At 38.9% G+C, this 72,089-nt stretch overlaps 2 protein-coding genes across 6 annotated transcripts in view; one reads left to right on the forward strand and one right to left on the reverse strand.

The window, feature by feature from the left end:
* Positions 1-20,852: 20,852 nt before the first annotated feature.
* mylk4a (myosin light chain kinase family, member 4a) lies at positions 20,853-53,259 on the reverse strand. 5 transcript variants are annotated; one of them, XM_089130859.1, is made up of 15 exons: positions 34,394-35,962; positions 33,523-33,639; positions 33,267-33,357; positions 32,688-33,180; positions 30,171-30,424; positions 29,234-29,339; positions 28,535-28,628; positions 28,328-28,437; positions 26,895-27,036; positions 26,671-26,741; positions 26,439-26,567; positions 26,045-26,197; positions 24,943-25,021; positions 22,995-23,049; positions 20,853-22,881 (listed from the first exon to the last, which is right to left on the reverse strand). In XM_089130859.1, exons 1-14 carry the CDS (start codon positions 34,898-34,900, stop codon positions 22,996-22,998), a joined length of 2,400 nt encoding a protein of 799 aa, XP_088986985.1. In that variant the 5' UTR covers positions 34,901-35,962; the 3' UTR covers positions 20,853-22,881; position 22,995. The 5 variants fall into 5 exon arrangements, with proteins under 5 accessions (XP_088986985.1, XP_088986984.1, XP_039540016.2 ...); XM_089130858.1 differs by having other exon boundaries at positions 30,171-30,427; positions 34,394-35,961; XM_089130860.1 differs by lacking the exon at positions 34,394-35,962 and adding an exon at positions 53,060-53,259 and having other exon boundaries at positions 20,854-22,881; positions 30,171-30,427.
* Positions 53,260-57,662: 4,403 nt separating this feature from the next.
* Positions 57,663-72,089, forward strand: part of wrnip1 (WRN helicase interacting protein 1) — a 15,091-nt gene continuing 664 nt past the window's right edge. Inside the window, exons 1-6 of the mRNA XM_039684093.2 lie at positions 57,663-58,280; positions 61,762-61,956; positions 65,429-65,661; positions 69,201-69,430; positions 70,966-71,121; positions 71,245-71,324. Coding sequence (XP_039540027.2) covers positions 57,792-58,280; positions 61,762-61,956; positions 65,429-65,661; positions 69,201-69,430; positions 70,966-71,121; positions 71,245-71,324 — 1,383 coding nt within the window. The 5' untranslated portion in view covers positions 57,663-57,791. The remainder of the gene's footprint in view (positions 58,281-61,761; positions 61,957-65,428; positions 65,662-69,200; positions 69,431-70,965; positions 71,122-71,244; positions 71,325-72,089) is intronic.

Consider the following 72,089-nt stretch of genomic DNA (forward strand, 5'->3'; position numbering starts at 1 on the left):
TATTTTGTGTCGGTTCATGTTGCTCTTTAGATATAGAAATGAATTCTGATGAAAAATACGATGTGTGTGGAAATAACTGCAGAAAGTAATAGAAATAGAAAGTAGAATAAAAAACCTTATTGATAACTCCGAACTCAATTTTGACCCAAAGACAATAGCATGTGACTCCAAACAAATGACTACAATGAAAAATAATTCAATTATCATTGTCACATACAAATTACCTTAATTCCCACCTAAATAAACTTTATATACTCATTAATTGATGTTGTGTATGATGTTAAGTTTTAAAATATGGAATTTCCTGACATTTTAGAGGTCATCTTGGACTTTGCGCTCTACTGAGTTTCACATAAGAGATACAGCTTGGCAAACAGCAAAAATGGATTCAGCAGAAAAAATACCCCTAGAAAAGTCTGTTTGCCAACTTTTACTCAAAAATGCCCGAGGGTGTCACATTATCTGAAAATCGACCTAGTCTATAAGTTATTAGAATACAGCTGTATTTTCGAGGTTAGTCAGTCACCAGAATTGCCAATTGGTCAAATGCATTTTTAGTATGGTATTCGGTGAGTGTATAGGCTATGCTCTACTTTGCTAACCAACGTAACTGGTTGTGTAACAGCACAAACTAATGTACACAAAGCTCTGTACAAAATGGGCATTAGCACAAGTAATAAAATGCAAAATAAATCAAATTTGCAGGACACATTGGGCCTTTCATGTTTTCCCTTCCATATATCTGTCATCATGGCAAATGTGTCCATACTGTATGGAATGCCTTGCCCAGTGAAGTCAAATTGTGCTCCCTCACTTTCAGGGACAGATAAGCATTTGTAACCTTGACAGACATTGAAAAATTAAACATTAATACAAAATATTAACATATCAGATGAAAAGCTTCTGTCAAAATCAATGAAATGTGCACCTCACTCTCCAACTCGATCCGTAGGTCTTTGTAGAATCATTTATAGGGCCCCGCTCTGGATAGCAGTACATAACTGTCATTTCCAGCCCAGCCACTTTTGACACCTACAGAGAATAACCAAAAATAGCATTGCACCTACCATCTCACAAATATATTAAAAATCAGACTAATATTGATATATTATGTGATACAATTTTACATCAACACTTACAGCCATGCACTGCGTCTGTGATGTCGTTATTGTAGGGTTGTTGGACACAAAAGAGGAAAGTGGCATTTGGAGACAGGGGAGAGGATCTAGTAGATTTTGTTCCAATGGATAAGTCACAATTGGTGAGGATGGAGGTGATGCTAGGGGCTGGTTTTCATGTGACTTGGTGATGGTGAGGTCTACAGGTGTGAGTGAAGGGCATTATGTTTCTTGATGTGCTCTTTTATGTTGTGGTTCTTGTGTAATTCTATGGGGTATCCAGGATGTGTCTTCTTTAAAGGGTTTGAGATGGGCTCTGCACTTTTATTTATAATTTCATATGGCCCCAACCAGCTGCGTTCAAGCTTGCCCCCTTTCCTCTGTTGGGTCCGTATGTTTTTTCGTAGGACCTTCTGCCCTACAAAAAATGATGCCTGATTTTCCACCCTCTGTCTCCAGTCCTATTTTTATCTTACATTTTTCTTTACAATGTTGTCCATTTTCTCCTTCAGAGAAAATTCCACTGTGCTGTGGACCTTTTCAGAAACATTGAAGATTGAAATATCAGGCACAAATATCAGGCACCTCACAAGGATATCATGCCTCCATGCCAAACATTAAAAAGAATAGGGAGAACCTAGTTGTTAGCTGTGTCTTGGTTCTAAGACCAAACATTACTGCATCTAGGTACTCGTCCCATTTTTCTGGTCTTGTATCCACTTGTTTGCACAAGGCTCTGGAATCATGACCAAAAGGAGCTGAAAGTTATGATTAATCAATTTTCAAAGACACCAATATTTCCCTGAATATTGCATTGCCACAAAGCAACCCATAAATTAAGGTTCACCTCTGAATGGTTCCATTGAGTTTTTCCACGAGCCTGTTTGTTTGTAGATAGTATGGGGCACAGAGGCTTCTCTCCACATTGAGAAAGGCACAGAGCTCTTCATTGATCTGTTTCCAAAACATACATTAACATTAATCTACAAAAAAAAAAAGACAAATGTGTGAAACCATTAAATTCTTATAGATTTTGAATTTAGTTAATTCAACAAACTACAAACCTGGTTTACAAACTCAGTGCCTTGGTCAGTTAATATTCTCTTTGGTGGCCCAAACCTGTAGAATAAAATGTATAATGCAGCGCGAAACAACTGCTGGAGACTTATTCAGTCAACGAGGACACAAATGTACTCATTTCCCTGGTTGATTTTGGTGACTTTCCCCATTAAATCCATACCCAGCAGCTCCAGAGGCTTATCCACCTTAATTAAAATAGCACAATAAATACTTTTAAATTATGTGAACTCATGAAATACCGGTCTCAATACACATTCACATCTGTGGAAAAGCTTACATATTGAGATGTGCTTGGGCTCTTGCTTGATGGACAGTCTGCTAAACTGGCACTGGGCACAGACCTGATGTTCAGAAATAAGCACATGAGAAATTCATTCCAAAATTATGTTTCAAAGCAAAGTTAAAAGGGAATAATTTAGTATTATTTACCCATTTATCAATGTCCACCCCCATTCCAGGCCAGTAGGACCTTGCTGAAATGGCAAGCTTTGTTTTAACCATTCCACAGTGTGCTCCGTAGGGGCTGGCATGGAATTACGTGAATATTTGGTTGGCCTCTTTTTGTCCAACAACCACTTGTTCTCAAACCCAAACCATTTTTGAGGAGATGTAGTAAAGTTGGCAATGTATTGACACAACTTTTTTTGTTAGTAAAATCCAAACAATAACCTGCAAGGAGGGTTCCGAAGGCACAATGAAAGAAATAGGCTAATTTAAACTGAAATTGCAGGATAGGTTATTTTTGATGTTCTAGTTGCTGGCAAGTCAATTATAAGAAGGATATATAGTCCTTATTGTAAACCTATATAGTCCCAAACAAGTATGGGATTTTTATTTTTTTTTATCAAGTCTTGGTGTATGACTATACATCATTCCTGTTTGTTGAGTTATCAAGATTTATCTCCACTGTCTTGAATAATTATAATTTAGAATATATTACTTACCATCAATTTGGAAATTGGAGGAACGTCTGTGATTGACACATTTATGGTATTATTTTATGCCAAATGGGTATGTGCCTTGAGTTTTATACCTCATGATCTCTTCATACATTTTTGGATCCATTGTTGGAACGTGCCAGCAAGAATATAAATTCAGGTGACAATGTTGTGTGGTCATCTCCCCAATTTATAACACCATTTATTAACTTGATTGATTGATTTAATTAGTGCCCTCTGAAATTGTATGTTAATTGATTACGATTAGAATGGTATGTTGCACCCTTGTATCTTGCAAGTGAAAAATATTAAAGAAGGTAATAATAGGTATATATTAGGGGTGTAACGAGATGCCTATCTCACGAGACCAGACACGAGATTGGGTTCGCGAGAACGAGACGAGATTTTTGCACAATTTTAGCAAAATCCCCAATGACAAAATTCATGACTGGAAAAATAGTATGCAGGTAGATTTTGCAATCTTTTAACTAATAATGCACTAATGCATGTCATTTCAGGTCTACTTTGAGTATGAATTATCAAATGCATTGAAAGACAACAATATACAAACACTGCAAAAGGTTTTTATTGACTGGCTTTTCTCCTGTTTGATTTCACATGAGTCTCTTCAGACCTTACTGTACATTTAAGAGCATTAAGAACTTCTGATTGAGGCTGTGTGTGACCTCCTAACTGAACTCATTGAAGTCTGAAGTGCAAACAATGGCCCTCATTTATCAAAAGTGCGTACACCAAATTTCCAGCGTACACCCAAAACCACGGTGACTTTGAGATTTATCAATATGGACGTTGGTGTACGGCACGCTCAAATCCTACACCAGTTCAGGAGGTGGTGTACGCACATTTTGAGTTAGTGCGGAAATGCGCAGAAAAACCACACCACAAAACGCACTGACATACTAAAAGATATGATATATTATGACCCACTGTAAAAAATAAAATAAACAAACAAAAAAAACAACAACATAGTAGGCTAATTATAAACATCAGTGTTTATTTTTGTGCAACGTGGAATTCAATGTTTAATTTGTGTGACTTTACCAAAGCATTTGATTTGTAAGCATATGTATTCCTTCAGTTGCGAGCCTGAGGACTTTACCCTGCCGTTTCAGGATTAGCTATCCCCGGCAGGTGCGCACGGATTCAGTTCGGTAATGAAAGGCTTTCAATGACCAAAAAATAATTCAGACTGACAAAATAATAAAAAATACATTCTTCTTCTTTTAGATTTATTGTTTTCAATGGGAGCGCCGCGTTTTTTAAACGCCATGAGCGTACCGAGGCGCTAAGCGTTTTTTTTTCACGCTGAACCACCGAGCGCCCAGCGTTTTTACTGGTCGCTGGGAGTTGAAAAATGTTCAACTTTGGATAAAACGCAGTGCTCACCACTGTCACATTTTACCCCAGCCTTAGGCTGTGTGTCCACCAAAGCATTTTTAGCCAGCTGAAAACGCTAGATGCTCTGCTGAAGACGCCGTGCTTTGGGCGCTTGTTCTCCCACTCTTGCTGCAAGGTTGTGGGGATCAGGGGGAGCCGTCATCATGGTCTTCCTCATCCTCTGGTTCAACGATGTCCCCATTGACTAGAGCAAGATTGTGAAGCACAGCGCAGCACGCAACAACCTCAGGCACGAAGGCAGGGTTCACTTCCAAGGCCTTGAAGAAAATACAGTGTCTTCAGCATCCCAAAAGCTCTCTCCACGATGTTGCGGGCACGGGAGTGCTTGCTGTTGAAACGAGCCTGCACAGGGTTCTGTACAGGCTCTCTGTAAGGGGTGATGAGGCAGATGGGTGCACTCAGGCAAGGATAGCCTCCATCCCCGAGGATGCACTTGCCTGCAGGTGGATAAATGCTGCCCGCATACACAGGGCTGTTCCTCAGCACCCTGGCATCGTGCACAGACCCAGAATATCCCACAAAGACATCAAGGAATTTCCCCCGGTGATCAGTGATGGCCTGGAGTTGGATGGAGTGAAACAGCTTCCTGTTGAAGTAACAGTGGGAGTTATTTGATGGAGGTTTAATACGGATATGACAGCCCTCTATTGCACCAACTGCTCTGCTGAAAGCTGGTGACCCAGACAGCTGTGCAAATCCTGCTCCCACTGACTCCAGGTCATCTCCGGTCGGAAAGCAGATCACCCTCCTCAAAATTCCCATGATGGCCTTGCTCACTCTGGGCACAATAACATGCACAGGGGACTTGGGGATATCAGAGGTCTGTGACACTACCCTGTAGGATGCTGCATGGGCCAGCCAGTAGAGGAACACAAGCACCTCAATGTCCCTTTCCCATCTATGGTCCGATTCCAGTCTGACTGCAGCAATCAGGGACCTGATGGACGGCAGAGACAGGCGTAGGTGGGCACGGAAGTGTTGGGGTGAGCTAGCATGGCAAGTCATTCTGGGCAAATGTTTTGTTGTTGTTTTTTTACAAATTTACTAATGTTCTTACATATTTAGAGTGTGAAATCAATAGTCTTCTCCTAAGGCGAGATCTTCGAGCAGCTGCCCGACGTCTCCTTTGTACAAACATTGGAAACATTTTGCTGGTGTTGAAGACAGTAATGGGTATAGTTGTCGAGGTACTGATGAATCAGGTGTTGGTACACCCGTTGCTCATGATTTTTAAGCTATTGCGCTTGTGATAACCTCTTAGATCACATGATAACGTCAAGCGTGTGCGCTTATCAGCGATAAACGTGAGCGCGTGAAACCAATCAAATGCGGGTGTCTTACGGCCAATGCGTGAGGCAGCTTGTTGTACCAGGAACACTTAGGTTGTGTTTATATATTTTAAACCACTGAATCGCTATAGAATCGCGATTAAGCCTTTTAAATCGATTATTCACGTAAATAAACGTTTCATGATTCAAAATTCATGTTTCACGATCGATGCATATGCATCGTCAGGATATGTAGTCGATACACAGTAGTCGATATGCAGTAGACACACCTCGTTGAGGGGGAACAGGAATTTCGTTTGGGAACGGAATCATCTGCTTTACCGGTGCGCCTCACAGGTGCAACTCATCGGTAATCACCCCACCGGCCTCGCGCCGTTCTCACGTGGCTCTCTCTCGTCCTGCTCGCCACAGTAAACATAATGAATGACGACAGTACAATGCAAAAGCCGAATCCTGGAACACAATTTTCGAGTAGACTCACTAGTAGCCTAGATTTGTTGTTTAACTACTGCGCTCTGTTACCGGTGAGGCGTGGCCTCCTGGGGCAGCGAAACAAGTGCATTCTGGGAGTTGATGTCTTTCATCCACAGCCAAAAATACATTTTCTGGCTTTTCTCAGTCTAGAAAGCTCCAAATTCAAAAATAATTTCACATTTCCTCTACATAAATGACACATTTTAAAGGGATACTCCACCGTTTTTTCATATTAAACTATGTTATTCCCTTAAAGGTGCTCTAAGCGATGTCGGGTGACATGACTTTTTGTTGACGTTTAAAGTATTTTCAAACAAAACGGAGGCTAGATAGACCCTCCCTCCTCCCCCAGGGCCTTCTTGTCAGTTATTGGCTGGAATAGTTTGTTATGTTTCGTGGACGGGTTGCCGCAGTTTGTTTTTGTTGCCATTTGTGGAGCCTGGGTTGTCTGTATGGACCGCGTTTTTTTATAGTGTGTTTAGGGGACAGGCAGCTACCGGATAGTGAGGAGATGTTTGCTGTTTGTGACAAAAAATGTTTGGGCCTAAAAAACGTGTGAGATCGCTTAGATCACTTTTAACAAAGACGAGTTGATACATACCTCTGTCGTCTCAGTGCGTGCACTAAATCGGTCTGCCGCGCGAAACAGTTTGATAGCACTTAACTAGCCCAGTTCATTCAATATGGGCCAAGCAGAGAAGCGACCAAACACCTCCACGTTTTCCCTATTTAAACACAGTTACTCGAGCAGTGTAACTCGACCAAGACTGGTGACACAAAATAAAACGTTGCGCTTTTCTAAGTGTGTAAAATGGATAACTATATTTTATGGCGGAATACCACAGCCAGTGCTGGGCAGCACTAAATATCATCACTCGTGAAAAGTCCTCTCCCCCCTCTTACTCTCAGGAGTGATGATATTACTGCGCCGAGTCCTTCGATATATATGCGCTAAGTCGAAGTGCTCCCAAGCACTTGCTGTGGTATTCTGCCATTCAATATAGTTAGCCACTTTGCACGCTTAGAAAAGCGCAACGTTTTATTTTGTGTCGTCGTCCTAGGTCGAGTTACACTGCTCGAGTGACTGTATTTAAATAGGGAAAACGTGGAGGTGATTGGCCGATTCTCTGGTTGGCCCATATTGAATGAACTGGGCTAGTTAAGTGCGATCAAAGTGTCTCGCGCAATTAAGTGCACACACTGAGACTAGAGAGGTACAGTATGTATCATCTCGTCTTAGTTAAGGGAATAACCCTTAGTTTAATATGAAAAACCGGTGGAGTATCCCTTTAAATACAAATTAATCTTCCCAGAGGTGAAGTATCCCTTTAAGTGAGGTTCTAGCAAACTCGCAGAAACATTGAAATGTTGAATATCTATTTATTGATGACATCTAAAACATAACATTTCCTGTATGAAAACATTAAAATGCACACATATTGAAGGATCCTTCGAGGTTGATGTATGCGACAGTGATCATGAACCGTGCGTAGGAGCTGCTGCTGTAGTTCGTTCACACATACCTGGATTCAGAGAGTTTGCTGTGGTGTCTGGAATCAGTTCTATGGCTGTAGTTGATGTTACAATAAAATATAAAATATTTCCAATATTATTAATTTATCATAGGCATGGCATGGGATACACTAGCTGAAATGATTATTTTGCATCAGACAACATACTGTACAAGACCGGTCATGTATCAAAATTCACTGACAAATCTGACTAAAGAGCTTTTTGTAGATGATATTTGTGATGACAAACCAGTCAGTGAGAGCCAGTACAAACCACTGAAGCGAGAGTGATGATGTGTGACAGGGATCATGAACCTTGTGTTGGAGCTGCTGCTGTAGTTTGGCTTGATTTCTTCTCAGAGTTTGAGCCTCTGACTGGAGTCAGTGTTGTTGAAGCGACTGGAGCTGCAGAAGATGAATGTTCAGACACATAACCTGCATGACATTAACATCATATTTTCACATTGATCATAAGATGACATGCCGTTTGTGTTCAATCATCACAGCTTACGGTGGGAGTTGTTGAGAAGAGAGATGTTACTGTATAATTTATTCCTGGTTTATATGAGATTGAAAAGCAGTGAGCTGCTTCTCATTAACCTTCAGCTTGTCTTGAATAAAATGACATTATTAAGTATTATAATTCTGACCTAAAACTGACCTTCTACATGGGTCATACTAGGTTTTAATCGATTTATGCAATATTTCATGTATGACCCATGTAGGAGGTAAATATTTGGAATTATAAGGATTTTACATGCAGTTTTTGACTTACTGATGACCTTTAATATTTTACAATTGCCAAACATATGAAGCCATCAGAAAAAGTAGAGTCTGTTGAGAAGTTTTTGTGTCCCTAATGCAAGGTACACAGCAGCATATTTTTTTATGTAATGTGATAGACCACAAACATGAGGGCAAACAATCCTCTAACCGTTTTGCTCCTATAGTGTATGGTGTGCCATGATGTGACAAAGACAGCACACCACACGCAAACAGATTTTCAACCAGAGTTTCGACTGTGAACACATGAAATCTCGCGAGACTTCAGAATAAGCATGGCGAACGAAATACAGGAAGACATTGTGAAGATACTTTCTTTAGAATTCGTGGAGACGGCAGAAACATGGTCTATATACGTTGCAGAGTGAGCTAGATGTTAGCAATGGTCACAAAATCACAGCTATGTTAGTTAAAAAAAAATCAACATATAGTAATTATTTGTGGTTACACAAATGTTGCCTATGCCTATAATAAACCCAACTCTCTCTCTCTCTCTCTCTCTCTCTCTCTCTCTCTCTCTCTCTCTCTCTCTCTCTCTCTCTCTCTCTCTCTTGATTTTACACAGAGCAGTTGCTGCCAATGCTTTTATAAGTGTTATTCATTCTTATGTGTCTAATGGGTGTCCTTTTTGTAAAAAAAAAAAAAAAAAAAAAAAGGGAGACAATCTTTCATTGTTTTATGGAGTGTTCAAGGTTGGGTTATTTTTTTTGGTTTTCGGTATGTAGCAAAAAAAAATAAAAAATAAAATAAAATGTCAACTACTTCGTCAGGGAGTAAACAGTTGACAACAGTTGAGGAAAGACTTTCTTATTAGCTTTCAAACCACCAATCAGAAACCTCCATTTGGCAGAAGCAGGTTCAGACTTCAGACCACCTTCGTACTTAATAAAACAGCATTTTCGTGATTACACAAACACATTACACACAACATTACACACATTACAGATAGTCCTTCAGAGTATCAGATGGCCACAGCAAATCAACAAAATAATGACTCTCATGCGCAGACAAGTCACTTTGCATTCATTCAAATTCTGGTTGTCAAGTACAAGTCACTGATTTCTATTTGTGAATCATAAAGGGTTTGTTTGCGGAGTTTCACCTATTTGTAGATCGCATTTTATATTTGTATGTCATGAGTCTGTTTGTGGATTTTTTTAATCTACTTGTACATCTTGTTTTACATTTGCGGATCATGAGGAGTTTGTTTGCAGATTTGAAATGTATTTGTAGATCTTGTTTTGTGTTTACGAATTGTAATATGCATTTTTGACTCATAGTCTCTTCATTGTCAATGATTATGGCTTTATTTTGTCACAACATTTATAGCCCTTGTGTTTCACTTGTTACTTTAATACATGTAATGGTTGCTTTTGTTTCTTTGATCCTCTTGCTTTTGTTCCTCTGTTCCGATTTATCTGTTTATGTGTTACACTTACTTTATTAAAAATTCAGAACTTAGATCCTCGCCTTTACTTCACCTGCATTCCTCAGCACGTTACACATAAAGAGTTTGTTTGTTCTAAATCACATTTTTTATTTGTATGTCATGAAGAGTCTGTTTGCAGATTTTACATTTATTTGTAGATTGTGTTTTGATTGGTTTTTGGCTTCCGAATTTTTTTTTGTTGTTGTTGTTGTCGTTTTTCTGCAATGCAGATAATTTGGCTGATATTGTGATATTGTATAAGTTACATTTTAATACGTCTTCTCTGTATAAGTCGTTAATCAGTTGCTGATTAGCTTTAGTTTCAGAATCTCGATTTCCAGATCTGCCTTTTGGATCTGGCGGTCCAAGTATACAAGTTCTTTGCTGTTTTTTTTTCTATCTTTTTAATAAGAAGAAGTCTATATAACTCTTAACTGGCAACTGAAAATACATTAGATTGGAGTTACATCATGAATGTAGTCTAAAATTCAGAATTAAATTGGCATTTACTGTAAATCATTGAACTGTGTTCATTTGTGCACCAGAAGTTGATGGACCTTCCTCATGCTGTTCAGGTAGAGATAAGAATGACCATTTATAGGCTACTCCACATATAAATGTCAATGTGTAGATTGTGTGAGGTGTAGACACATAATATCAATATTACCTCTGTAGGCCTGTCTGTGGCAGCAGAAACTATTCATCCACATCATGCTGTGAAAATGAGCATTTCATAGAGTACACTTTATAATACTATTTGTCATAATTGATGGTGTATTGAGTAGGCTACTGACAACTGTATGGGGTACTGTTGGGACAGGAGGCTCCAAGAGACAGCTATATCCATCAGAATCTGTTGGGACCAACAAAAAACCCAACCCAAAGTAATATGAATGGAAATATCACATTTAGTCTATATAAAAAAAATAACACATACTGTAGGTAGACCTCTTACATTTTATGAAGGCACTTAAATCTTCTGGAGTGACTAGCTCTGATGAAGTCCCTCCAGGAATTCCCTCAGCCATTGACCTTCCAGCATTCAGGCTCAGGGCCCTCTCCTCTGTATTTGTCAGATGTGGTGGTGCAGGTCCTCCCCCTGTTTTATGAGGATCTGCCTTCTTTCTGTTGGCTGAAACCAACAACTTGTTTATTAGATCCAATACCCACTAAACTACTGAAAGAACTATTACCTGTAGTGGAAGAGCCTCTCCTCAATATTATTAACTCGTCTTTATCTTTAGGTCATGTCCCAAAAATATACAAGCTGGCTGTAATAAAACCGCTCATTAAGAAACCGCAATTAGATCCAAATAACTTGGCAAATTACAGACCCATTTCAAATCTTCCATTTATGTCCAAAATACTTGAAAAAGTAGTGTCCGCTCAATTGTGCTCTTTTTTGCAAGAAAATGATATCTATGAAAAATTCCAGTCAGGATTCAGACCGCATCATAGTACAGAAACTGCGCTAGTTAAAATTACAAATGATTTACTTTTAGCTTCTGACCAAGGCTGTATCTCAATACTAGTCCTACTTGATCTTAGCGCTGCGTTCGACACTATAGATCATATAATACTCTTGGATCGACTACAAAACTTCACCGGTGTCCAGGGACAGGCATTAAGCTGGTTTAGATCGTACTTATCGGACCGTTCTCATTTTGTCTGTTTAAATGGGAAAAAATCAAAGATAACGTCAGTAGACTATGGAGTACCGCAAGGATCAGTTTTAGGCCCTCTGCTATTCTCAATATATATGCTGCCACTTGGTAATATTATAAGAAAACATGGAATTAATTTCCACTGTTACGCTGACGACACTCAATTATATATTTCATCACGACCAGATGAAAACACTAACTCATCTAAAATGACAGAGTGTCTCAAAGATATAAAATGCTGGATGACGCGTAATTTCCTGCTATTAAATTCAGATAAAACGGAGGTATTACTTATTGGTCCAAAAAACTACTCACAAAACCTCTCACAATACAACTTTAATATAGACGGATGTCCTGTTACTTTATCCACAACAGTAAAAGACCTGGGTGTTATACTAGACCGCAACTTGTCGTTCGAAAATCATATTTCATATGTTACAAGAACAGCCTTTTTCCACCTTAGAAACATTGCTAAGCTACGTAACATGCTATCTATTTCTGATGCAGAAAAATTAGTTCACGCATTCATGACCTCGAGACTAGATTACTGTAATGCTTTATTAGCTGGTTGTCCTGCATCCTCAATAAACAAGCTACAGTTAGTACAAAATGCAGCTGCTAGAGTTCTTACTAGGTCAAGAAAATATGATCATATAACACCGATTTTATCATCTCTACACTGGTTACCTATTAAGTTCCGCATCAACTACAAAATACTACTACTGACCTATAAAGCCCTAAATGGTTTAGCACCTATGTACTTAACGGACCTTCTTTCGCCCTACAATCCACCGCGTTCCTTAAGATCACTAAATTCAAGGCTTCTGGTCATTCCTAGGATATCGAAGTCCAGTAAAGGAGGGAGGGCGTTCTCGCATTTAGCTCCAAAACTCTGGAATGGCCTTCCCGATACGGTCCGAGCCTCTGACTCGCTGACACAGTTTAAAACTAGATTAAAGACGCATCTCTTTAGTCAAGCATTCACATAATGCTTACCTTCTAGTCCTCTGTTATGCCATACGGAACCGTTTGCCACTGAAACTGCTTAACGCACCAGTGGGGCTCGACAGCCTCTTAGACAAACGGGTCGGCGCGTATGGTTGGGTTGCGGAGAGTTCGGGTTACGGAGAGTTTGTGAGTTATAACGGAAATTATTATGAACATCAGCTATGCTAATTATTTCCCATCTGCCTTTCTGCTGTTATCTCGGGACGCTTGTCCCGAGAAAAATGGCATTCGTCAGGTCCAGTTTTGTGTCCAGCCTCTCACGGGGATTTCGGATGCCCCAACGCCTGTGATGAGACGACTCAACGCCTGTGATGAGACGACTCAACGCCTGCGATATGTTATGGCGCCGTTTGATTCATAAACAATATTTATATTTAATATTTATATTTAAACAATATGAATGTAAGCCAGAGGAGAACTGGCCCCCGACTGAGCCTGGGTTCTCCCAAGGTTTTTTCTCCATCCAATCTGATGGAGTTTGGTTCCTTGCCACTGTCGCCTTGCTTTTGGCTTGCTTTGAGCTTGCTCAGTTGGGGTTATTTATTTAGTGTTTAGCAATGTTGTTGATCTGTGTTGTGCTACTTACATGTTATCACTGTGAAGCTGCTTTGATACAATCTGTATTGTGAAAAGCGCTATATAAATAAATGTGACTTGACTTGACTTGACTTGAGTAGAAGTCAAATGAGAATTAACATTTAGACCTGTCAAAAATGCTGCTGCACTGCTAGACACTGAATGCTATTTAGTCATTTAATATGTCAAATGTTTGTAAAGCGAGGTAGCTACTCTACTCCTATGATATGCTCAAGGCTTACCTGCTTGAAGTAGCCTATGTTTTTATATTTCATTTTCAGCTGCTGCCATGTTCTTTTGATGCCTGCAGGATTGCACCTATACACGAAAATTAAATTAGGTTTAATAAAATACTGTTCTTCCAGTTTCACCTCTGATATTAAAACAGTTAAGTTACTCTAAAATAGTTCTTAATTACTGTAACTACAAATTACATCTTCAACAAGTCTATTTAGATTAATGTACTGTAATAATTACTATCTCTAGAAAGTATTGGTCTACTTACTAATTTGTTCTACGTACTTATTAATTATTTTCTAGATCCCAAATCAACCTCGACCACTTGAACAATACAAGGAGAGACAAGAAACTGCACTTCTAATGCTTTCAAATAAACAATATACAATTGCATGAATTATTCTTAAATTGACCAAAGTGTGTAACTAGAGGGAGAAAGTTGCATTAAAAATATACCTTTTAAAATTTTACATTAAATCCACTATTGTTTTATACAGAATTGTTTTATAGTCTTTAATTTAATTACAGTATTTAGATGATTTAGGCTACGTTCACACTGCAGGCTGAAACGACCTAATTCCGATTTTTTTGCCCCTATGCGACCTGTATCTGATTTTTTCATGACAGTCTGAACGACACAGATCCGATCTTTTCAAATGCGACCCAGGCCACTTGGGTTTGTGGTCTAAATCCGATATGTATCCGATCTTTTGAAATGCGACTTCAATCTGAACGGCCAGGTCACATATATCCGACCCGCACGTCATTGCAAGCACCTGTAGCCAGCCAATACACGCTAACTCCAACGCGTTTTCTCACTGTTATGGGCCACTGCAGACGTGTCTCTTCCCCAGTGTTGTGCCTGAACGCGTTCAATGAACGATAGTGCATGAACGTGTTCATATTTTCGCGTATCATATTATTCCCCAGACAGCAAACTGACATTGAATCAACGTGGAAACGACGTCTCTCATGACATTGAAACAACGTTGATTTTGCTCATCGAATTAACGTTGAACCAACGTCGGACGCGGCATTCTTCAAAGCTAAATGAAAATCGAAAATTGGTTTGCTTTCATAACGTTGAAACAACGCGTTGATTTCAAGTTGATTTTCCGTTAGTTTTGAAAGAATGACGCGTCTGACGTTGGTTCAACGTTAATTTGATGAGCAAAACAATGTCAGATCAACGTTGTTTCGATGTCATATTTCCACGTTGATTCAATGTCAGTTTGCTATCTGGGTCACGTTCGCCCGAAATAAACATACTGTAATACTGCCTGATGAACATTACTGTGAACACGTTCATTCTGGTGTATGTGAACGTGCGCTCTCTGTCAGTAGATATAACTTTGTACAGTAGGGTGCCAGATATAGAGCCTTCCAAGCGAAAACCTGGCTAAAACACATGTGAACATGCCTTAAAATGTAGCGAATAACCACCCAATCTGGCAACACCGCGGCCGCCGGTGGCAAAGCAAGGAGCGCCGCGGACACGCACTATCAACGGGTTTTATGACGAGGTCGGTGAGGATCGGAAAAATCTTACATTTATGTGCAAACTGCCCGTCGATAAAATAATTATTGTCTGTGTTTGTATATGGGCTGTGGCAATAATAATAAAACAAAAGCTCGCAACATGAAAAAAAAGAACTATTCTGCAAACAACAAGTGACGTCTTGGACCGTTGATTACTCTTCTGCGCATGCGGGTCACTTCTGGGTCATTTCACGTTCACACCCCAGATAGCAAACTGACATTGAATCAACGTGGAAACATGACATCGAAACAACGTTGATCTGACATTGTTTTGCTCATCGAATTAACGTTGAACCAACGTCAGATGCGTCATTCTTTCAAAACTAACGGAAAATCAACTTGAAATCAACGCGTTGTTTCAACGTTATGAAAGCAAACCAATTTTCGATTTCATTTAGCTTTGAAGAATGCCGCGTCTGACGTTGGTTCAACGTTAATTCGATGAGCAAATCAACGTTGTTTCAATGTCATGAGAGACGTCGTTTCCACGTTGATTCAATATCAGTTTGCTGTCTGGGACAGGAGATCACAAAAGGTCGCATTTAATTGGAAATGTGAACGGCCTTGCAAAAAAATCGCATTTTTTCAAAAAATCGGAATTGAGCATTAAGCCCTGCAGTGTGAACGTAGCCTTAGTAACTTAATTCATTACATCCAACACTGTATAAAAGTAATTAAAAGGGTTCTCAAGTTTGAGCAAAAGCTTGGAGTGAGATCACACGCGGTTAGGGGAGGAGCCATAATGAAGCCCTGCCCCACCCATCCCCGCCCCAATTTTACCCATTGTTCATAATTAACCAGAACAAATTAAAATTATAACAATTAGTAAATCTGATAAATGACAGAGCAATTCATCGCATCAAATACCCCAGATAGCAGACTGACATTGAATCAACGTGGAAATATGACATCGAAACAACGTTGATCTGACATTGTTTTGCTCATCGAATTAACGTTGAACCAACGTCAGACGCGTCATTCTTTCAAAACTAACGGAAAATCAACTTGAAATCAACGCGTTGTTTCAACGTTATGAAAGCAAACCAATTTTCGATTTTCATTTAGCTTTGAAGAATGCCGCGTCTGACGTTGGTTCAACGTTAATTCGATGAGCAAAATCAACGTTGTTTCAATGTCATGAGAGACGTCGTTTCCACGTTGATTCAATGTCAGTTTGCTGTCTGGGACTCTTTAATGCAGTATTACAAATATAGCTAACCAAAAATATAACAAATTGCTCCAAACAGTTTCAAACAAATCTTTAAAAATTGCATTTTGATTTTTGAATGCGTCTTCTATCTAGACGAATGATTTATTGTGTGGTGGGACATTGAGAACAAATGGACAGATTAGAGTGCACCACCTCTTCCACTGTCTCCTCCTCTAATCTGGCAACCTTTTTAGGGGGCTTACCCTTTGGTGCCCAAAATGACAAAATATCTTTCTGCTTTTTTCCTGACATCTTTGAAAAATACAAATGTAACATTATGACAATGATTAAATGTTACCCAGAGCAATCTGCTGTAATACATCCTTAATGTAACTAGAAAGACTATTAATATTACAGTATAATATAATTTAAAATAAAATCAGTAAATCTTCATTCCTTTCCATACCCACTAACATTTCTGTAACGATCACCAGCTGGAGTGCCCTCGAGAGCCACCAGAGGGTGCTCCAGATAGACTATGATCACTTCCTCAAAAACTACATTTCCCATCACACACTGCCTGGACTCATTATCACCTGTGTCTCATCACCTTGTTGGTCTCTGATTGCATTCACCTCATCACCCTGTTAGTCCCTGTCTATTTATTCCATGTTCAAACACTCACTCATTGCGAAGTTTAGTTGGTGTCCACTGCATGTCTGAGCATTTACCTGGTTTCTGTATTTCGCTTTGTTCCCTGCCTTGTATGTTTTGTTTGTTTGGATTACCTACCGGGACTTTGACCTATTGTTTACCTGTTCGACCACGATTCTGGATTACCACTTTATATTATAATAAAAGCTGTGTTTGGATCTAAACTTGCCTTTCTCAGAGCAGTGATTCATGACAATTTCTCTTAGTTTCAGATAACGTAAGATAGCCAAACTGAGCCTGGTTGCAAAGTAGTTGTAGAGTTTTTGACTGCATCAATAATAATGTACGATGGGCTACATATTAAATGTTAGCCCAAAAATGTTAGACGAGCTTCTTCCAACTTACCTTCTTCTCCATCACGACACATGTGTTCGCGCGATGTTGTTGGTTACCTAGTAACGAACGTACGGTGGCCGAGGATGTTCCGTCCATTTCCGTGTGTTCGCGCTACTGAATGACATGTCATGTATAGATCAGTGGTGCACGCAGCGCGCATATATGTTGCCTAGTAACGAACGCAATCTGGCGGAGATACGCGCTGGTGGCAGGAAACTTCACTTTGTTTGCCTGCGCCTCGTATACAACGTTAGAAAGCTTTCAGCCAGGACAACTTGGTTGGCATTGCCTTTTCAGCGTGAGAAATACACAGTGTGGCGTGTGAGCGTGTGAACCGGTCGAAATGCGTGTGTCTCACGGCCAATGCGTGAGACTTGAGAACCCTGCAGCTATTTTCTCCCAAGCTAACTCTCTGTCCTTTGCCGCTGCAGCCGCGTTGCTTTTTTTTTTAAACGTGTTCAAATTCTACATATTGCTTGCATAAGCACATCCAGTTCTGCTGGTGAGAAATGTGCAGACCTCTTTTTGTCTGACGCTGTTGCCATGGTGACTCGTAATATCTGCGCTCCGTTGATAATGGCTTTTTTATAGCTGTGGTGCACGCGCTTAACTCCGAGTCAGTCAACTCAGAGTTGATTGAACAAACTCATTTCAGCTGTTCTGTAACCGAAAACTCAGAATTTCCCATCTCAGGGTAAGTAAACTCAGAGTTCAAGTTTTTTTTTTTAACTCAGAGTAGGTTGAACCTCCTTATTGAAACGGGCCCCAGAGCTTGTTCAGTGGACAATTAGTCAATCTGTTACTAGTAATCTTCAATAATGTATATTTGGCGGCTCCTGCTGGAAATATAAATATCAACACATGATCGTGTCAGAAGCTGACAAACAGATCAAATTCTGCTGCTCTTATCATTTTTAAGGAGTTCCACTCTCGTCTATACATGTCATTAGATCCACGATTGAAAAAAAAAAACAACAACAAAAAAACAGCCCCAACCTGGAAGTAAGATTTTCGGCACAGAAATTCTCCATTCATCCAAAATATTTGTTTTAAACTTTGGCCATGTTTAGCATGAGAATCCATCTCTTTAACACTCTAAACAACTCTGAATACATGAAACACCAAATCACGAATAGTTAAATCCTTAACATTTTGTATAATATGCTAAACATGGGGTAGTTTAAACAAAATAGTATCCACTGTGTTTATGACCCTGTCATTGTATTCTCTATTGAGTTCTCCATTGAGTTTTCATTCATAAAAATGACCATTCAAAAAATTAATAATAATATTCACATACTGTAGGTTGCTCACCAACACTACTACACCAAAGGCCAGTACGTTATCACTGTCAGTCCAAATTCAATTATTTGTGTCTGGAATCTGATCTAAAATTATTGATGTCCACTCTGATTGATCCGATTTGTGTGTCCATGCAGCTCTTTCGTTTTCCGGAATATCCAGCCCATTCTCACCCCCAAGGCGTCACTTAACTGACGCCTTGGGAAGCATTTGGACATGCTTCAATATCTGACGCTTTAGGCGCCCTTTAGCGTCAGTTAGATGACGCCCTAGGATCGCGTGTACCCTACCCCCACCCCACACCTAAACCTAACCGCGTCCTCTAACTGACGCTTTCCTTTAGCGTCAGTTAGATGACGCCGTAGGATCGCGTCATGTAAGTGACGCTAAAGGGCACCTAAAACGTCAAATATTGAAGCATGGTCAAAGGTGACGCCTTGGGGTGAGAATGCGTTGGAATATCTGTATAGGTTTCTATGGCAATGACGTTGTCAAAAACCACAACATGGAGGGGTGTACGATACAGATATTGCCTTGTTTAAATTTTACAACATGTCTATCAATGTGCAGGGTATCAAAATATGTCTCCGTTATGTTGTAATTTTCTGCTCGTCTGGCACTTTGAAAAACACAGCCTTGTTTTGGCAGCGACTTCCAGCATGTTTCCTATTACAACGTATGACGTTTTTTTGTGGCGTGAGAAAATCAAATAAAGCGCATGTGTCCGCAACCGCAACGGTCAGACTGAAACTAATTTCCAGAAATGCTTTCAAACCACAAATGATTGTAGCTTGAAACGGATTTGTAAAAATTGCATTTCATGTGATTTCTGGCCTACTTTCACACTACTTAAATCTGATTGGATTTCAATCGGATATGCACAAAATCGGATTTGGACTGAGAGTCTGAACATAGCCAAAATTACTCAATGCACCCTTTTGTTGTGCAACTTAAAAGGTTTTACTTTTTGATAGTCCATTCGTTGTGACTCTATTGGTTATTAGTAGACATTCAGTAGCTTGTCAACACACGGTGCATTAGTTGACGTTCAGAAACACTGTTTCAACAGACAGTAGTTCTTTCAACAGTACTACTTTCAACAGTAGTTCCTGAAAATTGGGTTCTGTTTTGGAGTGGACTTTGAGCTTTATAATCTTGCAGATATTTTTCATGGTCAAACAGCAATATTACACACCAACTAAAGTTGAAAAAGCCTAATAGAACCCAATAGGATTCAACAAATAAAGATGCAATTACATGAAGATTTCTCATAAATACCAGTGAATTACCTATCATGCAGGACCTACAGCACACCATGTAAAAAAAGTTAAAAAATACTGCAGAATTGCAGTGGTTATTTCCATGTTGGGCTCCAATGGACCTCAGTCTGAGTTTGGCTCATATTATAGCCTAAATATTTTGCTGCTAATCTGAATCCATGGCCACTTCTGTATGACTATCAACAGAGGAACAGACTAAGATGCAGACTCTACTAGCTGGGCTAACTGTTCATGCTAACAGGCCGAACCTTAATCCTTCAGGACTGAGAATTGATGTTTCAAGAGCTATTGATGATTTGGATAATTGTTTTGAACTATAACTTTAAAGGTAGAAGAGCATTCTTCTGATGCCATAAGCTAGTTTTAGAAGTCTAACAACACAGCTCCGTAATGAATGACAAAACAAACCATATAACTGTGGTGGGAAAGTGTCTTCTGTCCTGCCCTCTGCTGGACACAAAGGAGTGCTGTAAAAATGGGTTGAGGAGCAACTCTGCTTCGGATTCAGTACCTCTGAAAGCTTATGTTACGATCCAATACAGACATGGAAGCAACTCACATGAGACCAACCAGATGTCTTCAATGGAAGAGAACGTGCAGATCTTTGGTAGGTCTTGCTTTTTAGTTAGAATGCTGTATAACGTTCTTTCCTTGGTTCATAGGGAAATTCTTTGTCTCGTGTCAAAGGTGTAAATGAAAGTGTCATTCAATATGTTTATATATTGGGCCTATTAACAAATATATAGACATATTACATATATATATATATATATATATATAAAGATAAAATATAAGCATTGGCTTTAAAAGTCAAAATCAATAATATTGCCTAAAAAAATAAGGAAAAACATTTTGAATCATTTAAACAGCAATCAAATATAATTTTAATCCAGATTTAAATCCAAAAATAACTTAATTGCCTAATTAGAAAAGAGACTTGCAGTAGTCTTCACTGAATTGTATATTTGTCTCATATCTCATTTACAAGACCAGCTGAATAAAGGCAAAGAAAGGTAAGACTTTTCTCTTATTATATATTTTTTTATTCTACGATATTCTTCATTCATGTTTACATGAAAAAGACATTGTTATAAAACAAATTCCCTAAAACTAGACTTGCTTTTAAAATCTATTAAGATCGTTTTCATATTATTTTCAAAATAAATAATGTTCTAAAGTGCTTATAATGCAATGATACATACTCAACATTCAAAACAAAGTGAAAAAACTATATGAATATATTTTCGCTCTAACATAATAATGTTTCTGTTTTCTGTCAAAATCACAGCTTGCATCCCTTTGCATTCCCATAGAACATGTAAAACCTAAAACAACATTTGTGATAACAATGCTGAGTCAATAATCTCTCATATTCCCTTAGAATTCAGGTATATTTCAATTATTATATTGGGCATATTCAAAAATCAGCATACCACTGTGAAAGCTTAAAAACCATGATGTTCCAGAGATGGAGCTTGTTAAAGCATTATTGTGTTTGTTTGTTTTTGTTTTTTGGAAAGAGGAGGTAAAGTGTGCTGGTCATAGAATGTTTACGTACACTGCTGAAATTCACACGATATGAAAACCATAACTAAAAGCTGTGTGCTGTTGAACTTACATTTATAATAGTCAAAAGCTCTGTTGTCATTATACACTCACCTAAAGGATTATTAGGAACACCTGTTCAATTTCTCATTAATGCAATTATCTAATCAACCTATCACATGGCAGTTGCTTCAATGCATTTAGGGGTGTGGTCCTGGTCAAGACAATCTCCTGAACTCCAAACTGATTGTCAGAATGGGAAAGAAAATTGATTTAAGCAATTTTGAGCATGACATGGTTGCTGGTGAAAGACGGTCCAGTCTGAGTATTTTACAATCTGCTCAGTTACTGGGATTTTCACGCACAACCATTTCCAGGGTTTACAAAGAATGGTGTACAAAGGGAAAAACATCCAGTATGCAGCAGTCCTGTGGGCAAAAATGCCTTGTTGATGCTAGAGGTCAGAGGAGAATGGGCCGACTGATTCAAGCTGATAGATATGAAATAACCACTCGTTACAACCGGGGTATGCAGCAAAGCATTTGTGAAGCCACAACACACACAACCTTGAGGCGGATGGGCTACAACAGCAGAAGACCCCACCAGGTACCACTCATCTCCACTACAAATAGGAAAAAGAGGCTACAATTTGCAAGAGCTCACCAAAATTGGACAGTTGAAGACTGGAAAAATGTTGCCTGGTCTGATGAGTCTCGATTTTTGTTGAGACATTCAGATGGTAGAGTCAGAATTTGGCGTAAACAGAATGAGAACATGGATCCATCATCCCTTGTTACCACTGTGCAGGCTGGTGGTGGTGGTGTAATGGTGTGGGGGATGTTTACTTCCAGCAGGATAACGCACCATGTCACAAAGCTTGAATCATTTCAAATTGGTTTCTTGAACACTACAATGTGTTGACTGTACTAAAATGTCCCCCACAGTCACCAGATCTCAACCCAATAGAGCATCTTTGGGATGTGGTGGAACAGGAGCTTCGTGCTCTGGATGTACATCCCACAAATCTCAAATCTCAACTGCAAGATGCTATCCTATAATATTCAGCACCTTGTTGAATCAATGCCATGTAGAATAAAGGCAGTTCTGAAGGCAAAAGGGGCTCAAACATAGTATTAGTATGGTGTTCCTAATAATCTTTTAGGTTTCATATACTCATATACATATATATACTTCATATACAGTTTATATATATAGGACTTTGAACTGAACTTCCCAGTGCTTCAAAACAAGTGAACGGGCATATTCAAATCTTAGCATATGAACCTGGAATCTGATAAATCTTATTCCACCATCTCTTCATTTCAAATTCTGGGATAGGATCAATTTCATGTGACAGATAGTTGTAGTTTAAGAATTTCCATTAGCTAACAACATGTTATTGTGGGACATATAGTGGACACATCAGTTTATGAAATACATCTCTATATAATATAATGTCCCTCATGGTTCCACAGCAGGCTTGGTCCCTCTAAAAGACGAAACCGAAAAAAGGTGGTTAAATATCATTTTGTCACTTCCAGACACAAAAATAGCATACATTTAACGATTCTCTAGACTACAATATATTGACAATGGACTTACATTAACTCTCTGGTGAAGGCAAACAGGAGTTTCTGCGCGAACGGCACATATTTTTCTGTTAAGAAAACCAAGTCAATCTTAGAAGCTCAAAGAAATCCCTTAATTCAACAGAACAATAGCCGCGTTTCCACTGCCGGGCCAGGGCCGGGCCGTGCTAGTGCGTGCCAGGGCCAGTCGCGTTTCCACTGTCACTTCCGGGGCTTGATCGGGGCTTCCTCAGGGCCAACGGCCAGGATTTCTGGCCCGTCGAATACCTTGGGCCAGAGGGGGCCAGCTCGGGCTAGAGGCGTGCTCAAGGTAAAAGGCGGAGTTTATTGGTGTTATGGAACGTTATGATCTGAAGCAAGATGCACATAGGGGTGTCCATGTTTAACTTATTAACCGTTTAAAATTGCATAACAGTTTAATTTGAACTGTAGGCCTATGCCAAATGCTGCGCAAAAATATGTAGGCTATAGGCTACATATCGACGAATTTTCAGATATTTGTTTAGATTTTTTTGCCCCTTAAACATTTAAAATATTTGACAAATTAATATGAAAAAAAATATATATTTTACTGGTTTTCTGAGGCCAAATTAGAACCTGGAAATGATATTTTCCCCGCAGTGCTGAACGAGAAGAGCCGTAACCACAGCCTACAGAAAGGGGATTATAGGTGATTTATAAGATATAATAAATGTGTCTGATAATAAAATAATATAAAATAACGAGGCATTAATTGTTTATTAATAAACTATTGTTTTCTAAATGATTTTCGGCTAAAAACATATCTCTATCTCCGGATGCACATTTAGAGAGAAATTAATTAGCTACATAATTACATAGTCAGAAGATATTGGCTTTCGATTCGAATTTGTTCGTTTTAAATTGGACATTTAAAGCTTTAATCTAGACTAAAGCTTTAAATGTCCAATTTAAAACGGAACAAATTCGAATGCGGCTGTTTCAGGTCTCGCGCTTCAGTTCACAGAGATCATGAAGCGCGCCTTGATTAATTGTTAAAGCACAACGTTTTCTTGTTATTGTGAGTTTACGCAAATAAATGTATTTGCGAATAATGTATTATTATTTTCTGTATGACCAGAAATGAAAGAGTATTTTAAGTTGTTTCCACTGAAAGAAATGCAATGAAACTGCAAGTGTTCACATGGGCGTCTCGCAGCCATCAGTGCGTGCTCCACACACACTGGATATGCGCTGATATGCGTCAAAAATATTGTGTTTATTTGTGCTCTGTTCCTTTTTTGGATAAAGGCGTCTTCTACATATGCAGCCTAATAAAATGTTACAATAATGATGATGATGGTTATTATTATTATTATTATTATTTGCAGACACGGAGTTTTTGTGAAATGGACGTTTTGCTTATTTTCAATTGGCAATTTCAGTTTGAAGGGTGATGGAAATGCGGCTTTAACTGCTCCGTACTTGCTGCGTTTTATTTCTATAAATTAATTTCGTTTCAAATGGGGTCCAATCAGTTATTAAAGGTGTTAAAAAATTAACTCTGTATATGCACTGAGTATTAACCGATGGGCCTCGGTTAACGGTTAATGAATAACTTGAAAACGTGCCCGCAGCCCTACTTGTTATATCGCGCAAAAAATCGCTGCTTGAAATGGAGAATCGCCTGTACTGGTCTCGGGACACTATTGCAGCCACTACGGCAGGTGAGTTAATATACATGCTATCTTCCTAATTTAAAAAATAAATTAATTCATAATACCCGCTGAAATGGGTTGGGTTTTATGACGTTTGATCCTGAAAGGCGTGTTAGGGGTGGGGTCTGGGGCAGCGCTGTGGGGCTACTGGCCCGGCAGTGGAAACGCAAACCCGGTGCTTGAGGCCCGAGGCCACTAGCTCGGCTCGGCTCGCTGTTAGCTCTGGCCCAGCCCTAGCCCGGCAGTGGAAACGCGGCTAATGTGAGAATGAAATGCAGACTATACCTTCTCATGCAGGCGATGATGGACGGTTGCATCCGACAGCCATGGGTGCTTCAACGCTTCTGTTGCTCCTATCCTCCAACTACACAAACACACAGAAAGAACATCCATGGACATAAAGGCAAGGGTTCAGGTTCTAATCCATGAACTAATGCCATTATCTTATATTTGCTGACACTTGCTGTAAACTAGCCAAATGCAATCCAAAATGGGTCTGAGATGATCGGAGGGAATAACGATGCATATAATAACAGATATATAATCATGCATAGTTAAAATGAGGTCACATGTAGCGAAATTTCAGGGGGTTTGCATGAAGGCCTAAAAATTTTTTATTTTTTTTTTTGCTCGTTTTTAAGTTGGTCATGCGAATTCGCTATGCTGACCAACAGAAGAATATTTCCCTAATATGACTGCACCATTCTTATAGCAAAATAATGCAAAGTAGAATTCAGAATAACTAATAATTCACTAATATTCACTAATAACCCTTGTTATTAGTGACACCAGTGGCTATTAAGTGAAAATATCAGAGATATAGCCTATTGTTAATGAATATTAAGATGCCGTCCACACTGCTGAGAGTGACGTTTAGATAAATATGTAAATAAGTGTTACGCTCTTTCCTCTCAATAAAAAAGTAATCACAACAAAAATGGCAGCAGTGAGAAAACAGCAGTTAAGAAAGCATCTGATCATAGAGATGTGTATATGTTTGCACCAGCTCTGCAATTCACCACCATCATGATTATTAGGTATCTGAGACTATATATATCTTGCTATGTGAGACAATAGTTAGAATTAATTAATCCCGTTTCTTTGCATGGCACATTGACATTACAGTACAGAATACTTCTTTTGACATTATCCGGAACATTGTATAAGCATTCATTTCATGTCATTGAACGCGTAAATGTCACATCCTTTGGATTTTGCCTTCACATAATTCAGTCTACAGAGTTTCATAGACAACCCAGAAAGTCAGAGGAAATGTCTAGTTTTTTAAGCTTTATTGCAAGCTGTTCACACATTGGCAATACAGTGATTAATACATGCAAATTGTTACATATGGGCCCTTTAATACACGTATGACTCTCTTGCATACCTTTTATCTACCACAAGGAGTTTGGAAATGAAATCCTTGGCTTCTGGCGAGACTTCTAAGAATTCTTCCTCCTCAAAGTTCCACTGGCAGGCCAAAATGTTATTTAGTGTCTCATTCTCATTGTCCCCAAGGAAGGGTGACAAACCACTGAGCCTATAAAACACAATTTATACACTGAGAACAAAAAAAGTGTAGGATTTTCTTTGAAGAAATTTACACTTATACACAAAAAATACATGGAAAATAACACATTGAATGAACCCACAAGAATTGTAGTATTTTATGGTAAAATGTACTTAAAAAATTAAGTGAATCATTTAAAAATAAAACGAAGTGATAATTTTAATTGAGCTAGGCCATTTTCAGAGTATACCTGCCAAAATATGCAACTTACAGCATGTATGTAATAACGCCCAGACTCCACATGTCTGTGTTGAATGACACGTAATCATAGTTGACCACCTCAGGCGAGAGAAACTCTGGCGTGCCGAAATTCACTCGTAACTTTTCCCTGGGCTGATACCTAAAGAGAATTAATGTTTCCAAATTTAAACGCACTCTACATTCTATCCATGATGTTGCACATATTTTTGTATTAAAGAGAAGAGTGCCATGACCATACTTACTTCCTCGCAAGTCCAAAGTCGATGATCTTGACTTTATTAGTTACTCTGCTGACACAAAGAATGTTTTCTGGCTGCCGGCCACAAGAAACAACATGGGTTATAAAGGTTACTGAGGATATTTGCTATAAAACTAAGAGGAATGTAGGCCTGTTCCCTCTTGGGAGGGCCATATTTTAAGATTGAAGTGTTTTTATTGTTGCATTGCTTTGGATCTGTGGTTGCACCTTTAGGTCCAGATGGAGGATGTACATTTTGTGCATGTAGCGCAAGCCTTCACAGATCTGTCTGATGAACATCACTGTGTCAAGCTCCATCAACTTGTAGTTCTCATCAATGATTCTGTCGAAGAGTTCTCCTCCATCAACACTGTTCAGGAGAAGGATCACCACAAAATTAGCTTTCCAATCCTTACTTCTTAAACAACAGCCACTGTGGCTAGTGGTTTTCCAAAGTTACTACTCAGCATTTTCACTGGCCATCGATACCGTGGGGAAAAACGTCCATATAGATATGTTTAATATTATCTCAATGGGTATATTAGGCTGCTTATGATTTACAGTTATTATTGTCATTACTTTTAGTTATTATTGTCATTACTTCTTATTGTTATTATTTGTCATTACTTAAAAAATTCCCTCCAATAAAACAAATTTGAAAACATCCTGTATTATAGAACAAGTTGTATATAAATTGTAATTTATCCTTTTTTTCCCCTTTTCTGTTTATCCCCACATGTTCGTGTTCATTGTTCGGTATATACAGTATACTGTTATACTGTTACCGTCCCCTTGGGGTCTGCCTTGGGGAATTCTGCAATGGGAAATGCCTTGTGCGTCACTGGTGTCTGCAGTGGAAATCTAAACACGACAATGAACTTGACATTGCCAGGCGGCAGCCCATCACGTCACTACAGGTGAGGCCGAGAGAATAAAAGGGCACATCTGCAATACGTCATCCACTTCTTGTCTATAAGAGACATGCAGGAATGGTGGAAGGATGGCAAAGGGACAAGGCATGGCGTCTTGTTCCCTATTCTCAAGGATCTATGGGGTTACATGTGTAAACCTGGATGTTCCCTTTCGACAGGTAACACGCTCTGCGTCCCCTTGGGGGACTGAAGCAGCCCTGAAGAGTGGAAGAGGAGGCCCACAACACCCAATTCTCAGAAATCTTGCAAGGAGGCTCACAGAGGCCTACCACTCACAATGCTATCCTTGCAGAGCTCTGAAGAGCTGATGCCCCAGAAAACAACGTCTGGCCTAAAAATGCTTGCGGTAACCAAGGAGGTTACCGGGAAACAGGTAGACCTTACCTGTTCAGTTCGCACATTCAAACACAGTCTCTTGAGACAATAAGGAGATAACGTATTGCACAGGTGCCCTTTTATAATCTCATATTTATATGTTATTTGTTAACACACTTTATATTTAGGCAAAATCCTAAAGTGCTACAATTTAAAAACAACCAACCAAAATGAAAATCAACCAAAAGGCTGTCATGTGGGCTGTCATGTCAAGTTCATTGTCATGTTTAGATTTCCATTTCAGACTCCGATCACGGCCAAGGCTTTCTACCTACCTATTGACAGGCTGCATTTTGTTTCAATTGCATGTAATAAGAACCAGCCATTAAGAATGCACCAATAAATAGTACATACTATTCAAGCACAAGGATAATGTCGTTCCTGGACTCATAGGCTGCGTAAAGCTGGATCAGGTTGGCATGGTCGAGCTGGTTCATAACCTGAATCTCATTCTTCACCACGTCCTATCAGATAAAGCACATGAAACTATTATTTTACAACTGAGCTCTATGTGGAAACCTTTACATTTGAATAAAAATGCTGATTGGTTTTTTTTTGTACCTTTTCTTTTTGACTCTTAGCTTTGATTATCTTGGCAGCCAAAGTAAGTCCAGAGGAATTTTCCATGCATCTATGCACCTGACCAAATCGACCTCTGGAAAGAGATACAAGCAGTAATCAATGACAATTAAGACAAGAAAAATTCCAAATTTTGATAATCACATTTATCCCCCCCCACTATAAAGAAACAGTGAAATTGACATTAGTTCTGACAAAGAGATCTTGCTGGATGTGAGCGCAGATATAGACATCTGCAATGACATTCCCACATGTGTAAGTGTGGGTTAAGTGTCCAAATACTTTTTTGAGCCACTGTATATTCAAAACGACATTTTAAAAGACTTAGAGGTGCAGACCAGTAAAGACTTCAGGGACACTTTTGTAATGCAGAGGGTGTCATATTTTTCAGATACTATTCCATTAACAACAAGAAGAACATTCCCTTTGAAGAGATGGATTAACACCTAGTGATTAGTTTCCAGCTGGCGTGGAGGTACAATTTCACATACCCTGAATTCGCTATGCAAAAATAACTGGCTTGACTCTGAAGTTATGAATCGGGTGAGTGAAGACTGACTGCAATGTTACGCAATTAGCCTTTGAGGGGTTTAGCAGACTACACTGTCTGCATTTACACTGTCTATAAAACATTCTGTTCTGAGAAATTGGTTCCAACTTCAAGAAAATACTTCTACAGACCCTCCGAGAATCTCCTGTCGGTTGATAGTGTAGAAATTGTTAATCTGGTTGGGTTTGGCAGACACAACACGGTGTTTGAAGGGTGCTGGTGGAGGTGGGGTGCAATCTGCAGGACAGTAGAAGATGGAGAACAATGAATAGAAATGTCTGGAAAAGCATGGAGGTTAAACAGTTGAAATGCTATGTATATCACATATGCTATGTTTTTGAAAGCTGCTCCCCATCATGAGATGCTTAACTACTTTTCAAGACTTTCATGGTCAAACAGCGATACCTGATAATGTGGCCATTATTTGTGATTATTGGAGATTGACAGACATTTTGGGATGCCTTGTGACATTTTGAATGGCATCAGCCATTGAAAAAGCCACATTGGTCGACCAAAGATAGCTAGCTAGCATAAATCAGCCTTAAGCATCATACTGTTTGAATATTAGTATTTTCGGTAGAGATCTCACAATGAAGTTTTAAGGCAGGTTTACACTTTATGATTTTGCACATTTGTATGATTTGAGACACATTAATCCTTAAAGAATCCTCAGACCCTAGGCCAAAATCTGAAGTCTCTGATCGCTAGTTTGACATGTTAGCCATCGTTGCGACATAGGGGGAATCATCTGACAAGCAACAGTTGTTAAGGGCTATTATAAATCGTACAGTTTGCACCAGGCTTTAAATAATCAAAATATGTTATGACCTTGTGTTTACATTATCAACTCCATACTGTTAATTGCAGGGCAATTTTAGCATCACTTTTTTTTCCGGTTTTAGTTCATGATAATGAACCCTGGTAATTGTTGTAGCAAACTGGTTAATAGGAAATGAATGGTTGATTATATGATTATAAGATTCCATTATTTTTGGTGGATTATGTGACTGTAAGAGATATATCCCATAATTTTTTATCAATTATGTAATGAACCACTGAGAATCTTACCGATGAAGAAGTGATCGTCATCTTCATCCTCATAGCTCTCTTTCTTTAGTTTGCTGAAATCCAACTTAAATTCCACACCATCAGCTTTGAAAACACCAAGGAGATCCTCGGGTTCCTGTGGCTTCTGTGGCTCTTGCTCACTCTGGCCTTGACCCTCATGAACCCTGCTCTTCTTGTGGTCCTCCAAACTCATATCTTCTTCTGTTACGCGTCGTTTGCTGCTGGTCGTCACCTCGTCCACCTGCTCAGACTCACTACTGAAACAACAGAATCAGAATAGAGGATGAAGACAAATGGTCTCATTCACCATAGCCATGCAGTTTGTGCCTGAATGAACGGATTTCGATTCTGATGCGCGTCACGCGCGTAAATTTCGCTTCAAAAAAAGAGGGGGGCCAACCACCAATACCACTTGGCTATGTCAGGTCACAAACAGACTGGGGGAGCTTGGTTTGGAGGTGCCTGTTGTGGTACCCCGGTGGAAAAACTCAATGTAGCCCAAGCCAGAAGTTTAACGATGGGGGTTGGGTGTCACTGATGGTGGTGGAGGGGAATCGTGTTATTGAATCGAGGGGAAACATCTGTGTCTGGGGGGCCTGTTGGCTGCGCTCACTGGCAGTTCTGGGTCAGCCCTCTGACCCAGAGTTTAGAGCAGATGTGCAATGAAATTAAATGTATTCTTATTGTCATAGTACTACTGTCACTACTGTCGTAGATTGCTATAGCCTATATTACTATTATTGTCATGAATATTATCATTATAAATACTATCATTGATACTACCACCACTAATAATAATGTGTATATATATATATATTTCTTTGTGTTTGTCAAAGTCTCTATCATATCCTCTACAACTATTCAGATACTACCCAATTGCATCACAGAAAGGATCTTGTGTGCCTACATATACCACTTTGTCGACGACTGTGTGGGGCTGTTGTGTATTTTTCTGTTCTGTTTTTTTTTTTTTTTTTTTTTTTTGTTTCCCCTTTCCTCCTTCTGTATTGTAGATGTGTCTCACTGAATCTTACCTGGTATGTGTTACTGTTTAGTTAACCTGCAAAAAAAAAAAAAATTTCGCTTCAAACTTTTGTTTTTACGCGCGCCAGTTTCGCTCTTGACACGCGAATTAACACAAAGTGGTCAAGCGTCAAACTTGACGCGCGATTCGCGTCCGGTGTGAACGTAGCATAACGGCGTTAATTTTTTTATCGCGCGATTAACAGTCTTTTTGTCCTAGCGAACTTTGTAGTTTTTTCACATGCTTTTGCAACAGGACGCGGCATGCGTCCTGATCCATTTCAGCGTCTCTGCTTGTTTGCAATGCAAGGGTAAATAAAGAACTTGTGTATGAGTAAGGACAGAATTTTCTTTAATTAAGAAACGAAACACTATCTCTATAAAGGCAATTGTTTTTTGTATATTTAAAGAGCGGAGAACAGTCTTAAGCCCTATTCGGACAGGATTAGTTTTACAAGGGTAGATGAAGTAATGTAATTTTTACCACAGAAAGTTTGTAATATTAATGGCCAATTTGCATGGGATAAGAAATCTTAGTAGAACTAGCAGAAGTGGGAGGGGTAACTCGATAAGCACCTCCGCCACGTCCCTGTTGTTATGTGCATATTACGTTGCTTCCTGATATCATGTGTGCAAACACATAATCTCTATATATAACCTATATATAACAGTTTGGTCCAGTCGAATTATTTATTAATCGAATTAAATTCTGATCGGATTCTGTGGGTTAAAGGCACTTACCTAAAGCTAAAAGAAATTGTGTGCCTCTAACATGTGCTTTCGAACTTTTGATCTGACTGGTGGAAAGCCAAAGACTTGTCTCACCCCCTAGAATGCAACTGGATGCTTTTTCATGCGCCTCTACATTTCATGGGAAACTACTTTTAAACGACTGAATATTTACGAACATATTAACTGACATTGGACTAAAATCATTGAGAAGCTCTGGTAATAATTACTTTACCCAACCTCTCTATGTTAAACTAAACCCATCTGAATAGAGTAAAAATTAGCTGGTAAAAATCCTTGTAACTACATTTAAGCTTGATTTTCATAATATGTTATTATAATGACACATATAAATGTCTGACCATATAAGCCACAATACCAACTTTGACGATACGTTGTTTATGTAAAAAATACGAGGCTTCAGCCTGACTTAGTGACTCTTAGTGACCTAAATTAGTTGGCTTATCATCACCAACGTCATAGCTACTTATATGACCTTATTGTGTTCCTACCGGACTTAAGCTCAAGTTTCACCTTAATGGTGAGTACTGTTATATCCAGTTTTAATAAGCAATTTAAAGCAATGCATGTCTGTGCAATTTTGTTATAAAAAAGATTGGGAAGCTGCTTATGAAGGCAGTAGGATTGAGGTTTGTAAATATTTAAACTATTGGAATAGCTACACATATTACTTAGACAGGATTTTCCACATACTTTTGGTCATGTGGTGTATGACATGGACACCCCACCAGATTCACAGCTCACCTTTGGGCTGAGTTCTCAGTTGGTGTAGGCGGATCAGTTGATGTAGGTGGATCAGTTGGTGTAGGTGGCTCTGTGTCAGTAATGTCAGGTTCTGAAAGAACCTCAGTAGACGTCTGGTCCTCCGTACCCTCTTCCTCCTGATCTTTGAGTTTGTCAGTGGCCTTTACGGGCATCTCCTTAGTCTCTTCTTCTGCTAATTGTTGTGTTTCAATTTGGATCTCCTCTATCTTTGGCTCTGCGTCTTCTATCTCATCTTCTTTCAGGTCCTGAGTGACATCCTTCTCTTCTTCTGAGTTATTCTTTTGTTCAGGTTCAAGCATCTTGGCTTCTTCCAGGATAAGTTCTTGCGGAATGGGAGTATTTGAGCCATCCTCAGATTTCTGCACATCATTTTCCTGATGTCGGGATGCTTCAGAGCGATCTATATTCTCTTGATTTAGTTTCTGAACCTCTTCAAGCAACAGTGTCTGTTTCCTCAAAGAGATTGTATCAACTGCAATATGAACATAATAAAGAAAAAGAGAAAATTGAGTTAAATGTGTCGCACTTTATTTGCATTTTGTTTTGTGCTGTATTTACCAGTTGAATCAGGTGGTTTCTTCTTCTTCTGTGCTTTGAGGCCTTTGAAGCTCAGATGAAATTTTCCATCTTTACCTTTGTGATCTTTTTGCTTTGGAGCAAGATGAAAATATTGCAAAGAAATAAGATGAGAAAATAAGTTTAAAGTGCAAAAGTATTTGTTTTTCTCGTCAACGAAATGGTAATGTGTACCGAATTTATGCAATTCTTCAGGGTCGCTAATAATTTGTGTAAAATGCATGGTTCATAAACCTACAAAGTTAGTACATTTGAAGCAAATATTTTGATCCAAGATGCTTGAGGTTGTAAGTAGACTCAGAATGTTGGGGGCAGATTTTCGTGTCCCTTTAGAGCCTTTAGTAGAGGTAGTTTTCTGTCATAAACACAATATAAGTGGGATGGGTGGTTAGGAAGCAAGGTTAGTCTAAGATAGCCAAATGTTACATGAAAATAAACTGTTGGCTTCTCTTTGCGCAATAATGCAGGAAGCAACTATACAACTATGAATACAATAAAACAGTAGTAAATGAATAATAAAATGAATTTATGAAACAATCAATAAATATATTTTTCAAAATAATTACAAATGTGACAATTATGCACAACATTTCACTTTTACATGGCATAAAAGTGCGGGTTTCATTTGACTGTCATATGAAATACCAATAAGAAAGGCATAAATGCCATGGTTCCCCTAATATGGCGCATATATATATATATATATATATATATATATATATATATATATATATAATACCAACAGTGTGGGGTGGGGTTTCATCTAGTTGAAACTGTAGCCCAAGACACAAATCCAAATCCAGCTGACTTTATATATTTCCTTTTTCTAGGTAATATTCTCCTTTCCAACAATCCACATCATTAAGGCCAAATCAATCATGTGCTTCAAAATGGTGTAATGACCATGCAAGTGGTCTTTCAAAATGGCACAATTCCTTCTATGTAATAAATGGAAATGTTTAAATCACGACATTAAATCATAATCATTTAATTATTTGATTAAATTGATGATATTTTATCCATGAAATGCCACTATTTCACCTCTTTGTACTGATTATACTCAGACAATCGAGCATCGTCCAATCTTCCATACTTGAGATTGAACTCACCTTGGTAAGGAGAGGCTCACTGTTATCTGACGCTTGGCATTTGGCGATCAGTTTGATTTTACTATCCTTGGACCTGAGTGCCGTTTTGCTTTTTCGAGAAGCTGGCCCTTTGAACATAATATCCATGATTTTGGAAGTTTTCACTGTTTCTCCAATAAAGCTGACAACCTGCTGAATGCTCGTCACCAGTCTCTCCATTCCCTCCAACTTTTGGGTTTGCTGTTCTGAGCGTTGATTTACTGCCAACATGATGCTGTTCATTTCTTGACACATTTCCTTCATCTCATTGGCTGGTCCTGTACGGATAACTGGAGAAACATGGATCTCCTCCTTTTCCACTTTTAGAGTTTCTACATCTTTCTCAATTCCATCAATGTCCTGAGACATGCCTTCGAGTCGGCTAAGCACTTTTTCCTGGATGCTTATGAGCCTGTCCATTTTGCTACTCAAGGACTCAATCCTGACCTGAAGCAGGTCAATACCTGTGCTAGAGTCAGCAGAACTCATGGTAGTACTTAAAAACAGCTCAACTAAAACCAGCAAAACTTCTGGAGAACCTAACAGAGATTCACCTGCAGAAGATGAAGCCAGCTCAATCAGGGTATTCAAAAAGACGTCAATAATCCAACAATGAGCCAAGCAGAAAAATTAGACGGCATCAAAGCTGGACAAAAACAAGAAATTTTAAATCCCCCAATAACATGTTGATCCATCCATCTCTTCCTCTCCATTGAACACTCTATGTACCTCTACAAAGGGGAGGTCATATTAAGAATGGAATGAGCCGGTCTCAGTAAATGTAACTGGTATGGGGTTTTGCGTCAGCAGCTCCCTGGGAGGGGCTATGTTTGGCTCAGCAATTGCTGTGTGATATCTTAGAAGCTTTGAGTGCTAAAGCCATGGCAGATGCCTCCCTGCCAGGTGTCAAAGGGGCCCCGGAGACACTCAGTTTCCAGAAAGGGCTGCTCAGAAAATGAATGGAAAGAAACTTGAGCAATGACTCTTTCACCTTGAGAGGTTCGATCAGAGACGTCATGTTATTTAAGATTTCACGTTGATGGAACTTCCCTGAAATTCCAAGGGCTCATATTCTGCAGGAATGAAGCCAGGAGTCGGGAAAGCCAAGAGCACATTAAGAGGTCAAAAAAATTAAGAGTTCAAAAAAAAAAATATGGGGAAATGATGATGGAAAAAATAAATAAAAATGATTTTTATTGAACAAGATCATGTATCCTCTTATGTACAAACAAACTGGTAAATGGTATCACTCTACTATTGGAAAAGAATAGTATGTGAAAGACTTTTAACCCTGTCTCGGTTGAAACTAGAGCTAGTGCCAGTGTTCTGACCGATTCACCTTCTCCTAAGGCTGCCAGGTCTGTGGAACAAAACTGGGCTAAATGGCAATCAAAATTAGCCCAATGCGATTTTCTTCATCGGTGGGTTGGTCGGAGGACCGAATTTGTACGTTCAGGGAGTTTGGAGCGGAAACCCACAGAAAAAAAAAAAACGAAAACAGTAAAGCTTACTCATCCACAGTTAAGATAGTTACTGATCAATTTTAACCAAGAGGTTGAATTACAAAGCCCCCCCCCCCCCCACCCTATCAAATGCACTTGACCTAGTTATAGTGTAGTAGCCCCCTGTGCATTTCAAATCAGTGTTCCTTTTTTATATTTCTTACATGCCACTCTTGCCAGACTAAAATGTCTCTTCCCAGAATAGCATTAGAGCACTCAGAGTCACTGTTTCAAAGTCGCAGGCATCATTTGACCCAATAACTCATAACTTGCAAAATTGTTGTTTAAACCAGGGCTGGGCGAGTCTCAGGAGAAAAAGACTTCTGATGTCTATTTTTCATAATGTACTGGCAGTGGACATCTGACCCTTGACAGTGCTGTGAACAACGGGATCAAAGTGAGACCAGGGTGTGCATCACCTGTTCTTGGACACTAATAGTTGACAAAGTAGAAATGTAGATGGCAGTCACTCCATGTTGTCTAAGACAAAATAGATACTGTGTGACAATGCAGGACGAATGTGTTCAAGGACAACTCAAGTAATTAAACTGCAATCAATCGACACCTGCTTTATAAAAATGATTTGTTTAATGCACCCTTGTGTAGGAACCAGGAAACATTGTTATGGCAAACTAACATAGAACTAGAAGGGAAAGCATAGACTTAAGGCCATTGCACACTGAGTACGAAATTTTCGTATGCGTTTTTTCGTGTTCGTCAGCCTAAAAATTCGTCACGCACAGAAACCTTGCACACTGAGTCCGATGCGTATTTATTAAACCTTTCCGGGAAAAAACGCAAAAATACAAAATGGATTCGTCAAGCAGTGAGAATGATTTTGTTGTCCTCTATCTTATTGAAAAGAGAAGAGAAAATATTACGTCCATCCAATCCTGAAATTGCGCCGAGAGCTTGTGAATTTATCCCGAGCGATTCAAAATTTACCTCAGAATGTCAGTGGAACAGTTTGATGCTTTGCTTGCGATTCTGGAGCCACATTTTAAAAACAAGACCACCAATTTCCGTGAACCAATCGATCCTGAACAGAGACTGGCAGTGTGTCTAAGGTATGGACAGGACACACACACGCGCGCGGCCCGGTGGAAGCGCTGGGCAGACAGAACAGCTGTATAGGCTGTTATATATTGTGCCCAAATAATACATTATCGAATTGGCTGCTCAATCACACCTTATTCGATCCGAAATTTCAATCTGATTGAAAGGGGAGGTTTATTCCTTTCATAATCCAATCGAGAGAAGAGAACATACTTGATCGAATTGAAAACCGAAACTGAAAGCACTGCGCATATGTGCAATGATGTGCGGAACGAGCTCCGTAGACAGTAAACGAGCTCCCCCCGGCCCTGAATTGTCAAAAAACCTCTCAAAATGCTGGCTGTGGATGCGAAAAACGCAGAAAATCGAACCCAATCCGAATTTTTTATGACGGACGAAAGTTTCGGAGGCGGTGTGCAAGCAAGATTGACATAACGTGAGGTCAATTTTTTTTAACATGCGAAAATTTCGGATGCGAATTTCGGACGCAGCGTGCAATGCCCTTTACTCCATCTTTAAATGAGAGACTGTCACAAAACATTATCACCTTCTCATTGAATCATATGAAAGACAAACATGGCAAAAGTCATCCACAGTTTTCAAAAATATTTATTGACATGCATGATTTAGCAAGGGTTACAGAAATTAAATCTAAATGTTGGTGCTGTCAGAATACGCAATGTGTGACAGTCCGGCATGAGTTTGATTGAACGCAAATTTTGATATGTGCAGCCCATTAGCATATCCAAGAAAAACACATCAGCTTTCTTAACCAGAGTATAAATTTGGACAGTCGAAGTCAGAGTAACACAAAACAGCAGAGGCCAGTACCATTTCAAGACATCAAAACAGTGAGACTGATGAGTAAACAGGAGCTAGCACAAGAACTCTCTGGAGTTTACATTACTAGCAGTTTACAATGAAACTTGATAGATAGGAGGTAATACAGCCATACTGAGAATGAAGCCAAGTCTTACTGTGCTGTGCTGCGGTGAGCAAGTGACAAACACGGCTGCGCTGCTAGTTATGGCAGCATGGAAAATAAAAGCTGCACAGCTGCCCAAGATGACATAAACTGCATTCAGGCCATTCATTTACTGATATGAAAGCTAAATAACACATGTTGTGCAGTAATGAATACGCGGCTACAGAGATTGAGGCATACTGTGTCACCTCTTGGACAAGGTGAGACAAATGTTTTGTAGCTTGAACTAGGGTTGAAATTCCCACACAGGTCCAAGCACGAATTGTTCTTTTGGCAAGATTAAATGTTTAAGTTGGGTAAAAGGATACACACAGGAGGGCTATTGCTACAGGACGATGGAAGCACATGAAGACCCTGTGCTAGATTTTTTTTTTTTCCATCAGACAACGTTAATGTAAAAAATTTTTTTTTTTGAAAACCTGATTAAGATGACCGTTTGACCATTAACATTAGCCTATGCTCTAATTTGATACTGTACACAATAAAACGCCAATTACAGTATATTTACAATGAAAGCTTCCAAGGCAGGTGTATTCCTGAAATACAGATTAAAAAATATTGAACCAATATTTAATCTCAGTTTTTAACGGACAATTTAAAGAAGTATTACATAAAATGTCTTTTTTGGTGTGTTTACTGTTATTTTTGGTCATTTATTGTCACTGGAAGCAAAATTTGGCCAATTTTAAATGGCCCTCCAATGTGTGGTCATCAATTAGCTGATTGTGGTACATCTTAGTTGTAGAATGGGCATGTTTGGCTAGAAACTTTAGCGTTCCTACGCCATATAATGACGTTCTTTCTTCTGTGAAATACAAAATACATTCAGCTGCTTTGTCCAAACAATGAAAATCAATGGGGTCCAAAGGTTTCTAGCACCCAAAAGGTAGACCTACATAAAAGTAGTGGACAAAGTAATGATACAACTCCAGTGGTTTAATCTTAGTCTTCTGAGGAGATACAATCACTTTGTATGATGAAAACAGGTACATTTAATGGGCATTGTTGGCTCTTATGACAAATTGCTTGTGAACTTCCTTTGTGTTCAACAGAAGAAAGAAATTCATACAGGTTTGGAACAACCTGGGGGTGAGTAAATTATCCCTTTAAATACTGTATCTTCTTTATGTCCCACAGGAGAAAAAAAAAACAATTTTAAAACAGAATGAAGGTGGGTAAATGTACTGTATGTATATGGATACATACAAGATCAGTTTTATGTTGTTTATAATACTTGATGTTTGAATTACAGAGAGTTCCAAAGAGAGCGAGAGATGGACACATGAGATGGAGTGTGAGTTAGTTCAGTGTGACGTCGCAGCACCCATTCACAGCAGGGGATCCTTGAGCAGCCCCCTCCATCCAGACAGAACACTTTGTCCCAGGACATTTGAGGGAGGTTTGCAACCCCTTGGCCCTCAGTCCCAGTATCAGTTTGCCTGCCAAACACTCAACTTTCCAGTGACAGAACCAAGACATGACACGTGCCCAAAGGATAGGTAACATACGAGCTGTGCTCAGGGCTAGTGTAGTAGTCTGAAGCTCATGTGGATACAGTACACATACAATCTCAATGCTTTTCTAGAAGAGGAACAGAATTTAATATCAAATAAGGGGAGAAGAACTGTCTTCGCATGTCATTGCGCAGTAGTCATTGTGCAGTAGTTAAAAAGCTTGAGCTAATTGACTTTTAGTGCCTCAACACATTTGTGCTGTTAAGATTTGTAGTGGACATTTTTCAGCAGAAAAAATCTAAAATTTGGATAAAACCCCAAAGTTTTGATAAGTAGCTAATGTAAGGACCACAAATGGCTTATTACTGCATTGGACTACCAACAGTAATGATTCTGAATATTATATTTTATTAGTTGATTCAGTTATTGCCTCAACTGTCCAGTTTACCATAGTTTTATTAGAACAAAAGCTTAACTAAAAAAAATAAATAAATCTGAAACAGATGCTACCACAGATTAAGGTATTAATTCCATTACTGGGACAGCTACCGCCACCCAGGGGAATACAAACAAGATCAAGTAAAATTTTACTATGGTGTTTAATCTATATTAAAGAGGTCCTATTATGCTTTTTTACACGTTCAACTTTATTTAGCGTGTAATGTTACTGTTTGAGAATCAAAAAGGTCTGCAAAATTACAAAGCCCCAGCTGAAGTTCATCTCTATATCAGTAACACATTATTCCTAATTTAAATAATTTCACACCCAAAGTATGAGCAAAATAAAGGGGTGGGGTCGGGTTGATGTAATTACTTTGTTAAAAAAGGTTATGGTAACACGCTCAAAGTGATTGACCAATCACAACACACTGCTCCAGCCGACCAATCAGAGAATAATGTGCTTTTCAGAAAGAGCGATTTCATATAGATGGGAACTAAACAGGGGTGCTTTCCTGAAAGCATCGTTAGCCAACTATGGTCGCAAGTTGGTCTCAATTTCCATTGAACTCTATTTGTAACGACGGAACTTGCGACCATAGTTGGCTAACGATGCTTTCGGGAAACGCAGCCCTGGCCGTCGTTGACAAACTGGGAAGAGTGGTTCTGGAACAAAAGTCAAATATGAGGAAAATAATCTTTAAAAAAATATTTATATATTTAACTTTCAATCATGAAAACTTACAAGTAGAGCCCAAAAACAAAATCAAGACTTTTAAAAAAGGACATAATATGTCCCCTTCAAATGATTCACCCATTTGAACATGAATATTTATTGAAAGGGTAGACTGATCTCATGAAGTAGCGTGTGTATGCCACGCCAATTCGTATTTCCATTTTTGGCGTGCTATCAAGACGCATAATTGCCTTTCAGCGTGTTTATGAACGCCGTTGACTTAACGTTATATAAATATATGACTTACCTCAACCCCGTCCCTAAACCTAACCGTCTCTGGGGTTAATGGCATTTATGACTGGAGATTTGACTGCGTGTACAGACACACGGAATGAAGCGGACGTTAATGGCGTAGACATACACGCATACTAATGGCGTAGACTAATGGCGTAGACATACACGCATTAGCTCAAAATGCGATAACACGCCATCTGACTCGAAAGTGGCGTGTATGTTTACGCAAAAGTCATGATGTCATGTTGGAAAGGGGGTCATGTATGTACTGTAGTTGAAATGTAAAATAATTTTGAATTTTGGTGCCCTCTTGACCGAGAAAAGACAGAAAATAACTTTAGGGTGCATTTGTATGCAAGACAACAACTCCCATAATGCACCACATTGCACAGCTCCGCAAGCCACTCCCACTAATCCAGAACAGCGCAAACATCATAGAAATCACTCTCTCGTCTACAAGTCTAACATTAGCTGCTACCAGAGTTAATTAATTTCACAATTTTTTTTATTGAATTTTTATATAAGACAAATATAACAAAACATCAACCATGCCCAAAAAACAATAATAATAAAATAAATAAAAACTTTTTTATATAAAACAGGACCGTACCATAATAAGGCAGATTTGTGTAATAAAATACAAATAAATAGCAACAACATTAGATAATGTATAACATGCATAAAATAACAATTACAAAAGAAAAAGAGAATGACAAAAATAAGGTTAAAAGTCCAGAAAGTTACAATGTTCCTTGTAATAAAATAGGGCGAAGAAAAGGTTCCAAAGCGTCCAGATATGGGGTCCAGACTTTGTAAAACTGGCCTGTTTTCCCATGTAATACGCAAGTAAGGCACTCCAGGGAGATCAACTCAAAAATGATCTTGTACCATCCTTTAAGGGAAGGAGATTTATCACTGATCCAATTAAGTAAAATATTTTTCCTAGCAGCAATTTGCAGCTGCCAGCAAAGGAAAGAATATACAATTCTTATTAGCAGACGAAGTAATGCAACATTAATTTCACAATTAAAATGTTTAAATGTTCGCCGGTTCCTGCCTCCTTCTTCCCACAACAACGAACCCCGTTAACGTTACATTGGCAAACTCATTAGTGAATTACTCCTCGTTTGTATTTATTTCTAAATGGTGAATTACTGCATGATACCTGGATGTTCAGTCAGGCGAAACCATCACAACACAAACGTCCGTGTGCTCGTCTGATTCAGAGATTTCGTCCAGGAGAAATTGCCATCATTGAAATTCTCTGCAGCAGACGGACTCTCTGTGACCCACGACAAGCAGGTCTTCTGCCTCGACAGCAGAAGCCGCAGCATTCGCCTCCTGTTCCTCCATCAGCCTCTGCTGCTCTTCACTATATTGTGGCTCGTAAAGATAGCCACAGACATCGGATTCGAGCAGCAGAATTTCAAAATCCTCTTCTTCCATATCATGTTTAGTTTCTTCCATATCATGTTTAGTTTCTGTCATTGTCATAACCCTATCTCCACAGCGCTTGTTAGCTTAGCTTCCAAACAAGATGGCTGATATTGATTTCAGTATCTGCCATTGAAGTCCCACCCACTGATCTGTAATAGGCCTGTAGCGTGAGTGGGTCCCACACCCTGGATAAATGATGAGCTAGTGTTTGTAGCCTCAACCCTTATACAAAGAAATGGGACTTCCCGCTTTTTATGACGCAAAATGGCGATTTTTACGTCATAAAAAGCAGGAAGTGGAACACTTAAATCCTTATTTCTCCCATCTCAGGGGAAAATAAGGGAATAAACCATGACCACTCAAAAATATGACTGGGTTTCTAAAGATAAAAAGCTTAATGCATGAGGATGAAGTGTCCCTTTAAGATAATATGCCATTTAATTGCTATTGATTGCCTGAAACAAAACTCTTTCAAAGATTCACTGCCCCCAACCGGACAAACCATAGACAATGCAGTGTCGGGTTCATTCTGAGGAGAGATAATTATAGCAGCCAAGTACCTGGTAACAAAACCTCCTAGTGGACTAATAAAAACCTGTGTGCTCTGCCTCTGTGTGCAAACTGCATAAAGCCAGCCATTCAGACTGAACTTGTTGATTTTTTTGCCAGCTGTAACCATTTCATTACAAGTATTATTAAAACAAAACATGCCTGGAAAAAGCACACAAAACATAAGGCAAATATGCAACAATGCATTACCGTCAGGAAACGTACACTGAGCAGGATGGTAAGTGGATCCAGATAAAAACATTTGACACATCAGGTGCAGGAAGAGCAGGTGGGTAATAAATAAATGAAATAGTTTGTGGGTGACAATGAATGTCCTTTTTCTTACAGATGGCTGATGGAGAGCTGATGGAGAGCTGGCAGATTAAGCACACACCTCAGTGGACTGGCATTGGACCATTGAGTAGGTAAGTGTAGCAGGCCGATTGACACTTGGAAGCAGAGTTAAACACAAGAGGGAATAAACAAGGATTACATCTTGGAATCTACTCATGGCACTTGGATTCGCACGCAGAGTTGGGTCCGTGTCCTTATTCAAGGCCAGATAAAGACTGAACTGAGGTGTGTGCTTATAAGTGGAGACTGTTGAGGTGAGTAATAATTGACAGGTGCTGGTGAATAGTACTCCAGTGTCAGAGATCGTTGCATTGTTGTAAGAGAGCCTGGTGATCCAGTGACTGTGTTGGATGTTGGCCAGGATTTGAAGGATTTGACTGCAGCAACCTTCCTCTCCTCCATCTTGACACCTTATTGGCTGATATGATGTCGAAGGTAATGAACGGATATTTGGTGGAAGCTGCACTTCTCAGCCTTTAGGAAGAGGTGGTATTCACTGAGTCTCTGGAAGATCTCCGAAACGTGCTGGGGATGTTTGACCATGAGATCCAGTTGATCTATATAAAAAAAACACAAAGTGGTTCAGGACGTCCCGGAGCACCTCATTCATGAAATCCTGGAATACGGAGTTAACCAGGCCATACTGCATAACCTGATATCCATAGGAAGGTGGTCTTCCACTCGTCCCCCACAGATGAAGTTGTATGCACTTCGGAAGACCGCATTGGTCCCGCAAAGCTGCTCCATAACTGCTGGGATGAGGGTAAGTGAGTATCTGAATTTAACTGATCTTGTTGAGTGACCGGTAATCAATGCATCCTTCTTGGACACAAAGAAAAAACTGGAAGCAACAAGAGAAGTAGAAGGGCATATGTAGCCCTGCTTTAGAGACTCTTTGATGTATTTCTCCATGGCCATTTGTTCTGGGATGTAGTGTGGATAGACTCATCTACAGTGCTTACCTGGTTCAAGGTCGATGGCACAGTCCCTCGATTAGTGTGGTGGTAATTTGGAGGCTTACTTTTGTCAAAAGAGGTCTACAAAGCAGGCTGGGAAATCTATAGATTGCTGAGCGATAGGGCTCTCAATAGAGCTGGAGTTGACTGGAATTTGACATTGTCTTGGAAAAGATTGAGGGAGTTAAGGAAAACATTCAGCGAAACAGTGTTGGCCTTTTTGGAGAACGTCACCCTTTCTCTAGGTGTGCACCGGTTGATGTTGAATGAGCCATGGGCGTCCTAGGATTACACCAGTGGTGAAATCCTCAAGAACCTGAGGTGCAAAAGACTTTTCATGCAGGCTGCCCACTCGTAGGATCACAGGTTCATAGCGAATGCAACCTCGGCCCAGGACTTTTCCAGTCGCTGACTGTATCTTGTACAGGGCTTTAGTTGTAGCTTTCTGGAGTTGTAGCTGCCTGCAAAGGCTTCCAGAGATTGAGTTATTGGCTGACCCAAGGATAGTCGTGAAGGATAGTAACTGTAACTCACCATGGGACGAAGTGGACGGATGGGACGAGCAGCAATCAAATGCCCACTTGCCCCACAGTATGGACAAATATTCTGGGTCACTCGACAGAGTCTTTCAGTAGGAGATAAACAAGTACTTTCCACTTGCATGGGTTCTATCTTTGGTTCTGAGGAGCTGGGTCTTTCTGATTGGCAATAGGAAGTGGAGGAATGCAAGAAATTATACTGATCTAGACAGTTGTGCATTCACAGACTACGTTTACATGTGCACCAATAATGCGATTATTTCTAATAATCAGAGTAAGGTCTTAATCGCAGTAAGATGTTTGCATGACATGAGCAGAGCTCTTATCTCCGGTTTATATGCAGTTTTTGTTTGCTTATAATTATGGTAATACCACACTAAGATGTGGTATACAGTCTTATACAGTATACAGTATGCATGTTAACTCACAAACATCAAATTCAAAATACATTTGTATGGATGTATTGGATATTATTCAACGCCATGATGAACCGTTTTCCTGCACCGTCTGGATGAAGATACAGGGCAGAGACTTTCATTCATTGTTAAAAAAGGTTATGGTAACACGCTCAAAGTGATTGACCAATCACAACACACTGCTCCAGCCGACCAATCAGAGAATAATGTGCTTTTCAGAAAGAGCGATTTCATATAGACGGGAACTAAACAGGGGTGCTTTCCTGAAAGCATCGTTAGCCAACTATGGTCGCAAGTTGGTCTCAATTTCCATTGAACTCTATTTTTAACGACGGAACTTGCGACCATAGTTGGCTAACGATGCTTTCGGGAAACGCAGCCCTGGCCGTCCTGGAACAAAAGTCAAATATGAGGAAAATAATCTTTAAAAAAATATTTATATATTTAACTTTCAATCATGAAAACTTACAAGTAGAGCCCAAAAACAAAATCAAGACTTTTAAAAAAGGACATAATATGTCCCCTTCAAATGATTCACCCATTTGAACATGAATATTTATTGAAAGGGTAGACTGATCTCATGAAGTAGCGTGTGTATGCCACGCCAATTCGTATTTCCATTTTTGGCGTGCTATCAAGACGCATAATCGCCTTTCAGCGTGTTTATGAACGCCGTTGACTTAACGTTATATAAATATATGACTTACCTCAACCACGTCCCTAAACCTAACCGTCACTGGGGTTAATGGCATTTATGAGTGTTCCCTTACCATCCTAGGTAAAAAAAAAAAGATATGACTTACCTCAACCACATCCCTAAACTTAACCGTCTCTGGGGTTAATGGCATTTATGATTGGAGATTTGACTGCGTGTACAGACACACGGAATGACGCGGACGTTAATGGCGTAGACATGTACTGTAGTTGAAATGTAAAATAATTTTGAATTTTGGTGCCCTCTTGACCGAGAAAAGACAGAAAATAACTTTAGGGTGCATTTGTATGCAAGACAACAACTCCCACAATGCACCACATTGCACAGCTCCGCAAGCCACTCCCACTAATCCAGAACAGCGCAAACATCATAGAAATCACTCTCTCGTCTACAAGTCTAATGTTAGCTGCTACCAGAGTTAATTAATTTCACAATTTTCCATGCCCAAAAAACAATAATAATAAAATAAATAAAAACTCAGATTTTTATATAAAACAGGACCGTACCATAATAAGGCAGATTTGTGTAATAAAATAAAATAAATAGCAACAACATTAGATAATGTATAACATGCATAAAATAACAATTACAAAAGATAAAGAGAATGACAAAAATAAGGTTAAAAGTCCAGAAAGTTACAATGTTCCTTGTGATAAAATATTCATTTTCATTCATGAAGTTGTGTGAATAAAATCCGTATACAGTAGAAGCGAACACATGCACACTTTGGTCAAAGCAGTAATAATGTGATTAAGGTGTTTACATGCCTGCTTATTGCGATTAAAATCAGCGTACGCCACAAGGTTTAATGCTAATATGGTTACTACGATTATGAGCTTAATCGCATTAGTTTGGTCAAAGTATTGCGTTTACATGAGGTAAAGTTTAATCGCAATATAATCACATTATGAATGTATCTCAGATAGAATGTTGGATGAATCTTTCAAGTCCCACGTTGTCGTCATAAATAGATAGCTGCAACCGCAACAATGGATTTAATCATTGGTGATACGTGATAAGTAGTGCTCTTTCATTCCATCCACTTCAGGCAGCAAGAGTTCTAAATTTCAGAGCATAATCAGATTGAGCTTTTACCTTGGCGAAGATGATAAAATTGGTCACAGACGATGGAGCCGCTCACTGAATGGCCAAACACCTGAATGTGAATCAAAAACATTTGCGGAGAGATTGTGTAGACTGGTCCTAGTCTCGCGTAGCCAGACCTTCAGACTGACGGCTGAAGGTCTGGAATTCATAGCAGCTTTCTTTGGCCAAGGCCCGCCCATAAGGCCGTTTGACCGACATGTCAAACAACCAATTACAGTTCGTTTCATTCAGCGTCACGTTTCGGGGCGTGTAAATGTCCCCACAACAACAGACAGGCGTGCAACAAGTCAGTCAGCAGTCAGCAGCAGTTACCGGAGGCGCTCGTTAACAACGCTCCGCGTTGATCTTCCATAATAGATAGGAGGGGACATACAACTACGTTTAGCTGATCTTGATTAATGCTCATTGTAACTTACATAGGTCACTCATATAAACACAACAGTTTTTTTTTCCGCAATCACAAATCTGCGCTTTGTTTCCCGGCGGACCGAAAATAAACGCGACACTGACGCCCCCCGGAAATCCGATAAAATTCAACCAATCAGATGACGACTTCGACATTCCTGAAGTGTTTCCAGTTAAGTGTACCATATGCATCAGACGTTTAGCCAACGTTCCGTGGGCGTGACGTCTGAGGCTGAGACTAGACTGGTCCAGTCCTGTCAACAGGGAGATAATGAAAGAATTGTTTTAGACTGTTCAGTGGGAAATCGTTGCGGGTGCATCTCTAACGCCAGCAAACATTACAGGGGAAAGCATTGCAGTCCTCCACCATGCCAGAGTAGGGCTCTGGGGTGACCATGGGACTGGCAATGAAGACTAATGAAGGAGCGGTGTCAGAGGAAGTGATGGGTGCCAATGTGTGTCTGGACAGTTTGTGGTGAAGAGTTTTAGCCGGTACTTTAAATGGATCAGGAACATCTAGATTCATATTAGCAATAACCTGGCCTTCTGCCAGGAAACATACACTAAACAGGGTGGTAAGTGAATCCAAATAAGAACTTTAAGACACACAGCGGGTGCATGAAGAGCAGATGAGTTATAAATAAGTGAAATAGTTTGTGGGTGATGACAATGAATGTCCTTTTTTTTTTTACAGATGGCTGATGGAGAGCTGACAGAGCTGGAAGATGAAGCACACACCTCAGTTGACTGACATTGGAAAATTGAGTAGATAAGTATAGCAGCCGAATACTCACTTGGAAGCAGAGTTAGAAACAAGAGGGAATAAACAAGTTTGTTTTTTTTGCACTTGGATTCACGTGAGTTGGGTCCATGTCCTTATTCAAGGCCAGATAAAAGGTGTGTTCGACATCGCCTGCGGCTGGATGCAACCGATCGGCGAGATTAGCCGCGTGCAGGCGGGGAGGAGCTGCAAACGGAGACGTGAAGTCGGACAATTTCTGGTCCCCGTACTGACGGCTCACGTGGTGTTTGCATGGTTATACCACAGCTAAAGTGAAATAAATGCAACATTTGCCAAATAAACAGATATTTCAGACACATTTTCATTCAATACTTTACTGCTTCATAGAGCATCTGTTTGAACTAGAATACAGTTCAAAATAAGCCTATAATCAATGACGTGAAATCAACGCTTTTTAATCAGTTTTATTTAGATAAAAATGATAAGTATGACACAATATAACATTGCGACTACATGAAAAGAGTGTTTACTGTTATAAAATACTGATTTGTGAGCTTTAGTGGAACTAAATGTATGAGAATAAACACGAAACGCACGTGATCGTTGTCATGCGGTGAATCCGGCGAATCGTGGAACAGCTGTGACATCATCAGAGCTCGTGCAGCCGCTCTTGAGAAGCTGCGCTGGCTGAGTCCTCCGGCTACTCTCGTATCGCTCTCGCGGTACTTTGATGGCATACGTCACAGTCACGTGGAGTCAGCGCTGCATCAAGTCGGACAAAATTTCTAACCGGCATGCACTGTTTCAAGTCAGCCGACGATCGGTCTGCGCAGAGCTGCATGAAGTCGAACAAGCCTAATGACTGAACTGAGTAATGATTGACAGGTGCTGGTGATTAGTACTTTGGTGACAGGGATCATTGTGGGCCAGTTGTTCAAAACATTTAATCTGGATCAAAATGATCCGGATTTGGAAATCCCATTTTTTCCTATCCAGGATCAGGTAATCCGTTTTACTTTTATGCCATTATTTTAAAAGCAACATTGGACTGGATCACCCTGATCCAGATACACAGTTTTCAAGACTACCAAATCTGGATTACCAGTGCTCTAAATGGGACAACATATCACAATGTGGGCTACCAGCTATGTAAAGAACAGGTAGCAGGGCCAACATGGGGTCACTGTAAGTGTTTCTTATTTTGAGACAAAACACAAATGGGGACAAGATAATTTTTATCTTATTTTTACTTTACTATACTGAATAGCTTAATTGTTAGCCTATGTCTACTTTATCACTGTTACAATGGTTACACAAGTCAATTGCAAAATATAAATAAAAGTATATAAACTAAATGATACAAATGTATTATTTGACCAATTTTAAAGTTTTACTACATTTTCATCCTGAAATCCACCTTGAAATCCTACCCCCTGTTGGGATCAGGATAATCCTGTTTTTTTGGATCAAAGTTATCCAAATCCCACTGACAAGTTTTGAAAAACACAAACTGAAGGTTTGGATTCAAACTAGAATTGGATTCCCTGATCTAATCTGATTTCAGATTCCTTCTTTCCCTTTTGAACAACCCATTTTTAAGATTTGATCCAATCTGATAACCAAAATACGATCAGCTTACCTTTGAACAACTGGCCCCCTATGATAGTGAGAGAACCTCGTGATCCCATGGCAATTACATTGCACCATTGGCGGAATTATTGGAACATAACGATCCCTCTATACAACTCTTCGTGAGCTTTGAATTATAAGGTTCTATCTCCGTTTAGGGTAGTTCTGAGATATTGAGCATCAAAGTTTTTACATCCCAGCTGGCAAAACTGTTATGTAGTATAATCTTCTATTATAGCTTTATCTATTAATCTTTTTTCTTTTTCTTTTTTTACAAAAATAACACCACACAGGCTTTAATAAACACCTAATGGATCAGATTATGTCAAAAACTCAATTTCGACCAAAAGTGGAGATAGAACCTTTTAATTCTAAGCTCACATCTTGTTGTAATTGTAATATTAAACCTATTTCTAAAAGATCTAAATCTACTTAAGATGTACTGTATAGCTTTCTTGCATTACTTATTTTGTAAGTTGCTTTGGATAAAAGCATCTGTTAACTGCATAAATGTAAATGTAAACCCCTTTTGTTTACTATAAAAACCATATGGTGGAATGTTGCATCTATGACTCTGCAGTTATAAATGCATAAATAAATATATAAATTTGGTGATGGATGGTGCAACTGTCTGCGAACATCAGAATAGGTGACTATTTCAAATTCAGCCGCATGACAATATAGGGTGGTCATCCCATTTATCTTGTTTGCAGACAATGAGCATACCAACTGTCTGACAGCACTAAATCACATGACACTAGCTCAGCTTCCCTTTGGTGGCCCTGGGAGAAAAAAAATATAATGGCATTCGCCATGCAAGCTAAATATGACAACTCAACAAAATTAGCTCACAACAAACAGATAAATAAATATAAGCTAATCAAACGCTAATCATATAGCCACAATAAGTGGCAAATAAAACATTTGTAAAAGCACTGTTCTTCAAATTACATCATTTGTAACATTAATTACATTAATTCCCACCGAATATGATTTTCAATTATCTTTTTACTATCCACATTAAAATTATTTATATAATTCATGTTGGGTGGTCATGATTATTTTCCAGAGTGGACAAGATAACAGCTGTCATCATGACTCATAAATGTCTGACGGAACAGATATACAGTCCGGAAATAATTTTTGTTTATCTACAGCTCAGATATAGAAATCTGATGAAATAAAGTAGCACTGTAATATATTTGTTGTATATATATATATATATATATATATATATTTGTTGGTTTAATTACAGTGAAGTTATCACCTCATTGCTGAGAAATGTAATGCTTTATAGCTTTAAGTATCGAAGCTGTTTTTATTTATAAAAGCCTCGAGCAGAGGTTGAAAACAGCTCCTGAATATTTCTTTTCTTTACAAAGATAAATATAAAGTTCCCACCTCAAGAAAATGCTGTGAGCGAGCGCATTCAGGCCACGTAACAGTAAAAATCTATCTTTGTGAATAAACATGTCGTCCTCGCCTTGTGGTGGCTTGGAATTAAATGGAGAATTGTATATGCATGTTTAGACGTAGGTCAGATGTCCAGATATCGGATATATGATTTAAAACCACATTTGGAAGTGGCTCAGATTGGATGCGAGAAAAAAAAAAATCGGATCTTGTGCAGATTTTTGTGTTTACATGTGTGCAACAAAATTCTGAACAAATATTCTGTTTCATTTGAATATTTGTAACATGTAAAATAAGGATACTGTTAAAGGGTTAGTTCACCCAAAAATGAAAATTAAGTCATTAATTACTCACCCCCATGCTGTACCAACCCCGTAAGACCTTCGTTCATCTTCGGAACACAAATAAAGATATTTTTGATTGAATCTGAGTGCTGGATCAGTCCTAGATAGACTGCCTAAGGGACTGGCTCTTGACGGCCCATAAAGTCATTAAAGAAAAGGTTTAAATATTCCATGTGCCTACAGCGGCTCAATTATAAGTTTATCAAGCGACGAGACTACTTTTTGTGCGAAAAAAACATAAATAACGACTTTATCCACTATTCCATTACTTCCTTATGGGCGCATGCACGAGAACTGAGACGAGGACGTTCTCATTCGTCTACTTCTTGTTACCGGCTGCTCACCACTTAGGAGTTTTACCGCCCCCTACCGTATAAGATGATGTGCTGATATAGCTGGAAGCGCAAAACTTTCTGTTTACAAGCAGAGGAAGATGCGCGCTGTACATACGCTTTTCAATTTGCGTATTTTCCGCACTATAAGGTGCACTTAAAAGCCTCAAAAAACGACAGTGTTCCTTATAATCCGAAGCGCCTTATATATGGATCATCATTTTATACGGTAGGTGGCGGTAAAACTCCTAAGCGGTTTTCTGACTTAATTTTCATTTTTGGGTGAACTAACCCTTTAAAAAGACCGTTTTCATATATAGATAGTCTAACTGCTTTCTCGGAGACAGCGGCAACGCCAACACAGATTTGAATGTTCCTGTGAGATTTTGTCAAAGGTTTAATAGACACAGGTGAATCATGGTCATTTACGAAAGAGATCACATGGGTGTTTGAATCGAAATCGCGATTTTTTTTTTGACGGTTAATCGGGCAGATCTAACCATAAGTAACTGATGATATACAAAACAACAGTTTGCAACTCCACTTTTTGTGCAAGTAAGGTACTGTACATTCAAGAAATGGACTTCAACTTGACTTGAGGCAAAGAAAGTCTTAATTTTTTTCTGTAACTGATTACAGATTGAGCCTGATGTTAACCGATGAATGTGCTTGAAATAAAGGTGCCAACAAATGGACTATCAGATACTCAGATCTCAAGGATCAATGGATTACACATGACTCCAGTTCATAGTCATATGAAACGAGAGACTTTTCCGACCTCCACACATGGCATTTGTTAACATGCTGTAAAGTCTTAAAGCTACGTGACTCACTGCATCAGGTGCTGACAACTTCTTTACGTCACTGCTGCTCTGGGAAACAGGTGAATGAGTTTCTGCGACTATTACACATCTAGTCTGTGATGACTTGACATGGTGTGCACTGCCAAATGCTTACATTGTTTCCAGAGGCATGACTACACTTGATATGTTTAAATATAGCATTGTATAATTTAAAAAATGTGTCTTTTGCACTAACTTCTGTTAATAAATAAAATATTGTATACATTCATTATTAACTAGTTATTTATTTACTTTACTTGAAAGGAACAAATCAGTTGCTATCTTGAGCAACCAATGAATCTAAAAATACAGCTGGCAGGTTCCTGTCCACCTTACCCTGAAAATGATTTGCTTAAGCAGCTGCAAAAGCATCAGATTGCAAATTGAAGCTATAAAATGAACAACAAATACAGTTGTTCAGCAGTTACAGTAAAGCAAGCAAACAAACAAACATTTACTGTACCTGTTCGTTGATGCTTGAGGATCTGGCTTTTTTTCGGTATGAGAGTAAGTCCCAGACTTTATGCCAAAGATAAGATGCCATAATACACACAATGCCAACAATCCAAGTTTCTCTGCCCTTGATGAAACAATACATTGCCACTCACTACTTGTTATTTCTTCTCATAGGACTGTTATGTGTGTGTGTATATAACCACAGAATGTGGCTTGAATCAACGCCCCCTTTTTTCCCTACCTAGTGTGACTACTAAAAGGACCAAGGGGACAAAACCATACGTCTCTAGTGACACAAGAGTGACAGGTGGAGAGATAAGGCTATTTGAATTGGCTGCCCTTTTTTCACTCTCACTTACCATCCTTGTGATATCTAAACAACTGTTATGCAATGTGCGCATGCTTGACAAGGCAACCAGTTCCCCTCTACTTGAGATACCAATGCTACAGCTTAGGCCCCATCCACACTACTGCGTTTTTGTTTAAAAATGGAGAATTAATGCCTGGTTCAGATTACACGATTTTAGCACAATCCTTTTGACGTAGGGTGTCGTGGGGATTCGTAAACGACAACGGGCGTCGGGACGCAAGATTCAATCGTATCATCTCGTATAGTGTGTCATAGTGGGCGACAACCTACATCGCGTCTGTGATGCTTCACGACAAAAAGACTAGCATGTTTAATTTTTTTTTTTAACGGTCGTCCACAACATGTATGTGGTTGACCAATAGGAGCACAAGCTTTTCTGTATAAAACTTTCAAAAAAGACAAAACGAAAGAGAGATGATGGTGCTAACGTTAAAACTAGAAGTAAAAATATATAAGAAAACAATATTTTACCTCAAGTTCTCTTTGGAGGATTGACAGCCCATACTGTCCTCTGTCCTCACGCAATGGCCGTGAGACACACGTAATTCAACCAGTTCACACACTCACACACCACACCGTGTATTTCTCACGCTGAAAAGGCAATGCCGAGCAATCCAGGAAGTCACTCGCTACGAGTTTCGCCTTCTCGATGACGTCACGCACGCTGTTAAACACGACATGCGATGACTGGTCAGGAAGTAACGTGTAGTCTGACATGTGTCTTGTCCACGACACGACAAGATTTTAGGAGTCAATAATCTGTAATCTGACACAGTGACTATCGTAACAGACAAAAAAAATCGTGTAATCTGAACCAGGCATAAAACGAATACTATCTCCGTCCACACCAGCGTTTTATCTGCGTATTAGAATTGATCTCCGTCCACATTAAAACGACTGAAAATGCAGATCACGTGACCATTCACCAACACTGGGCATGCGCGTGCCGGTGTAAACGGTGGCTGACCGATGACCAATTAGAGTGTAAGTCTCTGCGTCAGCGTTTCTAAAGTCCTCCGTTTTGTCCCGTCTTCACTAAAATGCCCTCCGGAAATTCAAAACGCAAAACGGAGGTGCAGCGTTTCTAAAATTCTCCGTTTCAGGTCTTCGTTTTTTCCATTTTAGTCTGAACGGGAGGTGCAAACGTAGCAAAAGGTCTCTGTTTTTAAACGAAAACGCAGTAGTGTGGACGGGGCCTACGTGCACATCATATCTCAGCTACTTCAACAGAAACATATTTTTATCATTCACAAAGTATGCTCTCAACATCATTCAGTGAACACCAAATATACACAGATTGAAGTTCTATGTTTGGACATTTAATATAATAAAAATACAAATACTACATAGACGCCTTTCAGGTTGAACTATAATAAGTTGTATTTTGGTTATTTCTGGGAACCCCAGTTATAAAACAGACAATTCTATCATATTCACCCATCATGCTTTAAGCTGGGTACACACCAAAAGATAATCGGGCTGATTTTGGGCCGATTTCCCCCCTTCTGACAATCCTAGCTATGTCCCGATTATCTTGATGGTTCTACAGATTATCTTATCAGATTCTCTCTTGGTGTGAGGTGTGTTAAGAGTGTCTGAACCCGCTCGGAAGAACGTCGGAGCCGCCCCGATCAGAAATCCTGATGTTTGGGTGGAAACCCGAGGACAAACGCGTGCGCGCTCTGGAGATAATCACTTGAAACGAAACAATATCCAATCAGAAAGCGAGATGTTGGAAGACGGAAGCAGAAAACGGAAGACTGAAGTTGATGTCTCCACGACTTTTCGTGATTTTTCTGTGAAGATCATTCCAAACACTAACATCACAATTTCTTCCTGCATATCATCCGCTATGCTTATTCTGAAGTCTTGTGAGATTTTGCGAGATTTCCTGTGTTCACAGTCTAGACTCTAGTCTTTTCGTGTGTGGTGTGCTGTCTTCGTCGCATCATGGCACACCACACACTATAGGAACAAAATGGTATAATCTAGGATTTTTTTTCTATCACATTTTGAAAATCTTATAAGATGTAAAAAATCCTTTGGTGTGTACCCAGCATTAGATGCTCAAAACTTCCGGTTCGCAGCTTGACACGTTTAGGTCTATTCTTTAAGGTAGGTGTTATTGAGTAGCTCTGAAACGAAGGTTGTAATCTGTTTTACTTCATTTTAATGACTAGAAAGGCAACAAGCAATGGCAACATTAGTTCGCAAAATAAAATAAAATAATGAAAAAATAGACCTAATACATTTATCAATAGTTGATTTCCACGTATTCGCATTTAGCTTAATGTGCTTAAAAGGATACTCCACTTTTTTTGGAAATAGGCATTTTACAATTCCCCCAGAGTATACATTTTTTCCTGTGGAAGTCTATGGAGAAACTGTCTGGTTACTGATGTTCTTCTAAATATCAGAAAATCGTCTGAATGGATTTGAAAATGGTAAAACCCAACTGTTCAACTCTGAGGTAGTTGTAAAATGAGCCTATTACCAAAAAAAGTGGAGTATCCCTTTAATGTAGGCTATGTGTAGTCATTGAAGTTGCACAGCCCACTCCACTAGATGGCAGCCGTGTGCCACGTTTTATCACTGTGGAACCAAGGTTTGAGAGAGAAATCTCAAACTATAAGGTAAATACACATTCATGGATTGGCAGATGCTATCTGATGCTAATTAATTGCATTTAAGTTAAACATGTTATAATTTTCAAACCAGTCACATTACTGTTAATGGTGCCATGCTATAGCAGTATAGTGAGTACAGCTAAAGGAAGACAGGGCATGACTGGCATATCACATAATAACGTTGTCTGAGGTAAACAGTCTTTGTGTGTGTGTGCACAGCCTATACCTGTTCGCCCTCGAGCTCAATATGCTTCAGCTCCCAGAAGCAGCGCATGGTCTCGACCCTCTCCAGATAGTGGAAAAAGGCCAGCTTTCCCAAATGTATTCTGGCCTGTTTGAATTGAGCAGACTCATCTGGAGTCTCTGTGTTTTTGAGCAGGGTCACTTCAATCACTGGCCTCTTGTGGCTTGGTGTCTTTTTAGGGCTGGATGCGTAAAAAGAAAGTCGAAATGAATTAGTCCATCAGTAAAATTCTGCAGCAGGAAGTGAATGCACTCAAATGTTGTTGTTGTTATTATTCTTAAACTAGTTGTTAGACACAAGCCATGATGAAAACTGTTGTTTAATAAATTCATTAAAGCAGACAACAAGAACAGTCATGCAGGAGGACCCCGACGACACCAAACCAACACTATTCAGTTCTGCACCACTGACACATCTATGTAAATCATTATGTTCACTTGTATTGTAATAATTACTTTCATGAGCTCATTGTTCCAATTCCTAAAATGAATACATGATGTTGTCTAAATGCATGGGTTTGTATTAACATAAATCGGAACATTTCTGACATATGGACATTACTTGAGTCACCTCTGATAAAAGATTGTCATGTAGACACGTGCGTTTTCTGTGAAGCTGCAAGCTGCTTTGAAACAATGTATTGTGAAAAGATTTTGATTATTAATCAGATATTATAACTTGACCTAGTTCTTAAGTTTATGGTTATTAAAACATGATGACACATTTGTAGGGTTTTTTTTATTTACAAAAACGATTTTCTAAAATTGCAACATGATATTTAATTGCAGCTGTCACATGGCTATAAAGAGTTCAGATGCAAAAGCCTCTAAGTGCCACTTGAAATTTTCTTCTAGAATGATCATTTTTATCAAGCTTGTATATTTAAGTTCAGTAATTTCACTTAAATGGCAATGATAATTACCTATTAATTGTTATTTAAGCGAAATTACTGAACTTAAATTTACAAGTTTGATAAAAATCATCATTAAAGAAGAAAATTTCAAATGGCATTTAGAGGCTTTTGCATCTGAACTCTTCATATATATATATATATATATATATATATATATATATATATATATATATCATATAATTGATAGGTGTTGTTTTACATCTTAAATTTGACTTATGAAGTAGCACGTTTATTTAAATTTGTTTAGGTATCTCTACACCGTTTCCGGCTCACAAGAGACATTTAATTAATGAAATGAAACAGACACAGTGCAGTGGTTTTGTTTCGCGAATGAAGAAACCTTCTTAATTCTTCTTCTTTAACCTTCTAAATTCCAACTTCGAACTTCTCGTGGAAGTGGAACTCAACTCAAGTTAACTTTCCTGTCACTAAAGAATCTCGCGAGACGAGATTTCATTCTCCCGCGTCATAATATCCTCTCGGAAGAGCGCTCTTTCTCCACATGTGAGTGAATGTCAACAAGAAGTCAACACAGGTGATTTAGAAACCACATTCGGGGAATAAGCAGGGGAATTCACTGTGGGCATGGCGGAGAATGCGTCGGATGCCGTGAAGTGTCCGGTTTGCGCTCGTGACTTTGAACCGGGCAGAATTAATGCGCACTTGGATGAGTGTTTACTGGGCAATAATGATCATCATCACACATCTGGACCACCCTCCAAAAAACCCCGCAGTGTCACTACCGACACCCGCCCTTCTCCAGTGTTCTCCGTGTTTCAAACCAAATCTAAAGCGACTGATCCTCAGAAACAGAAGCCCGTAGACAGTAACGTTACAGAAGTGTCCATCAGTCCAGACGTGAAGCCTGCGTGTCCAGATGCACCAGCCGCTTCTTCACCCAGAGCATTGCGTCTGAACAATGACAAACCCCTGGCTGAAGTCCTGAGACCCAGCACCCTGGAGGAGTATTTCGGGCAGAATAAACTGCTTGGAGAGCAGACCCTGCTGAGACCCCTGCTTCTGTCACAGGACATCCCATCTCTGATACTCTGGGGCCCACCAGGCTGTGGAAAGGTCTCTGGTTTGTAGTTAATTCACCCATTTGCACTAGATATACCTTCAAGCCTTATATATTCTCTATTAAAGTCACCATGAAATCAAAATGGACCATTCTTTATTTTTTATTTTTTTTAAGAAATATTACATATCAATTATTTATTCGTGCACACGTCATTATAATTGTATTAGTTTTTTTTTTTTATGTGCTCATAATCAATAACTTCGCCTTCCACTTTCACTCGCATGAGATCACAGCAAAAACAACAGCAATCACATAGCCTAAGCTACAGGTGAAACTAGAAACATTAGAATATCGTGCAAAAGTTTGTGTATTTCAGTCATTTAAATTAAAAGGTGAAAGTAATATATTTATTATATATATTTATTATTATATATATATATAATATATTTATTATAACTATACACGCATGATTATACTTTTTTTAGAGGGCTGACATTTCTGTATTTAAATTCCTTTTTTTTATTAATTTCATGTTATCTAATTTTCTGAGATTTTGAATTTGGGCTTTTCATAAGCTGTAAGCTATAATCTTAAAAATTATAACTTTTGCACGATATTCAAATTTTCCCAGAGACAAAACTTATTTTTTTTTCTTTTCCCATGAGACTTGTCTCAATTGGGGAGCAAAATCGCAACTTTAATTTCATGCTGACTTTACGGGAGATTCTCACAAATGTGTGTTATCGAATAAATAAAACATCATCAAGGAAGATATTTTGTTTATAATGTGTTTCAAAAGTCCTTTATTCTGGTCTCTGAGACTCCAGATACATATTAAGGATGTCACAGACCTATTGTTTATTTAGTTAACCCTCAAAAAATCATTTTAACAGCTTGAAAATAGTTCACCCGAAGATGACAATTTGGTCACCATTTATGTAGCAAAGTGTCATGTTGTTCCAATCCTGTGTGGATTTATTTCATCTGCGGAAAAAACGAAAGAATACCTTTTTCCCATTTTTCAGAATTATTTTGTGTTCCACAAACAAAAGACTTGCGTTATAAATGTCATTCCATAATGATGTAGCATTTAACATTATTGGCTGAACTCTATAAACTCTTTAAATATCAGGCTGATCCTTTGTTATATTTCCAAAAAATATATAATTTTCATATATTTTTGCATTTATCAATAAATAAATTAGGCTTTTTACACACAATTTTGTTTTTACATTTCTAATTATTTCTCCAAAATGTTACATGCTTGTGACTTTTTTTGTCATGTCATTGTTATTAAAGTCACTTTTCATTTTCAGATTCTTCAGCTGGAATTTTTTAGGAATTTTTTGCAAACCTGTCCCAGGAAGTAGGTAATATTCAGATAATATACAGCATGCAGTATGTGAGTACATCTCACAGTGGACTTGAAATTAAAATAAAAGGACATTTTTACTTGAAGAATAAGTTGCCTTATTAATAATAACAGTCAAGCATAATTCCCCCAAACAGTCACACTCTTAAAGGTTCTTCATTTGCATTGCTGGTTCCATGAAGAACCTTCTCTTTGAAATAAAGGTCATTTAGATTATTAAAATGTCCTTAATAATACAAAAAAGAGGTTCTTCTAATGCATTACCAAACCCCCCCTTTTTGAAGCTTTATGTTTATGGTTCTGTTTACAGCTGGTGTTAAAGTCGGCATGAAATCAAATTTGACAAATCTTCTTTTTAAATGTAATGTTGTAGTGTTTATTATAAATGATTTATCTGTACACTTCATTATTTTTTTAAACTCATGTACCCTTATAATCTTTAATCAAATACATTACCCTTCCCTCCCCCATTGAAACGACCTCGGTCACGTGAAATGGCGAAAGGGTGCGGCCAGATCCGATGAGGGTGCGGCTATCGGTGCAGAGAATCGCATTCAAATCTGCCTCCATTTTGTTTGCAACGCCCAACCTCCAACAATCCAATCGATTCCTGAAGGACGAAATCAAGCCCTGCCTTACCTTTGTTTCTAATTTCAGAAGCCGTTTCACTCGGATATATACGTGACGACTAGGAAAAAATTACAATCTCAACTTTAGTTTCACGCCGACTTTAAGATGTGTTTTGGTGGATCGGATCACAAGTGGACGACACTAAACACAGGTGTAAACGGGGTTTAAGAGGCTTTGAGCTTGTCCACTGTCGACCATTTCCAGAGGAAGTTGAAAACACATTCGATCGGATTGCTTTAGTAGTGTAAACGCTCATGTGATCGAATGTGTTCAAACAGCCACTAAAGAGCGTCTTCTCTCCGGCTACTGATCTAATGCGTGACATTATGAGAAGAGCGATAGCCAGACGGGGTTTAACTGTCGGCTGGAGACCCAAGTTTGGTTTGAAGATGAAAAATGTCCCAAGCACAATATTCTCTCACCATTCCTGATCTCTAACACACACTCACAGCGTTCGGCTGGTCTTGTGTCTGTCAGAGGAGAAACTAAAGATGAAGCTCTGTGTGTTTTTCTGTCATCTCCGGACACGTTCATATGGAGTTGCGTGAGCCATTTGATTGAAAGATCTGAAAAAGTTCATTCATTTACCTGACCATGGACCCTCCCCTCAAAGAAATCAGGACAGAAGTGGGTGAAAGTGGACAAAAGAGACGGATCACAACCCCTTTTTTAAACGGGAATGTGTCTCTCGTCTACTTGTAATCCCATCAACCAAAACACATCTTAATACCAGGAGTAAACAGAGTTTATAAAAAGTCATGTGTGTGTCAATGTTTTGGCCATAATAGAACATTTAATTTCTTCCAGACAGTAAAGATCTTTTGTAGATGGTTGACGAGAGCTTATTTCAGAACTATTATTATGGTTTTGGTCAATGGTAATGACATAATGAGATATGGCAAAGCTAGCTGACCCAATTGTATGCTATTCTAAAGTGACTTGTTAAGAAAAGGGTCAAATCAGCTGTTGACAGGTGCATGTGCTAGCTAGAATAATGTCCCTGGGGGTCATTAAGTGAACTTGCTATTCTGAAAAGATAGTGGTGGGACAGGGACAGGACAGTAATCTGCTTGAATGTCATTTCTGTTTATTTCCCTTTTGATTTTTGAGTGGCTCAGACATTTCTTTGTGACATTCACCCTGTTATTATCTTGCCTTTAATACTTGTACGGATCCCGAGAGGTACCCTGTTCGGTGTAGACTAGAAGCTTATTTTCGATTGCTGTGATGCATAGTTCACTTTGTGGTGAAAACTAACTTGGGGGGTTCAGAAACGGGGACCTTCCTGTGTCAACTATCTGGTTTCACTCATTTATTTTTGGTATTTTATAGATTGTCTCATGGATCTATAGCAGAGCCAGTGTCACATGTTGGGGGTCTGTTCCCCTCTACTTGAGTTCGCTCATGTCATATTTAGTCTTAACTCTCAACTATTTCAAATGGAAGTGATACATTGCAAACAACAAACATTTGATGCAATCATGAGAAGATTCTTGTAAATATCACCATCCCATCTTGTTTGTTGTTTACAGACCACCCTGGCCCATATTATTGCCAGTTCTTTGAAGAAGAAAGGTACAGGACGCTTCGTGACGCTCTCCGCCACCAGCGCGTCAACCAGTGATGTGCGTGAGGTCATCAAACAGGCCCAGAATGAGCTTCGTCTGTGCAAGAGGAAGACTGTTCTGTTCATCGACGAGATACATCGCTTCAACAAATCCCAGCAGGTCTGTCACCTTACATTAGAGATACAGTCTCTGGATGCTAAAGCCATAGAATTTATGAATGTCAGCACATTAGGTAAAGACACTTGAAATTCCAACATAGTAGATCTGTTTTTGAAATTGAAGACAAGACATTTTGCCCTTTTGTGGTTGTAAAACATTAGAGGGACATGATAGTTCGTTAGCATGACGTCGTCATACTCAGATTCGAGTCAGAATGTGAGTCTGAAACTGCTCCATTGGGCTGTGATTATGGGCCGTGTTTCAACTGAACCAGGAAATAAAATGCCTCTGCACTAAATTGGATCGGCAAATGCCTTAATTGCGGTTCTGTTCCTCTTTTAAAATGAATATAGTGTCTACATCTTCTATAACAAACAAGATGGCTGAATTCTCCAGTGGCAGCCATTCTTTGTTGTAAACGAATTCAACCTAAGCGCTCTGGTGACGTGGATGATTACGTTATGTTGATCATCTGTCCATCATCGTATAAAGCCCGCCCTGACAATTTGATTGGTCCGAACAGCTTTGGTTCGGGCATATTTGCTTCTCAACGGATCAAGTCCAGACCGAACGTCCCATCCTCAAATTTTGTCGGCGGGGCTTAGTTCGGCTGGCATCCAGGCTAATAGTTTGTGTAATTCTCTTGGACACATGTGGAGAACTGACTTCATACAGTATCCATAAAGAAGCCTAAAACGCCAGCTGATTCCTCATAGCATTTTAGATACAGACTCTTGATTTGAAATTCAGATTTTTTTGCGTACTTTTTGGGGACCAATGCATGTCAGTAAATGTAAGTTCATGTTTGTTAGAGGTCTTGTGTAGGTACAGCTGGCATAGGATCACCCTGGAAGCATGTTTATTTTTGTATGCCAGACAACCAGTACAGTGTATCCTTTACGACAGCGCCAGTGGCCTTAGCATATACCCATAATTATATTTATAAATACAGCAGACACTATGCCAGCCCGAGGATACCCTTCTCATTCCTTCTTATTTAGCTTGGATTCAAAGAACCTGAAACAAACCCCCCCACCCCGGACAAAAAAAGGAGCGACATATATTTATACAGGAATTTATTGCGCCTCTTTATTGTGTGGTGTCAGAATACCAAAGTGAGTATGAGGCTTTTAGGCTGGAAAATATGTGTTAAAAAGATGAGGTCAACAGGAAGATAAAGATTATTGTGTACCTCATCCGTGTCACCGGGTGCAAACATGTCCAGTTAATCAGACAAATAGCTCCTTTCAAAACAACCTTCTTTCGTTGAAGCATTTTTTATTAATTCAATTTGAATACAATGCGAAATCTGCATGGGGATATCGGTAACACTTTACAATAAGGTTCATTAGTTAACATTAGTAAATGCATTAACTAACATGAACTAACGATGAGCAATGCATTAGTTACAGTGTTTATTAATCTTTGTTAATGTTAGTTAATATAAATACAGCTGTTCATTGTGCGTTCATGTTAGTTCACAGTCTATTAACTAATGTTAACTAATACAACCTTTGATTTTAATAACGTATTAGTAAATGTTGGAATTAATATTAACTAAGATTAATAAATGCTGAAGAAGTATTGTTCATTCTTAGTTCATATTAACTAATGTGATTAACTAATGTTAACTAATGAACCTTATTGTAAAGTGTTACCGGGATATCTTTAGCTCTGAAGCGAAATTCCAGAACTTAATTCCGACCACAAAAAAAATTGCTGGATAAGTCTAAGGGTGTTTTCACACCTGAAAGTCCACACCAAGTTTTGGTTTGGTTTTACACTGCAATTCTGCGAGCGCATTAAAGAACTTTACGTGACATGTGTGTCCTGTCGTCATCATCTATGTGGGCTGCATCTTGACATTGATTGGTTTAGTAAATGGACGTGCATCTAACATCAGCGTGTTGTCAATTCGGCGGGTAACTTTGACAACATGATGAACAGACGCATATCGTTGCAACTATACTGTTATTTTTATGGGATATTTACCTGCAGCGCCAACTATACACAAGGCTAGTTCAATTTTGCCAAATGAATGCCGGGCGGAAAGGAGAAGACTGCAAGTTGACTTCTTATTCAGACCATACTTCAATAAAAAGCCTTGTCTCCTCATCTCCCCATGTGCTACCATGGCTCATTTCTCCTGCCACCTTCTGTTTTTTTGGCTATGCAGGAACCCCCAGAACTTCCTGTAAAAGGTCTGAAAGTCCGAACCATACTGAAATGCTTTCACACTAGAAACGAACCAAACCTTTTTTCCGTTTGATCCAGACCAAGACTACCTCTTTTCGTCGGACCAAATTTCATCTGTTTGGTCCGGACCGTGGTCCGAGGAGGTTTCGCACCTGTAATTTTGATTCGGACCAAACTGAAAAGTCAGAAAGTCCGGACCAAACAAGGTAGGTGTAAAAGGGCCCTAAATGTGACCGCACCTTGACGCAATTTTAAAGTTCTGCATAATTCGTGATGGACGTTTTCTCACCTAGCTAGTTTGGAACATTTTGTTTTTGGACCATGCCACGTTTTCTCCTTTAGTTTGTGTCGTTTAGGCATAAAAGAACAAGGCATAACAATCGATCTGAACAAGGTGGTCTCACCCCGATTCAAAACGAGTTCTGGAGGGGTTCGCTTGTGGTGACAAAGCAATCAGACTGAACACACCAATGAACCGAGCGATATTATAATTCATAAAGGGAAATGTGTTCCGTAAAAAGCAGCAGTGTCTGATTCTCTAAGTGAGCACATTCGTTATTATGGTTGAAAACCAAAGAGCGCCTCCATCTTAAAATGTCATGTAATTGCAACCCATTGAAACCAGTGCATTACAACTTGATTCCCACTCTATACATCAGTTTGAGAGGGTATAAATGTTTCTATACAACTGTACAAGTTAGTGGAACGACAGCTAAAGCCACAATAAACCCTGACAGATGAGTAACATGAACAGGTGCACTCTGACCAATGAAAGCGCAGTTTTACCTGCATAAACATATTTTGGTGCTCTTTGAAATGTTGCCTTGTAAAAGCGAACCAAACCAAGAAGAAAATGCAATGTCGCAAAAATTTAAGTCCCTGTTTTCGGAACAAAATGAACGATCTAGAGCTGCATGAGTAATTGTTACAATATCACATCATGATTCTCAATTTATCCAGAATCGTGCAAGATCTTGAACAATCTATAGGTCTGGAAAGCCTTCGTCAATCAAGGTGTTTACGATTCCGCTCAAAGTGTCACATTTTTTAAATTCCAGTAGCAACTTGGTACCTAAGCCTGCGCTAGTCGGAAAAAGTTCGTAGCCTATTTAAAAAGAAAAATGTAGCTTTTAAAAGACATAGATATCAACACTATCATAATTACTTCTAGAACAGACTCACCATTGATATTTAGCCATTTTTGGAATGCTTGGTGTCTTCTCTTCCCCTCCAATGTTACCTTACTTCAATATTCCTCTTCCCGTTCTGGCATCAGGACACCTTTCTGCCTCATGTGGAGTGTGGGACGATCACTCTTATTGGGGCCACCACAGAGAACCCGTCCTTCCAGGTCAACAGCGCGTTGCTGAGTCGGTGTAGGGTTCTGGTGCTGGAGAGGTTGTCGGTGGAGGCGATGGGCTTGATTCTGCGTCGGGCTGTAGACTTCCTCGGACTGCAGGTGTTGAATGGGGATGCAGTGGAACAGGACTCTTCGGAGATCTGCTCAGAGTAAGTGCCAGTTGTGCTCTTGTTATCACAGCGTATCACCCGCAACAGCGATGGCTCTTCCACCCGCCTTAATGCCTCATTTTGATGATTTATTGGCTTGTTAGTCATTGGGAATGGTAAGTAGGACAAACAGTTGTCCCTAACCCTGACCTCAAGTGTACCAGCTGTGAACTGCTGCGGATCAGGTTTTAGGGGCCTTGGAGTCATGGAAACGTCTGCAGTAAACATGATCACTTGGAGCCGGTTTTGAGTTTCAATGAACCCAATGTTCTCATTGTTTTATGAGACTCAGTCTGAAGAGCAATCTGTGATTTGGATCTTACGGATGAGAGTAAAACATTTGATGAGTAAGACCACTAGTGTAGAAATGGAAATATCTGGAGATGTGTAGTATTGTTCAATCAATGTTACATCCCATGAAAACTCTGCTGGTTTCTGCTCCCCATCAAGCCTAAGAACAACCCTTCAATATCTGCAGCATCCTGATTTATTGCTTTATTATTCAAGTTATAAGCAGCTTTATAGAAAATGATATAGGTATTATAAACATGATATGAACAAAAATCAGCAGCCCAAAGAACATTTATTTTTTATTTATGGTTTTAACATAAATACCACAACAAAAACAACTGGACTAACTAATATAAATGTCAGACATTAATAAAGACACAAGTAAAAACGGTAATAATAGTAAGAAATAAACAAATTGGCAGTATCACAAATAAATACAACTGAACAATGTTGAGGTACAGAAATTGAAATCAAACGTAAAATAAATCTATTAAAGGGATAGTTCACTTTGAAATTAATTTTTGATATATTTTAGCTTACCTCAGGGGCATCCAAGATGTAGGTGTCTTTGTTTCCACAGCATTTTCAATTTTGACATTTCAGTCAAACCGTTGTTGTCTATCAGTCATACACTGGAGGCTAAGGGGGTCCACCAAAAAGCATGCACAGAGAAGTCCAAATTAAACATGATTTAATGACTCATATATGTAAGTAAACATTGATGGCCTAAGACACGAAACGATCGTTTTTTGTGAGAAAACGAACAGTATTTATCGTTTTTACCTCGTGTAATCACAGTCCAAGTGATCTGAATCAGTTGTTCAATGTACAACTGAACCGAACTGAATCAGTTCAATGTTACGCCGGAAGTGATCGCTTGCGTGTGACGTCACTCAATATTTACACGGAGATTTCGGAAATTTTACCTTTTACTAAACATATTTAGATATACCGAAATCGTCTTCCATTGCGGTTTCCCGTATATCTAAATATGTTTAGTGAAAGGTAAAACTTCCGAAATCTCTGTATAAACAAAGAGTGACGTAGGCGCGCGAGAGATCACTTCCGGCACTTGCGCAGACCGAAGCGCCCGTGCCGTCAGATCATTTTGTCATGGCTATGATTACAAGAGGTAAAAACAATATAAATACTGTTCGTTTTCTCACACAAACTGCTCGTTTCGTGTCTTAGGCCATCAATGTGTACTTACATTTACGAGTCATTAAATCATGTGTAATTTTGACTTCTCTGTGCATGCTTTTTGGTGGACCCCCTTAGCCTCCAAGTGTATGACTGATAGACTGAAAAATGTCAAAATTGAAAATACTGTGGAAACAAAGACACCTACATCTTGGATGCCCTTGAGGTAAGCTAAAACGTATCAAAAATTAATTTCAAAGTGAACTATCCCTTTAATAAACGTTATTCAGTCAAGGTCAGTGAGTAAGATTATTTTTCAATTGTTCTTTGATTAACTTTAAAGGGATAGTTCACTTAAAAAATGAAAATTCTGTCATCATTTACTCACCCTCAAGTTTAAAGCCTGTATGAATTTCTTTCTTCTGCTGAACACAAAGGAAGATATTATGAACAAATCTCGGTAACCAGACAGTTGATGGACACCATTGACTTCAAGGGAATTTTTTTTTCCTACAATGGAAGTCAATGGGCTCCATCAACTGTCTGGTTACCGAAATTCTTCATAATATCTTTGGTGTTCAGCAGAAGAACGAAATTCATACAGGTTTGAAACAACTTGAAAAACAACTGAAGAGTTCAGATGCAAAAGCCTCTAAGTGCCATTTGAAATTTTTTTCTAAAATGATCATTTTTATCATGCTTGTATATTTAAGTTCAGTAATTTCACTTAAATTGCATTGAGGATTACCAATTAATTGTCATTTAAGTGAAATTACTGAAGCTGATTATATAGGCTTGATAAAAATGATCATTTTAGAAGAAAATTTCAAATGGCACTTAGAGGCTTTTGCATCTGAACTCTTCAACTATTAATTTAATTACATAGATGGCGTCAGGTTTATTAGGCTGCTGTCACTTTAAGACCCCATGCAGGATCCAATCTACATTTACATTTATTCATTTAGCTGACGCTTTTATCCAAAGCGACTTACAATTGCTTTGTCAGAGGTCGCACGCACGCCTCTGGAGCAACTAGGGGTTAAGTGTCTTGCTCAGGGACACATTGGTGTCTCATAGTGGATTTGAACTCGGGTCTCTCTCACCAAAGGCATGTGTCTTATCCACTGCGCCATCACCACCGTAATCTACTGTTCCACGTGTTCTTTCTCAACTGTTTTCCGTTCACTTAAGACAAAACTGACCCTGTTTATAAGGATATTTGGACAATTGTATGTGTACTTGTGCATTCAAGAGCAAGAAGACATGGATAAGAACTCATTTCAGTATCATGTTCTGTATGAGATGCGGCTGAGTGCAGAATTGAGTTCTCTTTCTCGTCGTCTTGCACTTGAAAATGGTTTGAAATCACATTAAAATGTATCTGATTTCAGAATTGGAATTGATTTTTTTGATTCCCAATCCTAGTTTTCACCCTTTTCTTTCTTTTTCTTTTATTGATACTGTGATAAAACCATTGTACCTTTGAGCAAACCATTTTACGTGAATGTATAGACTGATAATGCAATCTGCACACAGTTAATTGAGATGAAAGACTGTAAAGAATATTAATGTATCAATAATAATTATGTTTATTATTATATTTGATGTGTTCCTTAAGTGATTTCCAAGGTGTCTTTTGGAAAGATTTCATTTAGGGATAGTCTGTCCCTTCATAAAAAAAGAAATTATAATATATATATATATATATATATATATATATATCACCCTTATGTTGTTCCAAACCTAAACTAACGAAGGGCCTTATTAGAAGACTTAGATTAAACCGCTCGGTTCATATGGATTACTTTTTGCAATGTCTTTTTAAAGCTTGAAAATGTTAATGTGAAAGAGTTTCACCGCACTCACGGCAAACAAGGTGCCAGACAGATACCACTTGACAACCCAAAAAATAAATAAATTGTCTGCACACTTGAGTCCTTAAAGCAAAATTTAATGCCAAGCTTTCGGTAATACAAATGCCCTGAGCATGGTTGTTTTACCGAAAGCTTGGCTTTAAATTTTGCTTTAAGGACTCAAGTGTGCAGACAATTTAAAGCTTGAAAATGTTGAAATGGAAAGGGTTGGTAAACACACTGATTTGTTTTCAGATCTCAGGTGTGTGTTGAGCAGAAAGCCCTAGACACTGTGGCGCATCTGTGTGACGGTGATGCCCGAGCCGCTCTGAATGGCCTTCAGCTGGCGGTACAAGCGTGTGTTGTCCAGGTGCGCGCGGCTTCCAGTTCCTCCAGTCCCAACGGCGGCCCTCAGCAGATTATCGTGCGTGAGCAACACATTAAAGAGGGCCTTCAGAGATCCCACATTCTTTATGACAAAGCAGGTATGTCCGGTTTGTACTGAAGTTATTATCCAATAAACAGTGCAATTATTGTGTCTAAACTAACCTGTGACAAAAGATGTGCAGTTGTTTCACTTCCACGAATTAGGCTAGCACAAATTTGCAACCGTTTCCCATTGTGGTGTTGCTTTTAGGGTCTTGAATTTGTGTGTCATTTATTTTTAAGCTTATTGAAGTATTTTGTCATTAGTTTATTGGTTTAGAAACATTCTGATGTAAATGTTTTGTTTATAATAATTTTTATTTATAAGATATTTTGCATGCTGGCAGCTCACTATGTTTTTGAACTGTCAAGAAATATGTTTGAATTTGTTGAGTTAATCTCTCAGGAATGTGTAGTTGCAAGAATTAATGCAAGTTCAAGCAATCCCAGATTATCCCTACATTACTTTATAAATTTTTCTGAATATTTTTGTTAAAAATAATATATTCTAGGTAAGCGAGCGTTACTATGAAGGAATATATTTTAGGAATTTATATGAATAGGACTGGTTCATGAGCGTTTTATACTTGCATTTTTTGTCTTAAGTAAGTAAATTATTGCCAAAAACTTATATAATAAATAAAATAATAATGGTTATTGTCCTCAGTCAGTGTGAATCACGGTTCTTTCAGTCAGACATCACTTATTTAAGCCTCCTGTTATACTCTCAAATCTGGTGACATTTTTTACCTACTGGGGTCAGTTTGACCCCAATAATTTAAATCTCCACAATATATATATATATATTACAAAGGTTTATCTCAGTTAATTTATGTCTTTGCTGAATACTTAACCTTTTAAGTTGACATCCACCCACCACCCATCGCATGACTATGGACAAATTTACAAATCAACATAAAATCTTAGTGATTGACCTAAAATTGGAATAGTATAAATATATTTGGTGTTTTATTTGTTTTATAATATTTCTAACTATAGATTTTTGTAATCTATAACATTTGGAAAGAAAAACTATTATCAAGGATAGTAACACGAGTTATGTTTGGGGTCAATCTCGCAAAAATTATGTTTTCCCCTCCCCCATGGCACGGGAAACATCAAAGTTCTCGCAAAAATTATGTTTTCCCCTCCCCATGGCACAGGAAAGAATTATTAGTTCTCATGAGAATTATGTCACATGTCATGTGAACTACTAGTGGTTCTCGCAATACTACAGATGTGGTTATGTTTGGTTAGAGCCCATCAAATTGACCCCAAAGAACACCGATGCCACAAAATGTATACAGTTGTTGCATTATTTTCCTGTTATCACTGTAAAGCTGCTTCGAAACAATCTGTATCATAAAAAGTGCTATATAAATAAACGTGACTTTAGTTGAATAAGTCATTGTAACTGTGTTCACGGAGTGATCATGCTGTAGAATCATTTCATGTTTAAATGAACAGTCAGTCTTGAGCTTAAACTTTGTTTTCTGCATATTGTCAATATGCACATAGATGTTTACAGGTAGTTGGAGTCCACAGTTGAGTCAGATCCACAGTTCACTAGAAATGTAAACTCTGTGACACACAGGTGAGGAGCACTATAACTGTATCTCAGCCCTGCACAAGTCAATGAGAGGATCAGAAACAAATGCAGCCCTCTATTGGCTGGGAAGAATGCTGGAGGGAGGTGAAGACCCCCTGTATGTGGCCCGCAGACTGGTCCGGTTTGCTAGTGAGGATATTGGTAAGAAGCTGCTCCTTTGTTTTCCAAAACCTGTGTTGTTTGACCACACACTAATTATGAAGTTACTATTATGGTTAAAGTTAACGTCTTGACAGACTGGATCTGTTGTGGACTCTTGTAAAGGTCTGGCGGACCCTTTGGCGCTCACTCAGGCTGTGTCAGCGTTCCAGGCCTGTCACTTCATAGGCATGCCCGAATGTGAGGTACAACACTGACAAATACACTGCAATTGCTGCTAGTGGTGGGAATCTTTAGGCACATCTCGATTCGAACCAATTTAGATTCTGGGAGTCAAAATGTAATACTAAAACAATTATTGCTCTACATTCGTTTTACTACTTTAAACTGTTCTTTAAAGGGTTAGTTCACCCAAAAATGAAAATTAAGTCATTAATTACTCACCCCCATGCTATACCATCCCCGTAAGACCTTCGTTCATCTTCGGAACACAAATGAAGATATTTTTTGATTAAATTTGAGAGCTGTCTCACTACCACATAGGCTGCCTAAGGGACTGGCTCTTGATGGCCCAGAAAGTCAATGAAGAAAATGTTTAAATATTCCATGTGACTACCGTGGCTCAACTATAATTGATTGGACGCTGATGGTTTATAGCCATTAATAGCTTTATATGGTCTGAACGGTGGTCTCTATAAAGGCCGATCAGGTGACAGAAGACTCGCAAGATAAGTGTACGTGTAACAGTACATTAGATCCATGCATTCGGTCTTAAAGTGACAGCAGTCTAATATTCCTCAAAAGCATGAGTTTCTCATAAAAACATGAAATTTGCTTTGACCCTTTCTGAACTTGCAATTGCGAGTTTATATCTTGCAGTTCTGAGAAAAGAAAGTCAGAATTGCAAGATATAAGTTTATATCTTATATAATTGTATCTACGTTTAGTCAGAATTGTGAATATATTTCCCCCTATTTTCTCACAATTGTTAGTTTATAAATCGCAAATTT

The sequence above is a fragment of the Pimephales promelas genome, chromosome 5, assembly GCF_988280905.1.
Source record: "Pimephales promelas chromosome 5, fPimPro1.hap1.1, whole genome shotgun sequence".
In the NCBI taxonomy this organism is placed as follows: Eukaryota; Metazoa; Chordata; class Actinopteri; order Cypriniformes; family Leuciscidae; genus Pimephales; species Pimephales promelas.

Excerpts from the sequence above, each read along its gene's own strand:
- mylk4a (XM_089130858.1), bottom strand. The coding sequence starts at position 34,900 with ATGAGTTCTGCTGACTCTAGCACAGGTATTGACCTGCTTCAGGTCAGG. Across the intron at positions 29,340-30,170 it reads TGACGATCACTTCTTCATCG|ATTGCACCCCACCTCCACCA; the intron begins GTAAGATTCTCA and ends ACTGTCCTGCAG. Across the intron at positions 23,050-24,942 it reads ATCATCGCCTGCATGAGAAG|AAAAATATGTGCCGTTCGCG; the intron begins GTATAGTCTGCA and ends TTTTCTTAACAG.